The sequence below is a fragment of the Eurytemora carolleeae genome, unplaced genomic scaffold (assembly GCF_000591075.1).
Source record: "Eurytemora carolleeae unplaced genomic scaffold, Eaff_2.0 scaffold178, whole genome shotgun sequence".
NCBI classification, from domain to species: domain Eukaryota; kingdom Metazoa; phylum Arthropoda; class Copepoda; order Calanoida; family Temoridae; genus Eurytemora; species Eurytemora carolleeae.
This window is the reverse complement of record NW_019396294.1, coordinates 304,003-363,633: the sequence shown is the minus strand read 5'-3', so window position 1 is coordinate 363,633 and position 59,631 is coordinate 304,003. Positions and strand designations below refer to the sequence as shown.

At 32.4% G+C, this 59,631-nt stretch overlaps 5 protein-coding genes across 9 annotated transcripts in view; 2 read left to right on the top strand and 3 right to left on the bottom strand.

Moving 5' to 3' along the window:
• The window catches only part of LOC111700378 (uncharacterized), a 7,583-nt gene extending 719 nt beyond the window's left edge, over positions 1 to 6,864 (bottom strand). The window contains exons 1-4 of the mRNA XM_023471265.1: positions 6,620 to 6,864; positions 5,411 to 5,479; positions 2,457 to 2,608; positions 449 to 499 (exon numbers count right to left, since the gene is read on the bottom strand). Coding sequence (XP_023327033.1) covers positions 449 to 499; positions 2,457 to 2,608; positions 5,411 to 5,479; positions 6,620 to 6,695 — 348 coding nt within the window. The 5' untranslated portion in view covers positions 6,696 to 6,864. The remainder of the gene's footprint in view (positions 1 to 448; positions 500 to 2,456; positions 2,609 to 5,410; positions 5,480 to 6,619) is intronic.
• Positions 6,865 to 10,190: 3,326 nt separating this feature from the next.
• LOC111700382 (F-box/WD repeat-containing protein lin-23) lies at positions 10,191 to 20,974 on the bottom strand. The gene is made up of 13 exons (XM_023471270.1): positions 20,909 to 20,974; positions 20,268 to 20,332; positions 19,235 to 19,321; positions 17,399 to 17,504; positions 16,241 to 16,349; positions 15,482 to 15,549; positions 15,014 to 15,111; positions 13,218 to 13,305; positions 12,778 to 12,822; positions 12,054 to 12,175; positions 11,304 to 11,420; positions 11,033 to 11,123; positions 10,191 to 10,669 (listed from the first exon to the last, which is right to left on the bottom strand). The coding sequence occupies exons 1-13, from the start codon at positions 20,957 to 20,959 to the stop codon at positions 10,562 to 10,564; spliced, it is 1,155 nt and encodes a 384-aa protein (XP_023327038.1). The 5' UTR covers positions 20,960 to 20,974; the 3' UTR covers positions 10,191 to 10,561.
• A 7,173-nt stretch (positions 20,975 to 28,147) lies between these two features.
• Positions 28,148 to 33,412, bottom strand: LOC111700370 (mediator of RNA polymerase II transcription subunit 1). Of its 5 annotated transcripts, XM_023471258.1 has the most exons (6): positions 33,045 to 33,412; positions 31,423 to 31,483; positions 29,920 to 30,181; positions 29,850 to 29,874; positions 28,863 to 29,714; positions 28,148 to 28,477 (listed from the first exon to the last, which is right to left on the bottom strand). In XM_023471258.1, the coding sequence occupies exons 1-6, from the start codon at positions 33,128 to 33,130 to the stop codon at positions 28,231 to 28,233; spliced, it is 1,533 nt and encodes a 510-aa protein (XP_023327026.1). In that variant the 5' UTR covers positions 33,131 to 33,412; the 3' UTR covers positions 28,148 to 28,230. The 5 variants fall into 5 exon arrangements, with proteins under 5 accessions (XP_023327026.1, XP_023327024.1, XP_023327022.1 ...); XM_023471256.1 differs by having other exon boundaries at positions 29,850 to 30,181; XM_023471254.1 differs by having other exon boundaries at positions 28,863 to 29,874.
• A 925-nt stretch (positions 33,413 to 34,337) lies between these two features.
• Positions 34,338 to 50,578, top strand: LOC111700365 (uncharacterized). The gene is made up of 7 exons (XM_023471248.1): positions 34,338 to 34,536; positions 39,047 to 39,130; positions 41,514 to 41,936; positions 42,876 to 42,971; positions 45,060 to 45,128; positions 45,526 to 45,926; positions 46,188 to 50,578. Exons 2-7 carry the CDS (start codon positions 39,048 to 39,050, stop codon positions 50,549 to 50,551), a joined length of 5,436 nt encoding a protein of 1,811 aa, XP_023327016.1. The 5' UTR covers positions 34,338 to 34,536; position 39,047; the 3' UTR covers positions 50,552 to 50,578.
• A 342-nt stretch (positions 50,579 to 50,920) lies between these two features.
• LOC111700366 (SUN domain-containing protein 1) lies at positions 50,921 to 52,208 on the top strand. The gene has a single exon (XM_023471249.1). It carries the CDS (start codon positions 50,945 to 50,947, stop codon positions 51,923 to 51,925), a length of 981 nt encoding a protein of 326 aa, XP_023327017.1. The 5' UTR covers positions 50,921 to 50,944; the 3' UTR covers positions 51,926 to 52,208.
• The last annotated feature ends 7,423 nt before the right edge of the window (positions 52,209 to 59,631 follow it).

Sequence of the window (59,631 nt, the reverse complement as noted above, 5' to 3'; positions counted from 1 at the left end):
TTCTAGAAAGCGTAAGGGGGGTATGGTCATTTTTCAGCACGCAGCGATTTCGGTATCCACCGAGTGGCCTAATTAACAAAAAATAATACATATTAAACAGACTGACATACTCATACAAAATGATATCGTAAATCCGACTTTATATTCACAGTTTGGCACACCAATTCTAAAAGCTAAAACCCGAGTAAAAACCTGGTCTTTGCGTCTATTTAAGCCAAGACTCGAGATTATAGTAGTAAAAACCAATCGAATTAGAACCAATTGTAGACCCAAGAGAAGACCTGAGTGTAAGGAAGGCTAAATGTATTGTTTTTAGTGGTGACACTTCAAAGTCGGTCCGGTCTTAAAAGTTCATGCATAAATTTTAATTTGGAATTTCAACTATAGGTTTGCAAAGACAAGTAAAGAAATTAACAGAATTAATAAAGTTATATTTTCTACATCATACCTGGGTCGAACTGTTGGATCGTTTATTTCTCTGCATGGTTTCAAGGAGAGCCTAGTTAAAATGAATAATGTTGATGATGATGATAATAATAATATAATAATAATAATTATAATAATAATAATATTACATGTACAGGTGAGGCCACAAGTCCGCTTTTCTTGTGTTCACGTCCAATCAAAGTTAATATTCTTGTGTTCACGTCCAACCAAAGTAAACATTCTTATGTTCACGTTCAACCAAAGTAAACATTCTTGTGTTCACGTCCAATCAAAGTTCATATTCTTGTGTTCACATTCAACCAAAGTAAACATTCTTGTGTTCAAGTCCAACCAAAGTAAACATTCTTGTGTTCACATCCAACCAAAGTAAATATTCTTGTGTTCACGTCCAACCAAAGTAAACATTCTGGTATTTACGTCCAACCAAAGTAAACATTCTTATGTTCACGTCCAACCAAAGTAAACATTCTTGTGATCACGTCCAACCAAAGCAATATTCTTGTGATCACTCTCAACCAGAGTAAACATTCTTTTGATCACCCTCAACCAGAGTAAACATTTTTGTGATTACGCTCAACCAAAGTAAACATTTTTTGTGTTTACATCCATCCAAAGTAAACAATCTTGTGATCACCATCAACCAGAGTAAACATTTATGTGATCACCCTAAGCCAGAGTAAACATTTTTGTGATCACCCTCAACCAGAGTAAACATTTTGTGATCACCCTCAACCAGAGTAAACATTCTTGTGATCCCCATCAACAAGAGTAAACATTTTTGTGATTACGCTCAACCAAAGTAAACATTTTTTGTGTTTACATCCAACCAAAGTAAACATTCTTTCTTGTGTTTACGTCCAACCCAAGTAAACATTTTTGTGTTCACGCTCAATTAAAGTAAACAATCTTGTGATCACCATCAACCAGAGTAAACATTTGTGTGATCACCCTAAGCCAGAGTAAACATTTTTGAGATTATGCGCAAACAACATTCTTATGATATCAAGCTCAACCAAACAAGCATTCTAATGATATCACATTTAGCCATAGTAAACATTTTTGCAATCACATCCATCGTCTAACCAAAGTTAAAATGTTTTATGAATGTTTTATGAAAGTATGACAGAAAATGGCTGCCGTGATTAATGTATATTTTTGAAAAATGAAGATGGAGGAGAAGTTATGTTGAAAACCAAGATGTTAGTTGTAAACATATGGTTTGTGTTTATAATTATGTATGTGAGGGTCATAAAGTAACCAAACACATTCATCATTTATATTTAAATATATTTTGAACCACCCTTTGAAACACGCAGGCGAATGTTAGACTCACGTTATGATGTTTAATAGTTTCCAAATAAACATGGTAATTCACTAACGACTTTAATATCGTCTTCGATCCATGCAGCATTTTTTAATTATTGCAGTATTTTTATTATGATTATTATTATCATTATTATTATTATTATTATTATTATTATTATTATTATTATCATTATTATTATTATTATTATCATTATTATTATTATTATTATTATTATTATTATTATTATTATTATTATTATTATTATTATTATTATTATTATTATTATTATTATTATTATTAACATGTTTTTTGGGACACCCTGTATCTTCCACATTATTGATCAAGCTCATTTGGAATTGCAACAACATACCCTTTAATAATTCCTTCTCTTAATTATAAATAAGTGCTCAGTTGTAAATATTAATTAGTTCCGGTTTAGATCAATAACAATACAGATAGAACACTAGATGTCGTCTTTTCAAGATTTAAGGGCTTTTCGTCACAATAACCCTGAGGCAGAAGCCCAAAGGAGTTACGCGCATTCCGCATTAAATGACAAGACAGAGAGAGAGCATGCGCGTAACTCCTTTGGTCTTTTACCTCAGGGTTCTTGTGAACGAAAATCCCTCAAATCTTGAAATTACGACATTTAGTGTTCTATCTGTATTGTTATTAATCTATGGAATCTTGAATTTATGCTAACCGCAGTTTGAAGAGAATCTGGTATGTATTGCGGTGAGATAGTTTCCTCTTCAGTTTTCTCCAAACTTTCATTTTCTGGGGTATCCTGGTACCCCTGGATATCCTGTGTATCCTGGTACTCCTGGAGATCAGAGCCATTCCTTTCATTCAACCCTAGATATAGGATAATTGATCATAATTTATCTAGTTTACGCATCAATCAAATGTGATTAATCTGATTTACGCATTTATTAATCATTAAAGGAAAGTATCCCTACGCTACAGTGATAACCAGAACACTATGGAATAGGAAGGCAACATTTTAGCAGTAATTAAGAGTAAATTGTATAGAAACAGTTTGAATTTCCTAGCCGGGTCAACCTTTCCGGTCCCATTTTGTGCTGTATCGCCCGGACATTGGGTAAATAATGCAGCCACTCAATAGGACTAGCCGGTGCAACAAGGTTGACGCGGTCAGACTTTTGGTTGAATTTACTTTTACTAAAGGGTCAGAGGTGCGTGGTATGTATGGGCTGCTATTATTATTTTAATCAAACAATACTTTAAAAGATCACTGCACTACCAATTAAACCTTTATTAAAATTCCGATTGTCTGAAGATCTTCGACATAAAAAGTGGTTCGTTTCCATATGTGGTGCACGGGTTTTGTTTCAGATTTTATTTTGAAGCAAAAACAAATAGCTGAGTAACCGTATTTAGTGCTCTATGCTGATAATGTCCAAAATGAAATTTTAAAAGTAAAATTCACACCCGATTCAACTTAAAAAAGTTACATCCGAGCTGGTTAAGACTAAAATATAATTTTTATAACTTTATTTATATTCAGATTCAGAGGATAACACAAATATCTCTATATTTTCTTTATTTATATTCAGATTCAGAGGATAACACAAATATCTCTATATTTTCTTTATTTATATTCAGATTCAGAGGATAACACAAATATCTCTATATTTTCTGTAAAGGAATTGAGTCTTTGCTACAAACTCAAATTTTCTAATCCCAATATCTTTAATACTTAATTATGTAAACTTTTGATTTTTCAAACTTAAATTTTTTGATCTATGAGTCATAGTTTGAAATATCTAAGGTCTGCAACATTGGATTTCATAGATATAGGAATTAGAAAATCAAATTTTGGAAAAAGACTCAGAATTGAGAATAAAAACGATAATTTTCTTGGATTATAATTTGATTATTCCGTGTAGTTTGTAATAATCAGTTTCCCACAAGCCTCTGTAGCTCAAGGACAGTATTCACAATTTATAACGGAAGACGGAAACTTTTTTAACATTTAAAGATAGCAAAACCGGGCTTAGAAAATTCAAACAATTTCAATTTATTTAACTTTTTAAAATGTTAGTCAAACAAAAAGTATGAAAAAGTTGTATAGATATGTTAGAAACTCTAGATGTGCTTAATAAGAAATGTCGTCTTCATGATAAAACTGATTTTTGGCGGAGGCTGAAGTGACAACATTGCTGGCGAGAGGGAGGAAAGGATTTTCTTCGCTTGTCAGCTGTAAAAAGCGGGAAAAAATCCTTCCCTCCCTCTCATTAGCAATTTTGTTACTTCATCCTCCGCAAATAATAACCTTACTATCCATTCCCCATAACCAAAATAGGAGACACGAAGCAACCATAATTTCCGGGGCTAAATATGTTGAAAAGATGCTTGTTAATTTGTGTGTTTAACTTACAGATGTCGGATTATGAAGGTCTTTAGCCCTGAATATTCGTGGGAAAGTTGTCATGATTATTTTCTTTATAATACTTAATTTGACCATTATTTAAGGGACTCTAAGCGTTATTTCAAGTGACCCTCAATGCAAAGATAGCAATGCCCGATTCGCCACGTTGCCCTTGAAACTTTTGTCTGTTTAAAAATGTGGAAGATATTGCCAGTTTTCTGGGTAAAAAATGTGAAATATATTGCCAGTTTTCTGGGTTAAAAATGTGAAAGATATTGCTAGTTTTCTGGATTAAAAATGTGGAAGATATTGCCAGTTTTCTGGATTAAAAATGTGAAAGATATTGCCAGTTTTCTGGATAAAAAATGTGGAAGAAATTGCCAGTTTTCTGGGTTAAAAATGTGGAAGATATTGCTAGTTTTCTGGATTAAAAATGTTGAAGATATTGCCAGTTTTCTGGATTAAAAATGTGAAAAATATTGCCAGTTTTCTGGATTAAAAATGTGGAAGATATTGCCAGTTTTCTGGGTTAAAAATGTGGAAGATATTGCCAGTTTTCTGGATTAAAAATGTGGAATATGTTGCCAGTTTTCCGGGTTAAAAAATGTGTATGATATTGCCAGTTTTCTGGAATTAAAATGTGGAAGATATTGCCAGTTTTCTGGATTAAAAATGTGGAAGACATTGCCAGTTTTCTAGATAACAAATGTGGAAGATATTGCCAGTTTTTTGGGTTAAAAATGGTTAATTCTAATAATTCATATATATTTTCCTGCAGTAGAAATACGCAAGTCCTTTTTGTCGAAAACAGACACTTAAAAATAATCAGTTTTAAAATTATAAACAATGATATCTAACTCATACTTGATCAGACAAAGGGTTTAAGGGTACCGTTGTGAATCGGGTATTGCCAACTTTGCATGTAGGGTACAGTCTCTTCAGCAAATTTGTTAAGAAACTTTTTTAGCCTTTTTGCATTTATTTTGATCTTTGGTTTTTGAACACACGCCGGTAAATTATTTTCTGCCACAAGTCCTCACAAAGTTTGAACCTCGTCAGACGGTTCAGACTCATTATTTATATATTCAAAAAGTAGTTTTGTAGGCAAAAACCCGTGGTTGAGTAAAATTTGGAATTTTCGTAAAAGTACACAATATGTCTTCTTTTGAGATAAAAATGCTTGTACGAAAACTTCGTACACAATCGTAGCAGGGGTCGTTATTTTACCTAATCGTCCGAAGGGACGTTAAGTAACTTTAAAATACCTGATTGATTATCTACTAAAACGTTGTTGAATTGATCTTGTGGATAGTCTTGATATTCATAATATAAACCTAAACATAATATGATACAGTGCTCTCCAAAATAAAGAGGAATATAAAGAAGACCCTGGCATAATATGGTACAGTGGTCTCCAGAATAAAGAGGAATATAAAGAAGACCCTGGCATAATATGGTACAGTAGTCTCCAGAATAAAGAGGAATATAAAGAAGACCCTGGCCTAATATGGTACAGTGGTCTCCAGAATAAAGAGGAATATAAAGAAGACCCTGGCATAATATGATACAGTGGTCACCAGAATAAAGAGGAATATAAAGAAGACCCTGGCATAATATGGTACAGTAGTCTCCAGAATAAAGAGGAATAGTAAGAAGACCCTGGCATAATATGGTACAGTGGTCTCCAGAATAAAGAGGAATATAAAGAAGACCCTGGCATAATATGGTACAGTGGTCTCCAGAATAAAGAGGAATATAAAGAAGATCCTGGCATAATATGGTACAGTGGTCTCCAGAATAAAGAGGAATAGAAAGAAGGGAATAATTATTGAATAATAACCGACTATTGAAAAGGAAAAGTCTATTGCAACCTTGACCTTTTCGACCTATTAATACAGGGTTATGTCAAAGGATGATACTGTGAAGACGACCTGAGACACTTTAAATATGACGATTCCAAGGTCAAGTTAGATCTTTCGCCATGAATAAAGTTGTTTATAGCCTTTAAACTACATGTTATTCTTCAATGAACGATTATCTTTGCTTCTGCCTTTTGTAATTGATAAAAGCAAATCGTGGAATGCTGGATCAAAGAAGAGAAATCCTCCAAACGAAGATTAGTTCAAATCAAAATAAAGAACTGTTGGGACAAATTTATGGCATTTTAAAATTAAATAATTACTTTTTGGAAGTCGAAGAATAATTGCTGAGTTGATTTAACATTGTACGCTAGCGTACACTCCAGTTTTCGGCCATTTAAACAACATTTTAGAGGTAAAATGTAATGTAAAATGAAAGGTTTAAGGAATATCGTTTAAATGGGAGATTACGATCAACTTTGAGCCGATTTTCTTAATAAAGCATCCGATATTACGGTGCACGATAAATATTTTCTCAAAGTCCCTCAAAAATTATTATTTTAAAATCATTTTTTAGACTTAGTGACACTTTTATGTTATAATGAATATTTATACCTGTTGACTGTTGTTCTGCTCCACTAATGGTCACAAAAAGATGAAAAAGAAAAACTAACAATTTTACATTTGTCATCTAAAGTCTTATATATTTATATTCAACTTGTCTATAAGGGGATTGGCTTTTTTCAATTCAACCTACGTCAAAACGGCAGTTTGTGTTGCTTTGACCTCACAATCACATGATCTCGTCAGGAAAGGTTTCATGGGATAGGTCAGAAAAAAAATGATTTAAAATATGATTTAAAACCTTAGGACCATAAAAATTTATCTTGATTTTACAGCACACAAAGTGTGATTTCAGAAAAGATAACTATTTTGGGGTTTAACAATGCTTAAGTTTGTTTTAATGTTTAGATAAAAAAATTTTATTCATGGTCCCAATGCCAAAATCCATAACTAAAAAGCTTTAACCTAAAAAAACCGAAAAAAATAAACTTTTTTACTGAGAAATGAACAAATTTTCCTGTATATATTAAGAGGGATGGTTTATGTCTCTGATTGGTTTTAAATCTTGAAATTTGATAAAATCACGCGCACGGTCCCTTTAAGTTTATAAAACTGTTAAAAAGCGATGAAAACATAAGAAAATGTATATTTTTATTTTCTGACACTATCAATTCATCATTATCATTAAGATTATAATAGTTTAATCATTAAATTATCACTTGAAAACTCATTATATAAGGTTTCTAAAATTTAATGATCATTGTATGTAACTATTTTTGACAATAATAAATTTATGATTTTTAATAATCTACTGTGTTTAAGCAATGTTATAATTGTTATAGTTCAACACCGTGTTTTGGATTAAAAACTTAAGTTTAAACCTCAAACAAACAATGATAAGTAAAAATTCAAACAAAAAAACTAAAAAAAATTCCTTGTAAAAAAAGCATAAGGTAGTTGATTGGGTCTACATTTGTTTGTGGCAGCTCTGACACCCATTAATGGCTGGTATTGTGTTTGGAAATTTTTTTTTAAATCCACAAATTTGAAGATAAAGATCCGCGAACGTTTTACTTATGAGGAAAAATGTCTACTTAAAAAGCAATATTTAAATGGTAAAATTTTTACTAAAAAATGTGAGCGAAGCGTCGTAAAAGTCTAGTATATTGATATTAGGGAGGTAATGTTACTTCATAAGGTGGCAGTTTGGTAAATGCGCAAATCTGAATGTTTAAATTCGCCAATTCAAACTTAAAAATAAAAATGTGAAAAATTGTAAGGGAGAAATAAAGCTCAAATTACACCATCTGTTGGTCGTCACACTCCGAATATAAGATTAGAAATCTGTTCCAAGTTGTCAACATTGGCGGATATCATTTCAATATATAGATATACGCAATTATATCATTTCAATATATAGACATACGCAATTATATCATTTCAATGTATAGATATACGCAATTATATCATTTCAATATATAGATATACGAAATTATATCATTTCAATATATAGATATATGCAATTATATCATTTCAATTTATATAGATATACGCAATTATACATTTCAATATATAGATATACGCAATTATATCATTTCAATATATATAGATATACGCATTTATATTATTTCAATATATAAATATATATATACGCATTTATATAATTTCAATATATAGATATAAGCAATTATATCATTTCAATATATAGATATACGCATTTATATCATTTCAATATATAGATATACGCAATTATATCGTTTCATTCTATAGAGATACGCAATTAAATCATTTGAATATATAAAGATATACCATTATATCATTTCAATATATTGATATACGCATTATAACATTTCAATATATAGATATACGCAATTATATCATTTCAATATAAATAGATATACGCATTTATATCATTTCAATATATTGATATACGCATTATATCATTTCAATATATAGATATACGCAATTATATCATGTCAATATATAGATATACGCATTTATATCAATTCAATATATTGATATACGAATTATATCATTTCGATATATAGATATACGCAATTATATCATTTCAATATATAGATATACGCATTTATATCATTTCAATATATAGATATAAGCAATTATATCATTTCAATATATATATATATACACAATTATATCATTTCAATATATAGAGATACGCAATTAAATCATTTGAATATATAAAGATATACCATTATATCATTTCAATATATAGAGATACGCAATTATATCATTTCAATATATGAGATACGCAATTATATCATTTGAATATATAGAGATATACAATTACATCATTTCAATATATAGAGATAGAGATACGCAATTATATCATTTAAATATTTAGAGATATACAATTATATCATTTCAATATATAGAGATACGCAATTATTATCTCTCAAGATTGTACAGTCAAATTAGGAACAGCATATTTTGAAAACGATTAAAGAAAATAAAAGGGAATAAAATAAATAATAATTCTATAGTGATATATGATAGCAAGTGTTCAAACTTTGATCCATATAAACTTTTTAAAAAGTTGTTTTTTTTTCCTTAAAAATTAGAATTTTCTCTGCATTTTGTAAATGATGGTTATCACTTTGAAAACGTTTGAAAACAAATGGTTTGTTATTCACACGAGTCACGTTTGAAAAAGACCGTTTGAATTTTTAAAAACTATCTCTAATAGTTCTAGTTTCTAAAAGTTGTTTCACAATTAAAGTTGCCGATCCCTGAGGGGGGTCCATAATTCTGTCAAATAGAAGACGACATTGAATAACTTTTTAATGTATTTTTGATGTTGTTATAAAGTAAACAGTTCAATGAGTAGATTGAAAATTTACTAATCAAGTAAAATGTACAAATTTGCTCTGTTAAGTTGCTTTATATTTCATTTTCATTGAAGATTATGATTTTAGCAAGATTTGAGTATTTTATATCTACAGGTTGATTTGTTAACTCAATTTGACGATTGATGGAAATTATGAATTTTCCCTAAAAACAATGCATTATTGTTCCAAAACTTGAAATATTTGAATAAGAGTTGAACTGGGTTTCTTATCTTTAATACAGATCAGTTTGTCTAAAAAATAAGTTTACTTAACGGAAAAAAAAATTTAAAAACGTTTCTCTAAAATATCCCTTCCATGAAAACTATATTTTTAAATGTGGCTTAAATAGAAAACCAGTGAAAATAAAAGAAAAGTGAATTTAACAATGCCATAAAATTTAACCATTATCGTATAACAAGGACTAATTCACACAGAGGGCAATCATGAAAGAGGAGGGGGGGGGGGGGGGTTTTTAAAATTTTTTTCAAAAAACGTGTATGAACGCAAAAAAAAAATGTTAGTGATAACCAGAAACTGTAGAATAAGAAAACGACATTAAAGCACTTCTTAAGTGCATTTGTTGTTGTTAAAAAGCAAATGCGTTTAAATAGTTATTTAAACACTTATTAAGTGAAATGGGTCTGTTTATACTGCACAATTGCTGTGTATTTTATGTTCATTGGACTATCTATTCTAAAATCATTAAGACATTATTTAATTATAACTATTTAGGTAATTAGGTAAATATTATTAATATTATCTTTATTCTACGATATAAATTTTAATATTCCAGCTGACAGAAATCTTGAGGATAATGCTCATAATGAAGTTAGGACACCAGCTGAAGAAAATCATGGTGATGTTTCTCATCATTAAAGTAGGACTTTAGCTAAAGGAAATCATGATTATGCTTTCATTTTGAAAGTAGGACTCCTTCTGAAGGAAATCATGATGATAATTCTCAATATGAAATTATAACTCCAGTTTAAGGAAATCATATAGGACTCCAGCTAAAGTAAATCATGATGATGATTTCTCATTATATAAGTATGACTCCAGTTTAAGGAAATCATGTAGGACTCCAGCTAAAGGAAATCATGATGATGATTTCTCTTTATATAAATATGACTCCAGTTTAAAGAAATCATGATGAAGATTTCTCATTATGAAAGTAGGACTCCAATTGGAAGAAATCTTTGCAGTCGTAATCCCAGAAATCAGAAACGACAATCCTACCCGTTGCTCCAGCCACCTAAAAAATATGTTAAAGGGTTACCCGCAAAAATGAGATTTGAGAGACGAATCACTGTACACAATCTATTTCATCTTTGTTTCCTTTTTTCATGGTTCTTTACAAAAATACACTTTTTTGTTATCTTGCCCTTCGATTTAAAATCATTCACAAAATTTGAAATTAATTAAAAAACCTGATAAAATTTGTTATAAAGCGACATTTAAAGAGTTTCAGATCAATTCAGATCAATCACAGTTTCAATCTTTGTTGGTAATGTTGTATAGGAATTATATCTAAAATTTATACTGTACCTGTATCTGTACAGCAGATTCTATTTGCACTATACCTGCATCTGTACTGCAGCTTCTTTGTTTAGTTTACCTGTATCTGTACTGCAGCTTCTAAATGTACAGCGTACACACTCTTCTGACTATCTTTCATCCAAACACTTGGATCCATAGCGTTGTGTGCTCTGATAATAGAATATTAATACAAACAAATTAAATGTTAAAGTTCAACTGCACTTCTCTTCAACCGTCTAATGAATTTTTAAAGCATAGACGAGCAGAACAATGGACAAGATAAGAACTTAAACGCTTCATTAATTTTCTCCAATTGAGAACCCTTAAAAACCTTTTTTTCAGTTGTTTACCTTAGGCAAAGCTTGTCAGGCCCTATGCTTGTGTCCAGGCAGTTTTCCAGGCTCCAGGCATATACATACCCTTCAGTATCTCCAGTCAGTATCCTCCAGCTGTCAATAGCTATACATCTAAACATTTATTTCAGTATACTCTAGCTATCCATAGATATACATCTAAACATATATTTCAGTATACTCTAGCTATCCATAGATATACATCTAAACATATATTTCAGTATACTCTAGCTATCCATAGATATACATCTAAACATATATTTCAGTATACTCTAGCTATCCATACCTACTTGATATGCTTCTCATGTTCCAGTATCCAAATACAAACCGTCCTACCTGATATGCTTCTCATGTTCCAGTATCCAAATACAAACCGTCCTACCTGATATGCTTCTCATGTTCCAGTATCCGAATACAAACCGAATACCTGATATGCTTCTCATGTTCCAGTATCCGAATACAAACCATCCTACCTGATATGCTTCTCATGTTCCAGTATCCGAATACAAACTGTCCTACCTGATATGCTTCTAATGTTCCAGTATCCGAATACAAACCGAATACCTGATATGCTTCTCATGTTCCAGTATCCGAATACAAACCGAATACCTGATATGCTTCTCATGTTCCAGTATCCGAATACAAACCGTCCTACCTGATATGCTTCACATGTTCCAGTATCCGAATACAAACCATCCTACCTGATATGCTTCTCATGTTCCAGTATCCGAATACAAACCGTCCTACCTTATATGCTTCTCATGTTCCAGTATCCGAATACACTCCCCTGTCTTCGAATCCCAGATCCTGGCAGTTCTATCCCAGGAACCAGATACAACTAGGTCTTTATGTACAGCTACACACCGGACCTGGATAATACAGGGGAGGAAGGTTCCAAACCGTGCAAATGTTCCAAACCTGACACTCATTGTCAGATTTGGGCACAAATATTGAAATTTATTTACTTGTAGGGGTTTAGTGTTCAAATTTTTATTTAAAAATTTAGCCTTAATTCAAAGTATGTGGACGATTTTTTACTTTTCGATTTAAATTAAAAAATATAAACAGATAAAATAGGTAACTTTGCACATTTGGCCCAAAACTGACACTCAGTGTTAGGTCTGGGCCAAATCACGGTTTGGAACTTTCTTCCCCTGTAATAAACAATTCCAAATATTTATATTTTAGTTAAAAACAAAGTTCGTCACAAAATATGAAATATTCTAGGATAAATGACATATTTTGAGTTTTCATTTGTTTCCTCCTAAAATTATGAAGACAGATTAATTCAATCAATCTTCGATATCCTGTTGTGATCATATCCTGCTGGGATATCTTTAATTTAGGGATCAAGCATTGATCCTAAAATGGGCACACACTGTATATAGAGATCAAGTGTTCAAGATTAACAATACTCTGCACAACAGTTCTGATCAGTAAATAGTTACTTTTTTACATTTTATTTTATTACCTTCAGTTTGTGTCCAACAAGAGTGTGAAGAACTTTATACACTCCCTAAAAAAGAGTATTTGCCATAAATTCCAATTTTTAACTCCTATATCTTTGCAATCTTATTGTAAAAACCTTTGATATTTCAAACTTTGATGTAACAGAATTCATAGTTAGAAATATCCACGGTCCATGACATTGAGGTGCAAAGAAAAAAAGAATTTTAGCATCTGAGTTTGTGACAAAGATCAATTCTTTTATCGAGAAAATATATTTTTATTTTAAAAGTTTTGGATGTCAGAGAGAGCGGTATAAATTATAATGCAATTATGAACTTTGCGTTCTGTTTAAAGATCATTAATCTTTTAAATTTATATTTTTTCATCTATTATTTACTGGCTAAAGCATGGAAACCAAAAACTAAAAATAAAAGTATCTTTTTTGATTAATTGATTGTGTACCGGGGGCCCCAACGAATATATTTTGATGGTTTTATCTGTTCCTCCACTTGCAAGCTTCCCACATCCATAGTCAAGACACAAAACTTCTCTAGAAATAGTAGAACAAATTTTAATCTGAGATGAGATTTTAAAAGCTTAAACCCGACTAAACCCCGGTCTTTGCGTCTGCTTAGACCCAAGTAAAGTTCAAGTCAAGGCCTGGGTTTTAGATGGCTTTGAGTTTAGTAAGAACCAACCATCTTGGGTTTTTCTCTCTTTAAGGCTCGAGTCTTTAATAGCTGATGATTGTAAATTTCGTAAAATCTTTTATATTTGTACATTTAAAATCTCGGGAATTATTTGTGGTGTCAAATTTTATTAAATGTATGCATACTATGAAAATAATTTATCAACATAAAGTTTGAATTTTCGAAATTTACATCTCCTTGTCACAGCTGATCTGACGGCATTCTGTCTGCTACAGAGAGAAATCTTGCAAAACAGTCTTTCATTGGTCGAATCAGAACCAATCCTGACTTGGGTTCTATCTAAGCCCGAGTTTGGGTTTAAGTGGCGTTTAAGCTTTTAAAATCTCATCTCTGATCTCAATGTTTTTCTTTTTCAAATCTACCATTTACCTATTTGTATGGCCGGTAATCGTGAAAAATAGTAACTTTTTTCAATTTACAATAGATTATAAACCAAGAGAATACTAAAAGTTCAATTTTAGGAAAGAAAAGTAAAAGTGTTCATAACCAGAAAATAAAAGTATAAATCTGAAAACTTGTAATCTGGTTCGTTCATAAATAACAAAATAAACGTAAGTTTTTAACCGTAAGTTCAGAAAGTAAGAAACTGTGGACTGGAGTTTTTTTTAAACGGGTTTAACAAGCTTTTTTAGATTGAGTAAAATTATAAGTAAAATTCTTTTCATCTTGTTTAGAAAGAAAAGGCATACACTTACAAAATGTTTAAAGTTTAAAGGGACCATTCACTTATTTGGGTAATTTAAGGGTAAACTTAAAAGCCTTATTAGCTAGTCATTGGTATTAGTCTTACTTTTCAAAGACAACTGTGGCCTGAGAAAAAGCCGATTTGTCATTCAGAATTCCAGCGCAAAGGTATGATATATAATATATAATATATAATAATATATAATATATAAAGGTATGATACCTTTGCATAGATACTATATTGGATGCTTTTTGCCATAGCATGGATTAAAAAAAATTTCAAATATTAAATTAAATTGTATTATCTATAAGTTAATTGTAGATATCTTAATTTTTTTAAAAACACTTTTAAAATTGTCTATTTTCAAATATAACTTAATTTAAACATTTGATGGTTTTATACGTTTTCTCTATACTTCCCCAGAAATCCCCATAATTTATTGAAGAGTTTGGATCTTGGAACCGGTTTGTCTGAGAGAGAAAGTCGTCTTTGTATAAATGTGTTAATTTGTTAAATCATGTTTGAACACGAAAATCGTTAATTATTTGCTAATTATAAATTTAAAGTTTGTATATTTTATAATAAATGGCGGACACATGTTGTCATTAAAATATGATAATTTTAGACTTTATTGGGCTATTGTTACTGAAAAAACGTTTAAAAAGTTTCTATGCAAAGGTATCATAACTTCCCGCTGGATATCTAAACAATAAATCGGCATTTTCTCCGGTCATAGATATCTTTAAAAAGTAAGACTAATACCAATGAATAGCTAATAGGCTAATTAGTTAACCATGAAAGTAAAAGTAAAAACTATCAACAAGTGTGAGTGAAAACTACCTAAAATTGAAGTAAAATTGAACCTGGTGTGTTCAGAAAGTAGGTGGGTTAGTTCAGCTCCTCCCCCTCCATCTGAACTAATTTTATGGACAGAAAGCTTGTTTCCTGCACTGGCATAAACCTTGACAGGAAGAACAAAGGAGTTGAGTTTTTGCCACAAACTCTGATTTTCTAATCTCTTTATCTTTAAAACCCAATATCATGAACCTTAGATATTTCAAACTATAAATTCTTTAAGATCAAATCAAACCATCTAAGGTATTCATATCAAAAGTTTACACCATCAAGTTGCAAAGATTTATGATATAGAAAATTTGATTTTGTGGAAAAAACTCAATTTTTTACAATTTTGAAAATTAGATGGTTGGGTACTCTCTTGTAAGAAAACCAACAAATCGCAAAAAGAAAGTTTTTTGTGGTCACGATATTTAACAGTCTTAGAAACAAAAGGTTTTAAAACCCCAGAGAGATCCAAAGACGATATTCTCTACCTGATAGTTGTTGAGCTTGACCGAGTACACCGTGGTGGAGGACTGACAGAGGATGGTTAACAACTTACCTACAAAATACAGTGTGCACCGAAATACAGTGGAATAGGAAGACTATAATAATTTGACTCCATATTATCAATTGAACATCATAGGTTAATTTTTGTAAATTATTTGCTTGATAACACTACACAGTATACAATGTATGTAAATGTCGTCTTTCTAGTTTTCTTGGTAAAGGTAAGAGTCTAGAAGTCCGAATTTTGGGTTAATTCTTCTTTAATATTCCGTGATGGTCTTACTCTGCAGTGATAACTTCAGTTGAGGGATTATGCATTGATTTATGTGCCCACATTGGATTTCGAGATCAAGCATTGTTGAAGATATGTTTTCAATAATCACAATTTCTGATCTCAGGATTCTGTACCTGTACATGTTGGCTGTACCTGTAGACTGTGCCTAGTAGGCTGTACCTGTAGGCTGTACCTGTAGGCTATACCTGTAGGCTGTACCTGTAGGCTGTACCTGTAGGGTGTACCTGTAGGCTGTACCTGTAGGCTGTACCTGTAGGCTGTGCCTGTAGGCTGTACATGTAGGCTGTACCTGTAGGCTGTACCTGTAGGCTGTACCTGTAGGCTGTACCTGTAGGCTGTACCTGTAGGGTGTACCTGTAGGCTGTACCTGTAGGCTGTACCTGTAGGCTGTACCTGTAGGCTGTACCTGTAGGCTGTACCTGTCTGTACCTGTAGGCTGTACCTGTACCTGTATGAAGAAGGAAGAGTCTCACCGCTCCGTCAGTTGACCCTGTGACCAGGAACTGTTCATTACAATCAAGACTTGAGACAGTACTTCCTGCTTCACCGGATTCTATCTAAAAAATGTATTTCTTAAAGGGACTGTAAGCGTAATTTTAAGTGACCCACCATGCAAAGATGGCAAGTGTTCGACAAGTGTTTATATTTCCGTTAATTTTCAATTGCTTCTTATAAGCAATAAATACGCAGGTTATTTTTGCAGAAAAACGGCAAATGAAAATAGACAATATAAAGAAACAAAGCATGGTTATCTAATTCATAATTGATCAGACAAAGCTTTCTATGGTAACGTTGTGAATCTGGCATTGCCGTCTTTGCATACATGAGGATGGCTTGAAATTACACCAACAGTCCCTTTAAATGAGATGTAACGAAAGCGGAATATATGGGAGGACTTTTTATCTTCACTTCAACGCTTGTTTAGAATACAACCTAATACAAGGATGATCAATGATGACCTGAACTATATAATATAACAATCTTAATGTTTAATTAATCCTGTAAAATATATTGATTAACTAAATTACATTGTCTCCATATGAGAAAATAATTAAAAACTCTTTATACAGTTGAATCCTAAATGAGCCATACATCGAAAGAATATATCAAATGTCGTCTTTACAATTTTTCATTGGGTTTTATTCTATTTTACGTAAATCTCAGAATTTGCGTAAAGAAATAAATAGCCATGAATATGCGGGAGCAGTTTTAAAGAGCTCCATCCATATAATCTTTAATTAAAAAACTAGATATCTGCAACATTCCACTATCAGAAAGTGAAGAATACGACATTTGGCGATTTCTTTCGATGTATTGCTTATTTACGGTTTATTTGTAGAGAATTATTTGCTCATAATGAAGTCAACATAATTGGTTTGCAGCAATCATGAGTCCTGCAAATTGACCTCCGTCCGGAGCCTCCTGATTTGCAGAATGACCTCCTAGCTAATCAAAATTATCTCCGTGCCTCAAGCTACGTCTACGAGCCTTCGCAATACAGTTTCCACGTCCAGCAGGCTCCAGAGGTCAGTTCGTGGGGCTCATGGCTGATCTCCACCCCCTCCTTCGTCAGGTAAGACGAAATAAAAACAAATGTTTTACTTACACATCTTTGTGGTATGATTTTCCTTCCGATGGGGACCAGAGGATAGAATGCAGATCTGTTGTAGACCACGACATTCCCAGTTTTCTCTTCTCCGCAGAGAATAAGACTGCAAACAGTGAAGAATAAGGTAAAATCTAAAAATCAGATTTATTCTTTTTAACCCATACACCAGCCAGTCCTTGGTTGGTGAATAGTTTAATATATCTTTTCCTTAATTTTTATTTTGTTTAATACCAATTCAAATATATTAGCAGTCATGATATCGTAAAATTTTATTTCAAAGTAAAATATATTTAAATAAAAGATAATTTAACGGAAAAAACTGCAAAAAGTCTTTAGTATCTAATATTGTGTATGTTTCGTATCTTAACACATTTTAGCTTTTTAAATGTTGAAAACAGATTCCCAGATACAGGGTGTCCCACGAAACATGACAATTTTTGAATAGTTTTTAATGTCTTCTTCGAAATATTCTGTATTAGATATTTAAGAGTTTTTGCCGTTCATTTCGTTAAAAAATCTTCTATGAAAATATGCTATACTTTGAAATCAATTTTACTATAATATTATTGACATAAAATAATTTTTCATTATTGTCTTTGGTATCAAACAACTTAACAAATTATGGAAGATGAAATTTCAAACTATTCACCAATTGTCTTTATTTAATGAGACACCCTGTAAAAATTTTTCCTAAAAAAAAATGAAAATAAATGTCCGTAAATAAATGTTCCAAAATAAACGTTGTTTGTTAAGGTAAAAATTGAAAAATATGCAGTCTGATACTGACATATATATATATATTCAAGCCAAATTATGCATATTTAGAAATTAGATATAATTCAACCAAAACTTTGGAGAAATTGAATTTATAAAATGTCTTGATAATTGTTCAATGGGTATTACACTGTTATACCTTTATAACTGTCATTGTAAAAATAAATAAATAGCCATGACAAATGCAGGAACAGTTTTAAAGAGCTCCATGTAATTATTTAGTTAAAAAACTAAATATCTGCAACATTCCATTATCGCACTAAGGTTTCAGTAGAAGTAAATATTTCCATTCACTGATACCGCCAATTGAAGGATTCATAACTCTGATTGGATAATGAGATAGATAGAAAGATAGCTGTTACCGCCATACTATTTCTATTGGTTCAATTCAGAATAGACAACAAATACATGACTGAACCCAGATTGGATCAGGCGCTAATGGACTCGGCATACAGGAGTGATCGATAGGTTTAAAAAACGACATTTTATAAATTCTAACGATGCCTCCGAAGTTCAGGGTTAAACTGTATAATTACAAACACAAAAATAATGTTAAGTCTTACTGACAATCAATGCATGAGATACAGGGTGTCCCCAAAAACATGGGAATTCAGTGACGAATTGGATATCGTCTTTGATATGAATTAGCACTGTAATACCTAATTTCAAAAGCCATAATATTATTATGTCTGCTAGGATTTATCTTATGAAAAGGCTAAAAGACTGTAAAGATGTGTCTATAATGTCTCCGCAAGATGAACAGTGAAGACGGACAAGTTTACCCTGTTTGTATACTGCGATTTTCTTGTTTTACTAAGTATGCAGTCAAAACATAAACAAACAAAATGTGAACAAAGCAGACGAAACCCTTACAGATTACAGCTTTCTCAGTAGGTATCACTATACTAAATCAAAGAATTATATAAAAAGACGATAACGAATTCGTCACTGAATTCCCATGTTTATTGGGGCACCCTGTATCTGAGAGAAGTACAAGTAGTATTTGAAACTGCGAAACAAATATATATTAATATCTTTCGAAAAAAGCATAAAACTCACCCTGGAGTAACTTTCATAGATTCTATAGTGGTGGAATGAGTCACAATAAAGCATTTAGGCATATAGGAGCCCCAGTATTGTGTTAATCTATAAAAGAAGGAAATAAATGTCGTCTTACTAAAAACATATTCCGAAGCTTGTTTCATAGTTTCAGGTAAAATTTTATACCCACAAAGGATGAGACTGTATAGAGGACCTGAAACTCTTAAATATGACGATTTCAAGGTTGAATTAAGTTTCATTCCTCGAATCAAGACTATTGATAGTTTATTTTATTATTTGGCAAACAAAAGAAACATATGTTTAATGTTGACAGTTAACCATTGAATATTAAAAGGAAACCGATAGTTTAAATTCTTTTGTCGTCTGTGAAGTCTTATCCTGTGTGGGTTGGTAAATACTAAGATTAACTTTAAAATGTTAAATTGCGATATACAGGGTGTCCCACGAAACATGACAGTAGCAAGACGACTTAACTCTAGTCTTTGATCTTGGAATTTATTTTTGACATTCAGTCTTCAACCTACTTGAACCTGTATTGAAACAATAACCAGAAAATTCTGAAAGTCCTGCATTTCCAAAATGTGGTCTGCCTTTTTTGTGTTGTCAATATTACCTTAGATAGTAAGTATTTTGTTCATATTTCAATTTTGTTAAATAAAACTAAAATTGTCGAAATCTGAACGAAATTCTTCATTTTACTTCTAAAATTAGGTTGACCAAAAAATGCAGAAAATTATATAAAAATCAAAGACGACGTTTAAGTCGTCTCGGAACTGTCATGTTGCGTTGAACAATATCTATATAATAAAACAAGACATTCGTATATATTTATATATATGTTGCCTATAGCCGGCTAACCGGCTGGACCGATTGGGTTGACATTTTTTGTGGACACTCATGGGTGGCCGGGGGTGTTATAGGGTAAAAAAGATCAAAATTTGTTTTTCAAAATATTTAAAAAAAATGTTTTTCACGGCCCTTCAGCTAGTGTATAATAAGACAGTATAAAAGATAAAATTTATAAATACACCTTTTACTTATTTTCACATTATTCCACAGCTCTTCCTCTATATAATCTTTCCAAACTGGACTTGCCTAGGATTTAGATAAATATAATTTTATATTATGCAATCAATCAATTTTGGACTGATTTTACAAACTTTAACATGAAAACATGGAAATGACACAAAATTTTTTTTTTTAAAAGGACGTGCATCTGCAACCGAGAATTTTAGGACTTTGATTTAGCAAAAATGTGTTTTATTAGTGAAACCTTTAATAACGAATATGTCGAAAGAATTCATCAAATGTCGTATTCTTCACTTAATTTGTGATAATGGAATGTTGCAGATTTTTAGTTTTTTAATTAAATGATTATATGGAGCTCTTTAAAACTGTTCCCGCATATTCATGGCTATTTATTTATTTTCGCAAATACTGAAATTTACGTAATATAGTATAAAACTCATTGAAAAATTGTCAAGACCACATTTGATAAATTCTTCCGATGTATTCATTATTAAGGGTTTCACTGTAGGTAGATCAAAAATTGGGTTCATTAAATCAATTGGAAGGGTTTTAATGAAAAACTTTGGATCTATACAAAAAAAACTAAAATTCAAGAAATTGCGCCAAATTTTGCCTAAGAAACCCGCGAAATAAAAAAAAAACCTGTTGTAGACAGGCCAGCTGGGTTCCATTTAGTTGGTAGAGAATTTTCATTATGATCTCGGAAAAATTTCCTGATCATGAGCCAGAAAACAATTAAAAATCTACAATAATTAGCTCTTATGCGCTATATTTGTATGATAAAAAAAAACAAAAAATGTGTTGACCAGTTTTTTCAGAATCTATATATAAATTTGGCTTGTCTGTCTGTCTGTCTGTTTGTATCCAATAAACGTCAAAACGGCTGAACCGATCGGACCCAAATTTTTTGTGGAAAATCACGTGACCACAGTGAAGGTTTATGAATGATAAAAATTTAAAAAAATGTGTTTTAAAGGTTTTCAATTTTGTAAAAAAATTTAAATTCTTGAAAATCCGCGAATTCTTTTTAAAAAATCCTCAAAATCTTTTTCTTCTTTGTTTTAACATGTAAACAAAAAGAACATGTTCACAATTTAAATAAAAGATGCTAAAAGCCTAGTATTTAAAATTTTTAGTCAATTTTTTTTTTCAAGTGTTCCTGAATATAGAAGAGAATCCAGTAATCCTGGGGTTTCCTGTTTTACCTAAATACAAGAAAAGAGTAAAACTTTCAAGAATTTAAGAAGTTAGTGATTAAACTCAGTTACAAATGAAAAGCAAGACATAATGAACCCTTTATGCAACTAAATACTTACAACGAACTTAGGCCAAAAAACATTTTTTTGATAGAGTTAAGTTCAAATATAAAGAGACATCGGAAGAAATTATAAAAAGTCGTATTATTAACAATTCCTGATAATGGAATGTTGCTTATATTTAGTTAAATGAAATGATTAAACGGAGCTTATTAAAACTACTTATGCATATTCATGGATATTTATTTATTCTTGCAATTACTGAGAATTAGTATAAACCCAACGAGGTTAGTATAAAACCCATTGACAAATTGTCAAGACGAAATTTCATAAATTCATCTCTGGGGTAAACTGTAGAAAATGCGAAAAATATGCTTCCTAAGTTGTTGAAAATAGACTTAAAGGGACTTTAAGCGTGATTTCAAGGGTCCCCAATGCAAAGATATCAATGCCTGATTTATACCCTAAAACAATTGAAATATGAAAAATATATTAATGTTTTGTATCTTCCAACTGTTTATTTCCATTTCTTTGCTAAATTAACTAGCGCATTTCTTGGTTAAAAGGATCAATGGAGAAACTCACAGAATTAAACACTTTTGGAGTTAGAAAAACGCTGTTATATTCCGCATTTTTGATCAGGTTTTAAGGGTATGGTTGTCTTTGCATGGATGGGCATTAGCTTTATATAATATAAAAACCTGATTTTTTGTAAGATTATTCTTTTTGTTATCTTCTTCAGTCTTCCTCTTTGGTTCACAATAATCTTCTTCTTTGTTTTCACCTTCATCCTTGTTAATAGAAGCATTACAACTTTCTTTTTTATTTTCTTAATGCTCAAGTTAATTCATAAAGTCAATGTGTAAGTTAATAATAAAGTCAATGCTCAAGTTAATTCATAAAGTCAATGTGTAAGTTAATAATAAAGTCAATGCTCAAATTAATTAATAAAATTAATTGCTTTTAAGTAAAGAAAAACCTAAAAAATACGTAAAAATACGTAAAATAAAAACCTGAAAATTTTTAAAAATTTATTGGTATGAAATTTACGAAAATATACGTATTTTTAGGTTTTCATCAAACTTTTAAACTCAAAAAAATACAATTTTTTAAGTAAAGAATTAAACCTAAAAAATACGTAAAATAAAAACCTAAAAATTTAGAAAAATTACTTAGTAAAAAGTATACGTAATTTTTCGTATAAATACGTTTCTGGAAAACCAACGCATTTAAAAAAAATGCTTGGTATGATAAATACGAAATTATACGTAAATATACGTATTACGTAAGTTCTTTACCCAAAAGTTGAGCATACATATTTATACGTAAAAATACCTATTAATACGTATACCTATATACAGACTTTGGTATTTTTAGGGTTTCGGGTTAGTAGGGTAATTCATAAAGTCAATGCTCAAGTTAATTCATAAAATAAATTGATCAAGTTAATTACTAAATTATATGTTCAAGTTAATTCACAAAGTCAATACTCAAGTTAATTCATAAAGTCAATCAGTCAAGTTAATTCATAAAGTTAACTTTCAATGCTCAAGTTAATTCATAAAGTCAATGCTCAAGTTAGTTCATAAAGTCAATTGCTCAAGTTAATTCATAAAGTCAATTGCTCAAGTGAATTCATAAAGTCAATGCTCAAGTTAATTCATAAAGTCGATTGCTCAAGTTAATTCATAAAGTCAATGCCCAAGATAATTCATTAAGTCAATGCTCAAGTTAATTCATAAAGTCAATTGCTCAAGTTAATTCATAAAGTCAATTGCTCAAGTGAATTCATAAAGTCAATCCTCAAGTTAATTATGAAACTCAATGAATGTAATTATTTCAGAAATACAAAGTATGAAATTAATCCAGAATAAATAAAGAACTTAATTAATGAAATTAATGCTGAATGTGATAATTAAAAAATATTTATTCAGTTAATTTCTAAAAATACAAAGGCAAATCAATAAAGTCAACTTCTAAAGTTAATTTATAAAGACAATTTCAAAAGTCAAACAAAAAATGTATTGAATTAATTTATAAAGTTTTGAAGTCTTTTTGAGGTCTATTTAAAAAGTTGATTAATAAAACCTTCAGATAGAGACGAGCCTGTTTGGCATTTAGTTTCTTTATTGTATTGCCCAGTTAAATCATTCTTTCAGTAAAAGCAATCGTTTTTTTCAAATTAGTTCGAACGAAAGATTCAGAAATCGTTTATGATCGTTTAAATTGTTTTAAATCATTCGGTTTTTTGTCCGTTGTTTTTTTTTGAACGACACCATGTTCATGAAAAATTTCGTGTGTTCACAAAAACAAATGATGCCCTTCTCTACCTTGATTAGTTGAAGAATACTTCTCCTCGTTCTCTCTCCTATACGTTGAATATCATTATCTGTCAAATGCCTTGAATCTATACCAAGACCTGCCATATCAAATTCTAGAATTTTAGATTACAAAAATCATCATTAGATTCGGCTGCCAAACCTCCATTCAAATACTTTAATAGTTTTGCAGTGTAGATATCCTGAATCACAGATCCCATGTCTTATACATAGGTGTTAACAAGTATTTGAATCGACCGTAGGTACAGGGTGTCCCACAAAACAAGAAAGTAGCAATACAACTATAAAGTCCTCTTAGATTTTTATATAATTTGCTTAATTTATTTTTCCACCTAATTTCAGAAGTAAAATACTATAGTTAATATTCACTCAATACCCCTAGTTCTGGCATTTCCAAAATGTGGTCTGCCTTTTTTGAACTTTCAACATTACTTGAGATGGAAAGAATTTCGTTCAGATTTCGACAATTTTAATTTTATTTAACAAAATTTAAATCTGAGCTAATGTCAAATATTTATAGCACAAAAAAGGGCGACCATATATTCTGTAAATGCCAGGATTAGGAGAAATTTGTGTTTATTATATTTCAAGAATCAGACATGTTATAAAGTAGGTTGACGACTGAATGTCACAAATAATTTAAAGATCTAAGACGACTTTTCTGTGACTCCCTGTAGTTAAATTCATTATCCAATCCCTGATTTAACCAACTGTGCAGGATAAGGCCGGATTTTGTCCATAGTTGATAAGTTCTTGGTTGTCCATGTAATATATCATAAAATTTANCAACCATTTGCTCATTCTATTACAACCATTTGCTCATTCTATTTCATCTCTTCGTTTCTCCGTCTGGATTAGGTCTTAACCCTAACAATTTCCATTTTTTCTCCTACAGGGTGTTCCAAAAAACATGGGAATTAAATATCGACTTTAATATCGCTTTTCTTCCAAGCGGGATTTTTTCGTGAACTTATCTTTGTAGTATCACGGTTAAACATTGAACGACGAAATCTACTAGTCTTAGGATTTCCGAAAAGCCTAGTTTATTAAAAATCAACAAAACTGTTCAAATTTTAAATATCTCCCTCAATTTTCAACATACAAAGATGGCAGACCACATTTTGGAAAGCTTGTAAATTTAAAGTAATTACTATGTTGTAACTTGTAAAACTTCGTAGTTGAGTTTAATGTTATATTATAATCATATTTAATCCTTCCCCCTCTTTTAATCCTTTTCATCTTTTGTGTAATTTCATCCCATTAGATTTTCAATCTTTTTTTTATGCACTTTATGTCATTTATTAATTATTGGAAATCAAAGACGATATTAGCATAATCTCTCAATTCTCATATTTATTGGGACTAGATGCACTTGAAAACTATTTGAAAATACAAACTTCAAAGCTTTGACCTTTTATTACTTTTCTGTACAATGTAGAGCTTTGTGCCAGGTTCTGTATATTACTGAAGAATATGGTTGAGATAAGACTCTAATTATTAAATATCGTGCACTAAATTAATGATAAAAAATCATGACATTCTTGACTTTTTTCTTTCTTCATTTATTCTTGTTTCAAAAATGACTCCTGGTAGAGGATTAGAGCTTTATGTGCCCTTTATGTAAATGTTCCAATTAGTATTCTAAAAAAGAACTAAAAATTAATGATAGGTTATTTCCTAGTGTAAGATTTTGAAATGGTTAGGTTCTACTTTCGCAGCAGGCCTCATGGAAGAATCCTTCATCATCAGCTATGGACGGGTTACTGCAATACACATACAATATACATACATCCCAGTTCTATTTTGAATTAAGAATCTGGTAAATTATGGATCCACTGAACCAGGCAAGAAAAATCCTCCCAAAAAAAACCTTCTTTTAACTATCGGATAAAATACCTAAAATGATCATCCTAGGCTAGTGGTGGTTAGTTATCAAGCTTTATAATAGGATAGAATAAAAGTGAGACGTGTTAATTTACAAACATATTTAATCAAAGATAATCATTATTATCACAAAAATAATATAAGATATTAATACGTAAATTCTTTACAATATACAACATTTAGTTTAGTGGTCTTAAGAGTATTATACAAGTTACTTTGTACCAAAAATTAAAAAATCATTTTTACAGTTTAATAAAAACTTTTACGCCATTTTAGATCCTCAATTCTTACAGCAAGATAAAAACAGTTTCTATTTATCTCTTTAATTGTGAATCTAGAAAACGCCAAGAAACAAAAATACATCTTTCTTATTCTCTCCTCGGGCCATTTTCACATTCCATCCACAACCGTTTTCTCATTTTATCCACAACCGTTTTCGTATTTTATTCTCAGCCATTTGCTCATTCTTTTACAAGCATTTACTTATTCTATCCACAGCCATTTTCTCATCTATCCTCGGGGCCATTTTCTCTTTCTATTCACAGCCGTTTTCTCATTTTATTCAGTAATTTTTTCATTCTATCCACAGCCATTTTCTCATTTTATTCACAGCCACTTGATCATTTAATCCACAGCCATTTACTCATTCTATTACAGCCATTTTACTCATTCTATCCTCAGCCTTTTTCATCATTCTATCCACAGCAATTTTCTCTTTCTATTGACAGCCCTTTTCTCATTCTATTCACAGCCGTTTTTTCATTCTATCCACAGCCATTTTCTCATTTTATTCACTGTCATTTGACCATTTAATACAAAGCTATTTTCTCATTTTATTCACAGCATTTTTCTTAATTTTTTTCCATTTTGTCCAAATGATTTCAGAAACAATTAAATGTAAATTTACCGCTGTATCTTTTAGGAAAATTAAGAGACGAATGTAAAATAATATTTGAACAAAAATATTTTTTTCCAAAAAATAGGTTCGTTAATTTACTTTATTTCATCTTGTCAAAGATAATCATTATTATCACAAAAATAATATAAGATATTAATACGTAAATTCTTTACAATATACAACATTTAGTTTAGTGGTCTTTTAGAGTATATATAAGTTACTTTGTACCAAAAATTAAAATATCATTTTCACAGTTTAATAAAAAGTAGAATGCCGTTGATCCTCGATTTCAGTTTCTATTCATGTTTTTAATTGTGAATCCAGAAAACGCCAAGAAACAAAAATAAAATCTTTTTCGCTAAGGAATGAGTAATAAGTGATAAAAAGGAACAGGACTGAAATAGAGGTATATCTCTTACGAATTCAAAACACAATTTTCTTAAGGATATTGCATATATTATTCGTATTTATAATTTTTTCATTTAAAAAACTAAAAATCTATGTAGGTTAATGGGTGAAACACCTTTCTTAAAATTAAGAACAGGACAGAAAGATTGAAATGACCGCTTTTCCAATTTAAAAAGAAAAAATACATCAAATTCAAAAACTATCATAATTTATGACTTATAGATTACTCCTAAGTTAATCTATATAATATAACAAGACATTCGTAAATAAATATGTTGCCTATAGCCCCGATTGAGCTGAATTTTTTTTGTGGACACTCATGGGTGGCCGGGGAGTGCTATAGGCTAAACAAATTTCGAAAAAAAATTTTCAACATTTTTTTCCACGGGCAATGCCGGGCCCTTCAGCTAGTATATAATAAATGTTACTAATGTTTATACAATTAAAAACATGTTGACCTAGAGTAATCGGCGTTTGTATATTGAAACAATGAAAACGACTTAACGAAATAAGTTTTGTTTTTTAAAAAAGTTCTTTTTAAATTACAAGTTTACAAGTAAATAAAGGGAAGCTGTTAATTGACAGCTTCTCTTTAGTCCCCTGTTCATATCCATGCTATTTGGAAGCTTGGAAGAAATAAAAATGTAAACCAAAGGTCGTCTTCATTTTGTTAATGTATACTACAAGGCAGTTGGTTCCGCAAGATTTTAACTTCCTGGACCTGTATTCGGATCCACAAAAATATCCGGATCCACGGATCCGGATCCAAGGGGTATTATATCAACCAAAAACTGAAAACAACTTTTTTACTCCTAAAACCCAAATTTTAACTTGAAAAAAGGAGAGATTATAAAAATTTCCTCACTTCTGAATGGTTCATTAAGTTTTAGGATAAAAATAAACGAAAAAAATAAAACAAAAAATTTGAAAATTATTTTTTGCAAAAAATTAGTAAATCTTAATAAAATAACCTAGATCCGGATCCATTTTTTTCCAGTGCGGATCCATGATCCGGATCCGCATCCAAATTAAATTGATCCTAAGCACTGCTACGAGGACTGAACTAAAATAACTATCATAATGTTTGTTTAACCAATAAGAGTTTTATCTAGTTTATAAATAATTTCCGTCTTACATTATTAATTTTTACATGTTTAGAATTTTCAGGTCTATCGCTAGCTAAACCCTATCAGGGGATTGTCTAAATTGAAATGCTCTGGATTGAGACTGGGCTTTCTTCACCACATCGTCAGGACTAGGTTCGTTAAACTGGAACCGAACTGCCATCTTGGATTTATCGATAGACGCCATTTTGGATTTATCGATGGACGCCATCTTGGATTTATCAATGGACGCCACTTCTTCGAGAAGGGAGTAGTTAGCTATATTGTATGAGAGATTATGAAGCCCTGCAACCCGTCTCCATCTAAAAATGTTTAAAGTTATAAATACTACAGATGTTAAACTTAATTTGTCATCTTGCAAAATGAAACATGTAGTTCTTTCAACGTAATATATTTATTATTTATTAATAATAAAAAACCAATAATTCTTATTTCAGTCGAATATTAAATTCACCACCTTTATGATTATAAAAATAAGTTTTACATTCAAAATGTAAATCCAGTACTTAAATCAAATCTTAAATACGTATTTATAATACTTTAACATTAGGTATAAATAGTTTTTTCTTCAAAGGAACAGCAAAATCTTTAGACTCCAAGCATCTTAAAAAAATGTTCCCCCTCAAAATATACAGACCATTAATTTTTTTATTACGTAACGCCTATAGAGAAAAAAAGTTTTATTACCGTTTCTTAATAACTTTTCCGAAGGATGAAGGAATTTTCTCTCTCAGATTGGATTTCAGGGTTGAAATATCAACCAGGAGAAGAACTGTCTCCGGTTTGATCTGCTCCGGGGTTGAGTTTAATTTAACCGACTTCAATGGTTGGATACTTTTCAGAGCAGATGTGAGATCAATATCTTGAGTTAAACTGAACTCCGAACAAGGTTTTAATACAGAGGAGTTTATTGAACCAGCGATTAGGGGAGATGGTTTGGTTGCTCCTAGTACGGATCCACCAGAAGTTAGGGGAGAAGGTTTACTTCCTCCGAGTAAGGACACACTATGGTTAGATGAAAGATGAAGGTTGGCTAGAGAATTCAGGTTCGGAGTTGAAGATGAAGAAAGGTGGAGTTCAGCCAGAGATTCTAATCTACTAGATGAACTATCTGTCAACGGAGTAAGTCCGAAACCAGGATTAGAACTTGCTGGAGTTAAAGATAGAAGAGAAGGTATTGTGAACTTGCTGGGATTAGAATTATTAGATCCTAGTAGGGAGGGTATAGAAAACTCTCTAGAACCTGATCCAAAAGAACCTAAACTTGACAGTGAGGGTCGGAGTGTAGAGGAATCTGACCCTGCTAAACTTGACAGTGAGGATCGGAGTGTAGAGGAATCTGACCCTGCTAAACTTGACTGTGAGGGTCGGAGTGTAGAGGAATCTGATCCTGCTAAACTTGACAGTGAGGGTCGGAGTGTAGAGGAATCTGATCCTACTGAACTGGACATGGAGGATCGGAGTGTAGAGGAATCTGATCCTGCTAAACTGGACAGTGAGGGTCGGAGTGTAGAGGAATCTGATCCTACTGAACTGGACATGGAGGATCGGAGTGTAGAGGAATCTGATCCTGCTAAACTGGACAGTGAGGGTCGGAGTGAAGAGGAATCTGATCCTGCTAAACTGGACAGTGAGGGTCGGAGTGTAGAAGAATCTGACCCCGCTAAGGTGGACAGTGAGGGTCGGAGTGAAGAGGAATCTGATCCTACTGAACTGGACAGTGAGGGTCGGAGTGAAGAGGAATCTGATCCTACTGAACTGGACAGTGAGGGTCGGAGTGGAATATTGAAATTATTTAAAGGCATCGGTTTATCACTATTAGATCGTAATAAAGAAGGACTAGCAGCTCCTGAATTAGGTCGAATCACTTTACTGGATTTGGAAAAATCTTTTTGAATCCCTTTTAGTTTAGAATTTCCGTCCTTCCGGAGGTTTTCTTTTAACACTTCAGTTTTATATTTGGTCTCTTGTGGTGAATTCCGCCCATCAATGAAATCTGTACCATCCTAGAAAAAAAATTATTACTTTTAGAAAATATCCAATTTACAAACTGTCATACTTTTTCATAAATATATGTTCTAAAATCTAAATAAACATGTATAAATCTCAATTGCAGCAGCGATCGGCCTTTCTTGACTAGAATTTTGTCTTACAATATAGGCTTAACTAACTATTCATCTCAGCATTACATTACATGCATTTATTCTTTTTTCTAAAACGATCGTTTCGTTTTTAGAAAAAAAAGGTTTTTTAAAACGAATACTCATTCTGAAATTTCAAAAATCGTTTTTTTAAACGATCGTTTTTGAAAAATAATTCGCTAATGAATCTGAGTTAAATCACAATTAATTTCAATATTTTATTCAGGATTATACGTTTTTTAATGTTGTCTTAAATGGTTTTTTTGGAGACAAATAACCTGTATGTTTTCTTACCTCTGATTTTCAGACCAAAAAAATGTATTTTCTCTTTGAAAGGTTGCTAACGATCGTTAACGAAGGGTCGTTATCTAAACCATCGATTTTAAAAACGATCGTTTAAAAAAAAACGTTTTTTTAAAAAAACGAAAAACTATGGTTTTTAAAACGACTTTTTTAAAATCGATTTTTTTACCAAAAAACTTTCGTTTTTAAAGATTATTATTACGTTTTTCGTTCTTTTTGCGTCGTTTTTAAAACAAAACGATCGTTTTTCAAAAAAGTGGAAACGATCCATCCCTAATTACAGGGAGGCAATAGGAATACATTTAATATAGAAAGGAATTTTACATTGATGAGGCTTCCAAGGACCTTGTTGGGTCATAAAGCATTACGAGCTTAGCAAGGGATGCTTTGAGACCCAAAAAGGTCAAGGAAAGCCAAGGCAATATATAATTCCATCCTTTATTAATACATCCCTATTCACGTGAATGAAGGGATATGTAACTTTTAATCATATTTTTTCGCTTATAAACAAATATAAATATCAACAATTTTCTCAGGTTTCAAAAATTGTAAAATCTATTAAGTTTAATAATGCATAATTTGAGTTTAAAAATTAAATCTAATTAATATTTTCGTAGTTGTAAATCCGCAACTTCTTGCAAGAAAAATTCGCAATTAATTAGATTGCATCCATAGGGTTGCAATCTGACATTGCTACCCTGGTTACAGCGTTGCATTGTAAATATCAGGGATTCAAAAGTGTCATAATATTGTTCAAAAGTTGAAAATAAACTATTTTGGGAATCAAATTCTAGGAATATGACCTGAAGTCCAAAGTTGAGCCTGGCTGAACTATAATTTGAGTCTTCGTTCATCTCCGCTAACCTAAGTAAAAGAAAAAATGTAATTATTTAGTGTTTCACTTAGTGCTTCAGTGCTTAGGATCCATTTAATTTTGATGCGGATCCGGATCCAGGCCATTTCTTTAAGATTTACTGATTTTATTTAAAAAAATAATTTTCAATTTTTAGTTTTATTTTTTTCGCATATTTGTATCCTAAAATTCGATGAACAATTCAGAAATGAGGAAATTTTTATAATCTCTCTTTTTTTCCCAAAAGTTAAGATTTTCGTTTTAGCACTACAGTGCTTGGGATCCATTTAATTTTGATGTGGATCCAGATCCTGGATCCGCACTGAAAAATAGGATCCGGATCCGGATCATTTCTTTACTGATAACTGAATTTTTTAACATAAAATAATTTTCAATTTTTTTTATTTTTATCCTAAAACTTGATGAACCATTCAGAAATGAGGAAATTTTTATAATCTCTCTTTTTTAATAGTTAAAATTTTGGGTTTGAATGTAAATTTTTTTTGTTGCAGTTTTTGGTTGATATTTTACCCCTGGATCCGGATCCGTATATTTTCGCGGATCCAGATCCGGATCCAGGAAGCCAAAATCTTGTAGATCCAACGGATCCGGATCCTAAGCACTGGTTTCACTCGAGATTACGATGACTTTACTTTAATATTACCAGAATTCTTTCTTTGTTAACTATATTAATATCCCTCTCTTCGCACCATTGTTCAAAGAAAAAGTTCAGAGGAGTTATTTTAAATTAGAAAAATTATAAAAAGTCAACAGGGGTATACAAATTCAAAAAGTATCCAACCGCGGAGGGGGGGGGCGTGGGGGAGGGGCATGGTGGTGGGATTTTGATGCTGTAGTTTTTTCCTTCATCCGATTTAATTTATTTTACCAAAAAAATTAATTTATTATCACCTTCGGTGGTAGGCGATTATATCAATATAATGAAGACTACTTAAGATTTAAATTTTGATTTACACCAAGCTTTTAACAGTGTGAATACACAAAAACATGGAAAAAAGAGAAGACATCATATAGAAAAAGCTTCTCAATTTAATTACTTAAAAACTTATAATTCGAGAAAGGCTTACTAACAATAAAAACTTAAAGTCGTCTTCATTATCTATATATAAATTTGGCTTGTCTGTCTGTTTGTTTGTTTTGGTGTCTGTTTGTTTGTATCCAATAAACGTCAAAACGGCTGAACCGATCGGGCCCAAATTTTTTGTGTGACATCTAGGGACCCCAGGGAAGGTTTATGGATGATTGAAATTTTAAATATTTGTCTCATCAAAATTCGATCTTCATTAAAATTTTTAAACTTTTGAAAATATACGATTTTTTTGTGAAAATCCACGAATTATTTTTGTTTTGTTTTACGATGTACACAAAGAGAACATGTTCACAATTAATTTAGAAGATGGGCGCGAAGCGCCCTCTAAGGCTAGTATTGATATATTCACCTAATTACCTAATACCGCATATACAATTTTGTTACCCAACTCAGCAAAAAGAACCTATAAGGGGGGGGGAGTGGGTAATATTCAAAGAATAAAAGATTCAAAGACTTTTAACCTTGAGAGAAGAGCTTTCTGCTCTGGTTCCAGGTTCTCCAAGTACTCCATATCCTCGTCCATATCATCATTGTAATCAACCGACATTTTACTGAAAAAAAACTAAATACGTTTTGATACCGAATTACTCTTTCTTAAATTTAAGTTGAAAATTTCAAAATAATTTACAAGAGATATTGAGAATTCTTTATTGACAGCCCCTCCCCCCCTCACCTTTATCAAAACCTTACATATTTCATGGTAAGGTCAGCTTAAGTAAAGACAATTTTTGGGCCGAGTGCTGCGGTTATGATAGTCCAGGGGGCCGAGCGCCGCGGTTAGGACATTTTAGGGGGTCGGGCGCTGCGGCCAGATGATCAACATTTCATGTACATACAAACAAATTGAGCCCTTACTTTGCCAGCCGATTTCTTTCCAATAACTCTTTTCTTTCTATAAACAAAAAATAACATTCAAGGTACACAAATATTACAAATAGTTCAATTCTTTTTATAGAGATTTTATACTTTGATTGCTTCAGCTACAGGTCCAAAAATCCTTCTTTATAGGACAGACCCCGCCACGCTGTTTAGGTAAAACAATTTTTTTTGTGAATTCACAGCATTTTTGTGGCAAACTTTCGATTTTCAAATTCAAAACTAAAGCGTATTAAAGAGCGCAATTGCCGCGGTTTGTTTTGATGAAAAATAAACCGGTTTCCGCAGGGATTTATATATTCTTCATAAAGATTTAATTTCCTAACATCACAATTATTTCGATCCATTCTTCTTTTTTGAAAACTTTATTATTAAATTAACGATCTTTTTCAACTCTTTCTTTCGGTCCCCTTTCGCCGTATTTATTTTCTTTTCTCATCTATCAATGTGGCATGGGGTGAAGGGAGCAGGTGGGGGGGATAGATAAAACTCCTATGAATGCGCGAATACCGGATAATATTTTCTTAATTCTCTCTCTCTATGAAGCAAGCTGTCATAGAGAGAGAGAATTAAGAAAATATTATCCGGTATTCGCGCATTCATAGGAGTTTTATCTATCCCCCCCACCTGCTCCCTTCACCCCATGCCTATCAATGTGTCTCGAGGGGGGAAGGGGAAGGAGGTTTAAAATTTTTATTTGAATGTTTTTTTTTATTTCCTTTGATTGTTTATCTTTTTAAAATTAACTTGAATTTTATTTTCCAAAATATTGTGAAGTAGCAAACCGGGAGTGAGGGTTGAGCTCTGATTGGTTGAACATTTTTGACAGATTTTCTGTTATTCGTAGATTTTGATCATGTGACCCATTACGTCATGACTCATAGACCGGGGCAAGCAAGCAAAGCCGAAAAGCACAGCGAATTATTTTGATATACAGCCCCAGGCAGTATTCGGTTGTAGTATCTTCTCGTAGAAATTACTCTTAGTGTTTGGCTGATTCTACATGTTCAGTGAAAACTACGCGGTCTACGTTATATACTAGTGGTGATGTAGGGTCTTTCAACATTCAAATATAAGGTATTAAATCATATACATAGTATAAAATAATTATACAGATATTCTCTGTCTAAGAATGTAAACAAAGTATAATATTTCGTTAAGTTTAACTTAAAATAATTCTAATTGATCAGCTGCAATGTTTTTAAAAAAAAACTATATAAGACTCAGTTTGTTTACGTTATTAACAAACAAACAAATTATTTCTATTAAACAAATGATTTTCAAATTAATTCATTAAACAGATTTTTTAATAAACAAATGATTTTAATAAGGGGGTTATTCATTTTAAAATCTTGTTCCTTTAGAGTCATGAACAGCAGTATTATGAAGAATGAAATCACGATATTCTCAATTCGATATCCTAGTTTAAACCATGTAAGGAGTGCCTTGACCAATTACCACAAAGAATCCAAATAACAAATGAATAAAAATGAGCGGGGGTAATTTTGTTTAAACTTAATAAATACCTTCTAGTAAAGCTTTGGAATAAAATAAGTTCTAATATAATACATTTTGTCGATGAACAATCTGCAAGCCTTTCGTATTTACACTAAACTTTTTTAAATTTTAACGATACACTTCTTTTTTCCGTTCTCATTCGTCAAATTCATAATCCCTATTTGAGTTAAAGATAAAAAATTATCGGTTTAGCCGTTTTAGCAACGTTTAATCTTAATAGATTGAAACTAAATAAACAGGCAATATATGCACGGGCAGCCGTAGTACATTTGAATTTCTGAGCCGGGTCAACCTTTCCGGTCCTAGTTTGAACTGTACATAGCTCTATGGACAGGACTAGTCGGTGCAACAAGGTTGAAGTGGCCAGACTTTATGCTTCATATAGGTTAAATTTACTTTTACTAAAGAGGCAGAGGTGTGTGTATATATGGATTTATAAAAATTCATTAATTCATTAATTCATTAATGTATGGGATTGACTTGAAGGGTTTCTAACAACTATTTATGACGAAAACTAACCTTTTAAAGTTTTTAAATTATTTCTGAAAATTTTCAGTTAAATCTTAGATTCAAAATTATATCTATTGCGTTGTCCGTCGTTAAACTGTTTGTATAAGGTTCACCCCTTATCTTATAATATTTAAAGGGGAGGGATTATCTACATCTGTCCGACGAGTCCGACCCAATATTTGGTAAACAGAGATTTCTTGTTCAAACTCAATTCTTTAGTATGTAGTATAAGAAACAAGATACACAATGAACTACAGAGTTGAAAACGTATGCCAAGCATCGAAACCGAGTTTAGATGACTTGAGTTTTAGGGCCCTTTCGATCATTTACTTCACTTTACTTAAGATAGAAATAAAAGATATATAGAAATGTTTTCTTCAAGTTTTTGAAACTTACTTTTTGATCCTAAATAAATTACTTCTTTAGCCATTCGAAAGAATCATTGTTTTCTAAAAAAAAGTTTTAAATTTCGGTTTCGTTATTTTGTTATTGTTTTATAAAGTTTCCAGCTCCATAATTGTAAATTCCTGAACATGTGTACTCGCGCCTTATATCTGTTATGCAGTTGATTTTAATTAATGCGCGAGAAATTATGTTATGCTAATTAGTAACTGTGCAGGTTAGGTCAAACCAAATTAATAACATTCGTATCCATCCTTTTCCATCCTTTTTATTCTTCCTTAACATTACTATAGAAGCAAGCTGTCAGAGCAAGCTGTCATAGAGAGAGAGAATTAAGAAAATATTATCCGGTATTCGCGCATTCTTAGGAGTTTTATCTATCCCCCCCTCCTGCTCCCTTCACCCCATGCCAAAATATTGAACTTTTATTTAAACAGTAAACTCTGGACGATGCTATATCGATTGAACTATAAAGTACTTTTGCATAAAGTCAGCTGATCAGTAACCGGTTTCTAGTACGATCTAACATTAGTGCAAATAAACAAAAATCTGGTTTTCTGTGTTCAATTGGACTAAAATTTTATTTTCCCGCCAGGAATATTTTATTTTCGCGCCAGGAATATTTAGTACGAATGATCATTAGTGCAATTGATCTGGAATACTAAAAATATTTGTTCAAGCGCACTAATTTTTTTTNATTCCTGTGAGATTTATATACAAACAAACAGACAGAGATTACTACTTAACATATATAGATTAAAGAACTAAATATTTCTGTGAGATTTATATACAAACAAAGAAACAGAGATTACTACTTAACATATATAGATTAAAGAAATAATATTTCTGTGAGCTTTATATACAAACAAACAGACAGAGATTACTACTTAACATGTATAGATTAAAGAACTAAATATTCCTGTGAGATTTATATACAAACAAACAAACAGAGATTACTACTTAACATCTATAGATTAAAGAACTAAAAATTCCTGTTTGATTTATATCCAATTAAACAAACAGAGATTACTACTTAACATATATAGATTAAAGAACTAAATATTCCTGTGAGATTTATATCCAATTTAACAAACAGACAGAGATTACTACTTAACTTATATAGATTAAAGAACTATAACAGTGTTTTAACAATACTGAACACAAAGCAAGGAAATCAAAGTTTTAATTAGATTTAATTTATTTTGATAAGGAATTGAGTCTTTGTCACAATCTCTGATTTCTATTCCCTATATCTTTGCAACCCATAGTTTTAGACAGTGCTTAAGATCCATATAATTTTGATGCGGATCCGGATCTGGATCCTGGATCCGCACTGGAAAAAATGGATCCGGATCCGCATCCTTAGCATTGGTCTTAGACCTTAGATCTTTCAAACTGTTTGATCAAGTAATCTAAGTCTAAGATTAAAGGTTTACACCATCAGACTGAAAAGATATATATATTAGAAAATTTAAGTTTGTGGCGAAGACTCAACACCCTGTATTGTTAGTCCTTGAAGTTAATACTTGAGCATCATACTGTTGAAGTGCTTTGAAACCAGGGAGTATGGAATAGAAGGGAGATATAACTGACGTGGTTCGCCCTACCATATCATTATACATGCTTTGAAGACGGGTACTCCATTTGAATAAGATATATTTGTCTGATCTACAATTACCGCGTATACAATAACCTATGTTGAATATTTCATATATAAAGGAAGTACCGTCTTCAAAGCATGTATAATCATATGGTAGGGCGAACCGCGTCAGTTATATCTCCCTTCTATTCCCTACTCCGTGTTTGAAACCCAATACTGAATGTTAAAGTACCTTCTGAAATGAACTTGATGCACTAAATTAAACAGAAGAGCACACTGAACTCAAGCTGATTTAGTTCTCGTTCAAAATCCACCAAAAGTTTTTGAGGCAAATACCACGTTAGATAAAAAAGTTACAGGTGTGACAATTCAGGGTACAAAATCAAAATGGTATCCACTTCACTCCTGTATGCCGAGTCCATTAGTGCCTATTTCAATCAGGGTTCAGCCATGTGTTTGTTGTCTATTCTAAACCAATTGATTTGATTTGATTTGATTTGATTTGATTTGATTTGATTTGATTTGATTTGATTTGATTTGAAATTTGTGTGCACACCCCGTAGAAGATTTTGTGTCCCCTACAAAAGTACTGATTAGTTTTTATCTACATTTAAAGAACACTTTATCCTCAGGCTTTCCTTGGTTTAGAACATATATTTGTTAATTATACATCAGAGAAGCAAAGTAAAAGAGATTTTGCCAAAAAATTCAAAATCATAAACCCTGTATCTTTGCCACCCCAAGTCGTAAGTATTTGATATTTCTAAATATGAATCGTATGAACTAGGAAAAAGCCTAAGTTGGAAATAAGGTTTACACCATTAGGTTTCAAAGAAAAGGGAATGAGAAAGTTTGAGTTTGTGGCAGGAACCTTTCCTTTCTTGAAAAATCTTTCCCCCTTTCAAAAATAATCAAAAATTACATATGTTTGCGCGGAGCAGCAAAAATTTTATGTCCAATTTTTCTTTTCTTTTTTTGATCACCAAAAATATTTTTTTTCACAGAAGTTATTTTTGTACGCCCTGCTCTGACATATTAAAATGCGCCTATATTTATAAAATTAAAAACAAAAATTATCTCTAAATATTGAAATTTTCTGTTCATATAGATAATCTAGATATATAATACATTTTTTCGCGCATATATTAATATTTGTTTATTTGAATATACACTATATGTATATATAAAATATATGTCAGCTAGTTGACCAAACAATTAGACCGAATGGGCTGAATTTATTTGAGGAAACCCATGGCTACCCGCGAGATAACATAGGTTATTTTTTTCATCAAAATTCAATTTTTTTCTTTAATTTTCAATTTTTTTAAATTCTACGGGCAACGCCGGGCACTCCAGTTAGTTATTTATAGCATTGCGAATGTACAATATACATTAATATTACATGTTTGTTCAGTTTTTGACTTTTTAGCTAAATATTTGTAGCTTGAAGGTTGGTTGCTGTTGACAATATTGGTTATCATTGTACCTTAAAAGATAGATAGATAGACAGATAGATTGATATATAGATAGGATGAGATGATCCCTGTTTATTTCCAGGATGGAGAAGGATGAAGAGTATATCCCTGATCTACCTCCGGACCCGGAGAGTTCTCCTCTCAACCCGTCCTTGCTCCGGGAAAGGTAATAAACACAGAGAAATATTGTGGCATATTCCAGGGAAAATTGTGCTTGTAAAGAAAATGAGAAAATGTTTGAATAATGAAACCTAATAAACAACTTAAACTTAAAAGCTTAAAGCATAAAGCTTAAAGCTCAAAACTAACTGTTTATGCCGAATAAAAATATTATTCCAATTGCACGCACCTCTAGCCCTTTAGAAAAGGTAAATTCAACCTAAAGTCTAACCGCGTCAACCTTGTTGCACCGACTAGTCCTATTGAGTGTCTGCTTTATTTACCGAATGTCTGGGCGATACAGTACAAACTGGGACCGGAAAGGTTGACCCAGCTCCGAAATTCAAATGTACTACGGCTGCCCGTGATTGCGGATTGTTTTTAACAAAAGCCCATTTAATTTTGGTAAATCAAAAACTAGCCGGTCAAACATTAATTGAAACAGCGCCAATTAAACTCTTGCACGAGCTGGAGGTAATACACCTGGACAACGCCGGGTTCCCAAGCTAGTTCCCAATAAAACCCACTGCACACTCAATTTCATTTGAAGTTGAAATATTTTATTTTCAACGTGAGAAAATAAGTTTCAAGTGTTTAACCAAGATTCAAGAAACTCACGTCACGTCAATGTGCTTATTTTTCTCAAGGATTGAACCCCCATAACTACAAAGTTTAATAAATTAATAATTTGATAATTTACCCGTTATTTCTAAATTTTTGGTAACATCAAGATTAACTATTTAATGCCATTTTTAGTTGAATCTTCACAATCCCCCCCCCCCCACAAACCGATCTAAAATATTTCAAATATTTTATTAGATATTTATCAGTTGTACCTTGATATCGATCGTGATTCTAAGTTTTTTTCTTCAGTTTTTTTTTCCAGGAAGAAAGTCATAACTTTTTTGTTGTTTTATAAGATCAAATATTAAAATAAGACTTAACACTGCCCATTGCCCAGATATAAAACATTAATTATTTTATTTATTTTTAACAACCAACTTTGTGTAAAGCCTACGATTACTCTCTTAATATTTGCTTTGACTGAATAAATAAATAAATTTGTGTCATTGTTTGCGTTCTGTAAAACAAAGCAAACACATATCCCGAACATTGATGATTAATAAATGTTTTGCCGCTTTACTTTCCTCAACTTTTCTTATCCTCTTTAACCCTATCTCTCTGAGGTACTTGAAAACCAGGATATGCTGGGGGGGGGGGGGGTCAATTTGCCCCCCCCTCTAAATCCCATGTTTGATGTCCAAATATGACAAATGATACATCATTGGAAAGATCTTGTGCTCTACTTTTAGAATCTGCAAAAAATTTTGCAAATTTGCAAAATTTGAATTTTTATCGCAAAATTCAGTTATATAGTAAAAATGTTTGCAAAATAAAATTTGTCCAAAAAATGAAAAGTTATACATTTTTGAAAAGCCCTTGACCATGCCATTTCAAATATGCCAAAAATTTTGCAAAATTTTAAATAAATTTTTGCAATTCTTTTCCTTGTGTCAGAGGCTTTCCAAAAAGCTAAATTTTATCAAAATCTGACAAGTGGAAGTGGATCAAAACAAAGATTTAGTTTGTTACGGGAAAAAGCATTCATTCAGGTAGTGTGCCTGAGGACTCAGGCAGTTAGCATTAAAGCCTGGTTTTAGGCCTAAAGGGAGGGCTTTGGGTATGTAGGTTAAATTTACCCCCCCCCCCCAGCAGGAATAGGGTTAAGTTTTTTTCCTTTGCTTTCTGCGTTTTTCTTTTTCTTCTTATTGTTATTTTTAAATTTTTCTGTCCAATAACCCAGGATAAAGATGTGATAAACATTCGTCAATTCTTATATTTGCAAAAATATGTTATCCTATATTTTTAGAAGGGGAAAAATATATTTTCTTAAAGAAACACATTATCCCTCTCACTTAAATTTGTTTTATAAAAACTAGGCTTCAGGGCATCTTCTATTTCAATTGTGAACATTTTCTCTTTGTATACATTGTAAAACAAAAACAAAAAACTCGTGGATTTTATAAAAAAAAATTGTAAATTTTCAAAATTTATTTTTAAACAATTTTTTGGAGGCTAATTTTTGAATTTTTGACCGTCTATAAACCTTTCCTGGGGTCATGTGAGGTTTTCCAAAAAATTTGGGCCCAATCGGTTCAGCCGTTTCGAGGTTTATTGGATACAAACAAAAAAAACAGACAGACAAGCAAAGTTTATATATATCTATAGATAGATAGATAGATATTGCTGTCCAGGTTTTTCCTCACGATAGATATTGCTGTCCAGGTTTTTCCTCACGATAGATATTGCTGTCCAGGTCTTTCTTCACAATAACAGATATATAGATACTTAAAAACATTTTTTTTATTAATAATGTTTTCAATGTTTAGGTCCTTAACTCCGTTTCTCCGGTCTCAGGGTAGAACAGACGGACGCGGATTAGTGTTCAACTCAAGAATTAGTCCCTCTCCGGTCCGAACCATGCGGAGGAGACGAAAACATATTACCTCTCCGACAGCAGGAGTCAGTTCAAGAGAATTCACACCGAGAAACCTTTCAAAAGAGTTTCTTCTTAATTCTTCTGACTCTGAATCTGAACAGTACAAGCACTCGACACCGATCCAAAGCAAATCCACGAGAACCGAATCCAACAAATCCACGAAAATGATTTCCAAGATGTCGTCTTCTAGGACTAAAGTGATTCAATTTTCTGAAGAGCAAACAAGTACTTCTTCTTCAATATCTAGTCAAAAATATACGGATGGAAGGTTCAAAACACCTTCAAGAAACAATTCTCTTATAAATGCTTCCAGGTAAATTTGTATAACTAGACTAGATTAGTATAATTTTATGTATTTGCTGGAAAACCTAAATTGGGAAATTATCATAATGTTTTTTGTAAACACACGTAAATATAATCAATAATCGGAAATACGAATAAAATATTCTTAACAAGGTAAAGCAAAATTATTTTTATCATTGTATTATAATGTTGATTGCAGTGCTTAGGATCCATTTAATTTTGATGTGGATCCGGATCCTGGATCCGCACTGGAAAAAAATGGATCCGGATCCAGGTCATTTCTTTAAGATTTACTGAATTTCTTTAACAAAAAAATAATTTTCAAATTTTTAGTTTTATTTTTTTTCGCTTATTTTAATCCTAAAACTTATTGAACCATTCAGAAATGAGGAAATTCTTATAATCTCTCTTTTTTCAAAAATTCAGATTTTGGGTTTTAGGAGTAAAATTCTTTTTTCAGTTTTTGGTTGATATTTTTCCCCTTGGACCCGGATCCTTGGAGCCGCATATTTTTGCGGATCCGGATCCAGGAAGCTAAAATCTTCCGGATCCGGATCCTGAGCACTGGTTGATTGACCAATCGTAGACCTTATAGAGATATCAAAGCATGAATTCTGTAAGATCAATTAATCAAATATGAAAGATTTACACCATCAGGTTGCAAGGATATAAAAATTTGATGATTTTAATTTTCTTAGACTCGATTCCTTTATTAGTTAGCTATAAATGGTCGAAATAAATAAATGTCACGCCCCACTTGTGTACATTTGAATATCCAACCTTTACAGTCCTACTTTGGACTGTACCGCCAAATTACATTTATTTAAGCGGCAGAGGAGTATGATTTTAATCAATCTTAATTGAGTTAACTCAAAGCAGTTAGATTGATTAAAATTGTAATTTTCTTTTTAAAAAAGTAATAAAAAATGACGTTTAAATTGTATTTCAGTTTAAACGGATCTCCCAAGCTCTTGTTTTGGGAGGGAGATGCTTGGAAGTACAGTCCTAGAACCGGATATACGTATGCTAAATCTCTTACTTACAGGTTAGTGCTGACTTTATAGAATACTCGGAGATATGTATTTTCTTTAAACCTTTTGAATGGTTATTTTTCTGCAAAATATGTAGATAATAGAATAAAAAGACTTTTTTGGACATAAAATTTTAACTTCAATAATTTATATTAATTAAATTTTACAATATTTTAAAATTTTTATTTGATATCAGATGGAAATATTTTATATTTTTTGTTCTTCATTTTTTCTTCTTCAATGGGACATCCTTCGACCATCCTTCAATCTAGCCAAATTGCAACTATTTTTCCGAACCCCGTATTTCGGAACAGGGACGAGGGTGAGAGGAGCAATGGGGGGGGGGGACATAAAATAAAGATCCTGTTGATTGTTAAAGACTCTTTGTTTCTTTATGAACTCCTAGCTCCCAAAATTTAAATAAAGTCTTTTTTTGTAAAAATGTCTAAATTGTTTTTTTTTGCTGAAGGGGATGGTGTAGATGTCCTATTTGATATGGGGGAGGGGGGGGGGGGGGTTCCTGCCTTCATATTTGGTTTAAATCTTCCAATTTAAAGACGACCTGGAACTTAATAAAAAAAAATACACTCATGACCTCTAATGACCTTTCATGATCTTGACAATTAGAAATTGTTTCAACATGGCTTCATGCATATTAATCTAGGAACCCAAATAATACAGTGTTTGACCTTCTAATGACCTATAACGACCTCTAATGACATTCAAATTGAAAATGATATAACTATGGCTTTATGCATATCAAATGAAAGCTAGGAACCCAAATAATTAGCGTCCATTTTGTGAATAATGGAATGTATATATTTACTTTTTGTAAATAATGGAATATATATTCTTACATTTTGTAAATAATGGAATATATATATTTATATTTTGTAAATAATGGAATATATTTATTTACATTTTGTAAATAATGGAGTATATATTCTTACATTTTGTAAATAATGGAATATATATATTTATATTTTGTAAATAATGGAATATATTTATTTACTTTGTAAATAATGGAATATACATTCTTACATTTTGTAAATAATGAAATATATATATAGTTATATTTTGTAAATAATGGAATATATATAGATTCACATTTTTTGCTATTTTGCTATTTTGTAAATATTGGAATATATATACAGGCTGAGTCTATAAAAAGAACAAATCACAGAATCTCAGAAAATTTGCAAAATTGTAATTAGAAAATTCGCAATGTTCAGTACTGGTATAATTTTTACGGAAAAATTGTTATTCAATGGTTCTTAAGGTTTCAACTGAACAGCGTATATTTAATAATTTAGAATATACTAAGAAGAAAGGAACTAGATAATTTAAATAACTTTTCCTTAAAAATTAGACCAGAACTAAAAATTACGAATTTTCTTATTACAATTTTGATTCAATCTTAAAAAAATTCAGATTTCGATAGAAATAATTTATATACACATTTTTGCTTTTCTGAACCTTTGATTTTGAGAGAAAAAAGGTTCGCGGATTTTCTTTAAGGTCATTTGAGCACCAAATAAATATAAATAAAAAAATAATGAAAAAACACCCTACGGGACAGTTGCACAAAAAAGGTACAATTTTGCACAAGGCGCCGCAAATCACTTTTTTTTTTTGACTCACCCTGTATATTTACATTTTTTGCTATTAACCATTGTTAAATAATGGGATGCTTGACCATTAATACATTAGATTAGGAGGGAGGATACAACTTTTGAGAAATTGGGTCGGAGAATAACATGAAAAAGTAGAAGAAAAAAGAGAGAATATAAGGCAGTGCCTAGGATCCGGATCCAAGGTGGAAAATATCAACCAGAAATTTCAAAGAAAAATCCTTTGCTGTCAGAAACCAAAACTAAACTGTTGAAAAGATAGATTTTAAAATAGTTCCCTATCTTTTTAACATAAAAAAATTTCAAAATTCTTCTGTTTATAAAATTGAAAATTTTCATGGTCTGGATCTGGATCCGGATCCATTTATTTTTAGTTCGGATCCAGGATCCGGATCCGCATCTAAATTAAATGGATCCTTAGCACTGATATAAGGGAAAGAAAATGATAAAAATGTATGTTTTTGAATTTAGGGAGACCATTACACCTGGTAGAGATGATCCAATGCCTCATATGGCAAGATGGCCCCTGTATCTACATAGGTAAAAAATAGTTTTTAGGATCTATTCATATGTTAAATCTTTTAATAGATCGACATCAGATAATTAACTTGTTCATTTATTTACTTAGTCTCACTCACTTATATGCACTCTCACTAATTTCTCATTTACTTACTCATTAAGTTACTCATTGACTCAATCAATAGACCATTAACTCACTTACAAAGTCTCTATCACTCACTTATTTACACTCATCCTTTTTTTCTTGTTTTACTCATTCATTTAGTTACTTTTATCATTCTAAATCAGGTCATTAACTCACTTACTCTTTTATTAAGTCTAAATCACTTATTTGTTTACACTCTTATTTATTTTTCTCATTTATTCACCCATTAAGTCAGTCATTTATTCAATTGTTAATAATTAATCGATTTTTTAGGGGAAATACCGGAGTTTCTACTCAAACTACAACCCGGAGAGAAGAGAAGTTTGTTGAAACTAGAACCAAAAAGAATCTACTCTCCGAGTTCTCTGATGAAGAAGGGTTGGACGGAACCCAAGAGAAGAAGTTAAACTATGGTTACCGAGGCCGGAGCTGGGATATGAAGGAATCCTCCAGAAGGAACCAGGACGGGAAAGCAGGGTTCTCTATCTCCCGAACCTTGTCCAGCTCCTGGCACTTGTTACTTTGGGTTCTCCAGACACTGTTCAGTAAAATATCTTGTTCTATCCTTCTACTCCTCGTCCTTCTCTACACAGTATTCAGTTTTCCAATTATACAGGCAACAAGATTATATCAGGATAGGGGTCGGTATTTAATCAACACTCTTTTCAGTCGAGGTAAGAACCGAATTTCAAGNTTTGGGCTTTCGTTTTGAATTCCATCATGATCCTATTGTTTTGGTGAAGATGTTTTTTCAAAAATGGATTTACAACTCACACAAACACTTATTTAATTTTTTTTCTTTGATTAAAATTATACTTAGCTTTAAAATTTGTTAAAAATTTTAGAAAGGGCGGATGGGGGATGATTTAAAAAATATATATTTTGTCCTATTTATGAGTTTAACACAATTGTATAACTTACCTTTCTATTTCTAGGATCTGCAAGAAGTTTGCTATCATCTTTAAGTACTACGGGTGCAGTACCCGTAATGCATTCAACTACTTCCATCCGTACTTCCTCAACTACCTTTACCTCCTATCCTCCACCTACCTCCAGCAATATAACTGCTACCTCTTCTTCTACCTCCGATCCTTCACCTGCCTTCAAAAATATAAATTCTACCTCCAAGACTACTGCTACCTCTAGCACTACATATGCAACCTCCAATCGCAGTATTATAAACGCCAATTCAATGCTGAAAGCTGCCTCCATTTCTTCTAATACCCCCTCCGATCCTCCAGCCTATACTTCCAACCCTCCTACTGCCACTAGAACTAGAGTTAACTCCTATCTCTTATTATCTAAACCCAGTGATGCAGATATTCAAGATGATAATAACCTATCCATCTGGTCCAGAACCTGTGAGTTTTTTTTCAGTATTTTTTCCTCTACTACTGTTCTACAATATTTTCGAGCTACGTCTGCTACAAGAAGATCTGGTAGTTTGACAGCATACAAAGGGGTTCCAACCAGGCGTAGTAGAAGATTACAAGGTTTACCTGCTGAACTTATTGAAGAGTTAAAGAAAGCAAGACAGAGGAGAAGGTTGGAGAGACAGATTAGCTCAGGTAGCACTGAATCCGTCCTACTCCAGGCAGCAGAGGAACCTGATCAAGATGATGAAGAACTATTAGAAGAAATCCTTCTTCAAAGAGAAGAACTTAATGATAAAGACCGAGAAAAGGATCAACATCATGAAAAAACTAATGTTTTTACAACCCTGAACATTTTCTTATTTTCATTATTCAACTCTCTGAAACAATTGTTCACAAAAGTAGGATTTGGAAAGAAAGATGTCCAAAAAACTTTTCCTCTGAGGCGTAGTAGAAGATTACAAGGTTTACCAGCTGAAGTTATTGAAGAGTTAAAGAAAGCAAGACAGAGAAGAAGGTTGGAGAGACAGATTAGCTCAGGGAGCACTGAACCCATCCTACTCCAGGCAGCAGAGGAACCTGATCAAGATGATGAAGAACTATTAGAAGAAATCCTTCTTCAAAGAGAAGAACTTCCTCTTCAAAAAGAACAAGAAAATCATGAAGAAACTAGTGTTTTTGGAATCTTGAGCACTTTCTATTTCAAATCTTCGAATTTTCTGAAACAAATGTTCACAAAAGTAGGATTTGAAAAGAATTTTAACCGACAAGACTTACCTCTGAGACGTAGTAGAAGATTGCAAGGTCTGCCTGCAGAAGTTATTGAAGAGTTAAAGAAAGCAAGACAGAGAAGAAGGTTGGAGAGACAGATTAGCTCAGGGAGCTCTGAACCCATCCTACTCCAGGCTCCAGATGAACCTGATCAAGATGATGAAGAACTATTAGAAGAAATCCTTCTTCAAAGAGAAGAACTTTCTCCTCAAAAAGAACAAGAACATCATGAAGAAACTAGTGTTATTACAATCTTGAGCACTTTCTATTTCAAATTTTCTAACTTCTTAAAACAAATGTTCACAAAAGTAGGATTTGAAAAGAAATATAACCGACAAGACTTTCCTATGAGACGTAGTAGAAGATTGCAAGGTCTGCCTGCAGAAGTTATTGAAGAGTTAAAGAAAGCAAGACAGAGGAGAAGGTTGGAAAGACAGATTAGCTCAGGAAACACAAGCACTGAATCTGTCCTACTCCAGGCTCCAGATGAACCTGATCAAGATGATGAAGAACTACTTGAAGAAATCCTTCAAAGAGAAGAAAATAAGAATCAATACGAAGAAAATTTAAGTATTCTGACAATTGTAAGAAATTTCTGTGTTTCATCATTAAATATTTTTACAGAAATCTTCACAAAATTCGGATTTGGAAAAGAACATTTTGCTAAAAGATCGCCACTTAAACGAAGCAGAAGATTACAAGGTTTACCTGCTGAAGTTATTGAAGAGTTAAAGAAAGCAAGACAGAGAAGAAGGTTAGAGAGACAGTTTAACTCAGGGAGCACTGAACCTGTCCTACTCCAGGCTCCAGACGAACCTGATCAAGATGATGAAGAACTACTTGAAGAAATCCTTCTAAGGAAAGAATCTAACGATGTTTTGCAAGAAAATGTCAATACACCTGGACAATGGAATGAGTTTAGAGCTCCTGCTGAGTTGAAAGGTTGCAATCATAATGATAATGAAATGTTTGAACTGAGTGAAGATGAAACTGATCAAATATTTCCAAACCAAACTAGCAAATATGAAAACTCCTGGAAACAGTTTCTCAGGTTTCTTTGTCTTCCAGTTTCCTGGATACATGGAAAGTTGTCTAGTTCAATTCCAATGAGTAATACTGTTGGGTTGAGGAAAAGTAGAAGACTCCAGGGTTTACCACCACACATCCTAGAGGAGTTTAATAGGATAACATCAAGGAGAATATACGGAGAATTATCTATAAATCAAGATTTAACCCCGGAAGATGAAAATATCCTTAATGATATACTGCTCCGAGATGAATTTATCAAAGAGCCACGTGATAACTCTACTACTGGAGAAAACAAGGCAATGATAAGTAATGGAGCTTATGAATATAATGTTAGCGGAGTTGTCCCAGCTGTTTGGAACCAAGCATCTAGATTAGACTTTTTATCCTTTCTTCTCTCTTTCCTTCCAAAGTTTTTAAATCTGAATTCTGTGACTCAAGATGAATTGAAAGGAACCACGGAACCTGATTTATCCCAGGATGTCTTAAGCACTAATATTTGCGCATCTAGACGCCCTGAAATTTTAATCAACACTTCTCATCAAAATGAAATTATAAGGAAGGCTAGATTGCAAGAGAAACATAAGTCTTCAAAATCCCGAATTCTCTGTTGGATTCTTATCCCTTTCTTTCTTGGAACTTGTTTTCTTCTAGTCGACCATTTTCAACTGTTCAATACTTCGTTAGAAAAACTTGGAAACTTGACAATCAGTTTTAGAGAGAACTGTTATAAATATTTATCACGGAGTAACTTGTTCATTGTGTCCAGTCTCTCCGGGATTCAGAACTCATTCTCAGAATATCTCAGTTCTATTGGAGAAATAATTTATGATGTTTCAAACTCAATTCTCAACTTCTTTGCATCCAAACTTGAAGATAGTTTATCATTCATCCAATCCTTGTTCTCTTGGATGGTCCAGCTCCCATCAACTGGAATAAACTGGAGTTGGAGAATTGTTTCCAATGTTAGTTCATCAGGGATTTCTTCTTCAAGGAAAATAATCCAAACTGTTCAACAAATTATAGAGGAAATTCTATCTCGAGACACAATTAATTTTGGAACCTGGACTTGGAACCTTGGATCTTCAATTGGAACCTGGACTTGGAACCTTGGATCTTCAATTGGAACCTGGACTTGGAACCTTGGATCTACAATTGGAACCTGTATTTGGAACCTTGGATCTTCAATTGGAACCTGGACCTGGAACCTAGGATCTTCAATTGGAATCTGGACTTGGAACCTTGGATCTTCAATTGGAGCCTGGACTTGGAACCTTGGATCTACAATTGGAACCTGGACTTGGAACCTTGGATCTTCAATTGGAACCTGGACCTGGAACCTAGGATCTTCAATTGGAACCTTGACTCAGAACCTAGGCTCTTATATTGGAACCTCTACATGGAACTTAGTCGCTTCTTTTGGAACCTGGACCCAAAATCTAGGTTCTCATATTGAAACCTCTACATGGAACATAGGCACTTCCTTTGGAACCTGGACATGGATCCTAGGTTCTTCTATTGGAACAGGAATCCAGAACTTTGTGTCCTCTATTGGAATCTGTATTTCTGATCTAGCCTCTTACATCCAAAACTCAACCTGGAACTTAGGCACTTCCTTTGGAACTTTGACATCGAATTTAAGCTCTGGTATTGGAACAGGGATCCAAAACTTTGCATATTCTATTAGAATCTGGGTCCAGAACCTAGGCTCTGATATTGTAACTTTTACTTGGAACCTATGTGCTTCCTTTGGAACCTGGACAGTGAACCTGGGCTCTGATATTGGATCCTCCACATGGAAACTATGCGCTTCCTTTGGCACCTGGATATGGAACCTGTGCTCCGATCTTGGAACTTCTGCCTGGAACCAAGGATCTTCCTTAGGAACGGCTATCTTAACTTTACCAGCACATTTTGGAACAGGAATTTATTCCTCTGGCGCAGATGTTTCTACTGGATTATTTAACCTTGGAGCTTATATATGGACCTGCTCCTTCAACATTGGATCTTATATATTTAATGGTTTCTGGAATTTCGGAACAAATATATTAGATTGGATTCTAAACCTCGGATTGGGACTCGGAACTTCCATGACAAGTTTAGGTGAAGGGTTTATAAGTTTAACTTAGAGTCAAGGATTTGCTTTTGGGTCTGGACTTGTTGGATTACTGATAGAAGCCTGGACCAGAAGCAACAAGTTTATATTCTCTCCAACAAACAATATTGTTTCTACACCAGACTATGAGACTATAGTGGAACATATTCTAGAGAATAAACGGTTTATCAAGTCCTTAGAAGATTTATCAGCTAAGAGTAATCTAGATCTGGAAACAGTTCTCAGAGAATCTCTAAACCTGGAGATATCATCTAATTTAGATTCCAGGTTAGACAGGGTTAAGGAGGAGATACAAGGACTACTCCTGGATATTCAGCAGAAAAACGAATTTAACACCAACAGCAAGAAGACAGATTTATCTCATTTTGAGGCAAAAATTGAAGAAATTTCCGCCAATATTGAGAATATGGCGGCTAAATACAAGGATGTTGCGGATGAGAATGAATCCAAGGTTCTAGGTTTGAAAACTGGAATTGCTGATTTAAACACAAAGTTAGATGAGATTGAAGGAGGATTATCTCGGCTAAGGATAGATCTCCAATCCTGTTGTCGGAGCAGAGTAGAACTTGAAGCAACTATCTCAAGGATGATATCAGAAGCATTTTCTTCAAATCTTACTCCTGAGCTAACTAAGAATTACGTTCTGAAACCTGAGTTGGAAAATTTTGAATCTACTCTTATGGAATCTGTTGGATCTATTCGTCAGGAAATGTTGGAGCTAATAAAGACCAGCATTGGGAAAGAAAAGTTTGAGTCTAGGTTAGAGGAACTGTTGAGAAGAGAAGGACTGAATAAAACTACAGGACTAGGAGAACGAGAGGTAGCTCTTATTGTTGAAAATGCTTTGATTCAATATGATGCTGATAAAACAGGACTATTCGACTTTGCACTGGAGACTGCCGGGGGTAGTGTTATCTCTACTCGTTGTACGGAGACCTATGTACAGAAGTCAGCTATGTACAGTGTGTTTGGTATTCCCATCTGGTATCCGTCTAACAATCCTAGAACTATTATCCAGCCTGGAGTACAACCAGGAGAATGCTGGGCATTTAAAGGTTCCTCCGGATATATTGTAATTCAACTCTCCGAACCTATTCATCCAACACAGTTCTCCCTGGAGCATATATCTAGCTCTATGTCTCCGTCAGGAAAGATTGATAGTGCTCCACGTGATTTTATCGTCTACGGTCTGCAGGGGGAGAAGGATGAGAACCCTGTAGAGCTGGGTGAATATACCTACCTGGACAACTCAACCCCGCTACAGTTCTTCCCTGTACAGCATCCATCCGACCTATCCTTCCCCTACATTGAGCTGGATATTAAAACCAACTATGGAAACATAAACTATACCTGTCTATATAGATTCAGGGTACATGGAAACAGATAAGGAAATCTTATATTGGATATGAAACTGTTGTTTTTGTTTTAGATTTGGAAAGGTACATGTTGTTTGTGCCAATTGTGTCAAAATTTATTTCATATCGACTTGTATGTTATTTTCTTGCTGTCATATGATGTATTTATTATTATAGCGTGACCTGTCCATATTTTAAATTATTGTAAATATCTTATTTTATAAACTAATCCGTTTACACAATGTACTTATAAATAATTGAAAAAGTTTTTATAATGATGATTCTAAATCAAATAAATTTTCCATAACAAATGAATAATGCTATGTTACTTATAAAACAATGGTATAGAAGGTACAGGGTGGTTACCCTTAAACAATCAGACTATAAAGACGACCTGGAACTTAATAAAAAAAATACAATCACAAGGTTAAATTAATTAAGTCTTCCGTCTTGAATATTGTCTCTTAACTGCCTATTTATTTACATGGGAACAAAAAGAAACCATTTTTAATTTACAGAGAATCCTAAATATATGGAAATAGACGATTAAAATTCTGTAGTGTATAGTCGTCTCTGAAGTCTTATCATTCGTATAGTACATACTGCACCAGCCAGCCACCCTACATCAAGGTTATAATGCAAGGAAAGTATACTGCAGTATATTGTCTCTGGGCGGTAATGTAAACACAAAATTGATATCGTAGCCAGACATGAAATCCATCTTCCACATAAAAAAATCAATGAAATATTCTAGTCAAAGGAAACTTTTATGTGAATTATCAAAATTATCAAAATGTAATGCTTTTAACCTCCTCGGATATTAAGCAAACCCACGTTTACAAATTCCGACCAGAGAGAACTGGTTTCAATATGGACGCAGAGCATAATACAGAGAATCCTAAATATATGGAAATAGACGATTAAAATTCTGTAGTGTATAGTCGTCTCTGAAGTCTTATCCTTCGTATAGTACATACTGCACCAGCCAGCCACCCTACATCAAGGTTATAATGCAAGGAAAGTTATTTCAGAGGTGTACGCATCTTTTATACTGCAGTATATTGTCTCTGGGCGGTAATGTAAACACAAAATTGATATCGTAGCCAGACATGAAATCCATCTTCCACATAAAAAAAATCAATGAAATATTCTAGTCAAAGGAAACTTTTATGTGAATTATCAAAATTTAATGCTTTTAACCTCCTCGGATATTAAGCAAACCCACGTTTACAAATTCCGACCAGAGAGAACTGGTTTCAATATGGACGCAGAGCATACGCAACTGCAAATTTCTTTTTTACCTAAATAACTCAAAAAGGAAAAAAAATAATGACTGAAGACTTTAAAAATAGATTTTTTACTTATCACAAATTATAGTTTATTAAGATAGATATTTTGCCTGTTTTGCTAATATTATGGTTTTGAGAAGATATTTGCGTTAAAACAAAAAAATCTGGATAAGATGTACTGGATTTGAGTTAATCTATAAATAAATGTATTTCTGAAAGATTTTAAATCACGAATAGCCAATATTTTTAATAAAGAAAAATTTAAATTTGCTTCTAAATGTTACTTTTTGCTGTACGATGGTTCATTAGAATCATTAATCTAATTAAAAAAAGATTTAAGAAAAGCTTCTCAAAATACAAAAAAAATTTAAACCCTATCATTTCACAAGACAGGATATAAATGATATTTCCCAACTAACATATTTAAGAAAGCACTCACTTTGAAGGAAAAATAATCCTTCACTCAAAACATAGATTTCATACAATTTTTTGTCTTTTTTTCCTTCTCTCTTTAATTTTTAGTTTTCATTTAATTTTCTTTTTTTTTGTCTGAGATAGTGTGCCCCCCCCCCCCTAGCTACGGGTCTGAAAAAATCTAAATATAGGAACAAAAATTCTTAAAATAGAAAACTGACCCCTTGCCAGGGAAGACTTATACTGTGGAGCACTGAACCTATCCTACTCCAGGCTCCAGATGAACCTGATCAAGATGAAACCGGTAAATCCGTGTACAGGTTCCGACTGTACTATACCGGTAAATCCGTGTACAGGTTCCGACTGTACTATACCGGTAAATCCGTGTACAGGTTCCGATTTTGCAACTTTTGAACTAATAAAGAACTCAGAATTGTTCGCATTTTGAATGATCACTTTCAATTATGTATGCAAAGGACCAAGTTATGTTGAGTAAAATAATTAGGGTCATACTATAAATAAGCTACCCTATAAAAACGCTACACTATAAAAACGCTAACTTACAAAAACGCTACCCTACAAAAACGCTACCCTTCAAAAACGCTATCCTACAAAAACGCTACGTACACAGGCTATATTTGCTACAAGTTTATTGCCTGTTTCTGTTTATGTATAAGATTTGAACAATTTAAAAGTTCATAACTTGTATATATTTAAAAATTCCCATAGTCGTAAATTACAAAAAAATACAAGTGTATCACAAGTGTACATCTATTTCTTGAATGAGCAATTAATTTTATTTTCATAATGTTGAAGAATTAATTTAACGATTTGAATAATTCAAAAGTTTTATAATTTATTCAGATATATATTTAAAAATTCTCATAGTCGTAAATTGAAAAATATACAAATGTATCACACATTATTACATTCATTCATTCTTGAATGAGCAATTTCTCTATTTTTATGACATTTAAATGTATATAACGGCCCCAAACACACATATTTGAACCTCTCTTACATTTAAAATGAGTGATATCTGTTGCATCCGACAGTTTAGTCCTTTTGGGGATGGAATTATCTAAAATTGAAATATTTATATATAATATCTCAGTGTCATCCTAGTAAACTGAGTTATTCATTTTATTATAATGTTATCATTACTGAGTATTGAGAGAGACGTCTTGATAGATATATTTGAATAAATGTTTTTATCTAAAAAACTTAGGATTTCCAGAAGAAAAATATTTGTGCAAATCCCGCGGAAAAAAAGGTTTGTATAGTTCGCATAAAAGATGGTTCTGACATTTTTGCGGCAAAATACTTACATTTTGTGGTCATAATTATTTAATTACTAGGCTTTCTGGGCGCTTCGCGATCCTAAAGTTTGATTCAGTCTTCTGTTCGAGGTCTGGTATAAGAGGATGGATAGGTCTTGTATAAAAATATGCATAGTTCTGGTACAAGAGAATGGACAGGTCTGGTATAAGAGAATGCATAGTTCTGTTACAAGAGAATGGAGAATAGACTTTCTGGGCGCTTCGCGATCCTAAAGTTTGATTCAGTCTTCTATTCGAGGCCTGGTATAAGAGAATAGATAGCTCTGATAAAAGAGCATGGATAGGTCTGGTACAAGAGGATGGATAGGTCTGGTATAAGGTGATGGATAGGTCTGGTATAAGAGGATGGATAGGTCTGGTATAAGAGGATGGATAGGTCTGGTATAAGAGAATAGATAGGTCTGATATAAGAGGATGGATAGGTCCGGTATAAGGTGATAGATATGTCTGGTATAAGAGGATGGATAGGTCTGGTATAAAAAGATGTAAAGGTCTGGTACAAGAGAATGGATAGGTCTGGTATAAGAGGATGGATAGGTCTGATATAAGAGGATGGATAGGTCTGGTATAAGAATATGGATAGGTCTGGTATAAGGTGATGGATATGTCTGGTATAAGAGGATGGATAGGTCTGGTATAAGGTGATGGATAGGTCTGATATAAGAGGATGGATTGGTCTGGTATGGATAGGTCTAGTATAAGAGGATGGATAGGTCTGGTATAAGAGGATAAATAGGTCTGGTATAAGAGGATGGATAGGTCTGGTATAAGAGGATGGATAGTTCTGGTATAAGAGAATAGATAGGTCTGATATAAGAGGATGGATAGGTCTGGTATAAGAGAATGGATTGGTCTGGTATGGATAGGTCTGGTATAAGAGAACAGATAGGTCTGGTATAAGAGAATGGAAAGATCTGGTATAAGAGGATGGATAGGTCTGGTATAAGAGGATGGATAGGTCTGGTATAAGAGGATGGAAAGGTCTGGTATAAGAGGATGGATAGGTCTGGTATAAGAGGATGGATAGGTCTGGAATAAGAGGATGGATAGGTCTGGTATAAGAGGATGGATAGATCTGCTATAAGAGGATAGATAGGTCTGGTATAAGAGGATGGATAGGTCTGGTATAAGAAGATGGACAGGTCTGGTATAAGAGAATGGATTGGTCTGGAATGGATAGGTCTGGTATAAGAGGATGGATAGTTCTGGTATAAGAGGATGGATAGGTCTGGTATAAGAGGATGGATAGATTTAGTATAAGAGGATGGATAGGTCTGGTATAAGAGGATGGATAGGTCTGGTATAAGAGGATGGATAGGTCTGGTATAAGAGGATGGATAGATCTGGTATAAGAGGATGGATAGGTCTAGTATAAGAGGATGGATAGGTCTGGTATAAGAGTATGGATAGGTCTGGTATAAGAGGATGGATAGGTCTGGTATAAGAGTATGGATAGGTCTGGTATAAGACAATGGATAGGTCTGGTATAAGAGGATTGACAGGTCTGGTATAAGACAATGGATAGGTCTGGTATAAGAGGATGGATAGGTCTGGTATAAGAGAATGGATTGGTCTGGTATAAGAACATGTTTAGTATTGGTCTGGTTCGGAAGTGCTGAGACCAGCAGATATTGTAAATACATTAGACTCTATATATCAAACTTTCAAGCAAAAATTCTCTCAGCTCTCTTGGATCTGATTTATCTTATTCTTCTGATAAATGATAAACTGCAATATTTTTCACTCTCATTGGTTCGTTTCTAATGGTTTTTGGACACTTTAAAGGTTCTGCTTATAGTTCCACACCAATCTGAGAAGTTTATACTTTCAAGATTGTTTATTCTAAATATGCATTTGCACTACGCCAAATTTTACCTGAGAGAAAATACATGCAAAAAAAATGTAGCAAAACAAACTCTGAGGGTAAAAATAATGCAAAGTTTAAAAAAATATTTCTTCAGAATTTAGTTTTGAAAGACAAGTGATCCAGAGAAACGTTTTGCTCTATTGTTAAACATTTAACTTGCTCTAAAATATATTAAACTATTAAAATTAGATACTATTCTCATTGAAATATCTAAACAATGCCCGTATAAAGAAACGTTTAGAATTCTATATCTCCTACTAATCCTGCATCATCGAATTCTCTTAAAATAAAGAAAGAAAATCTAAAATTGGTCAATTACAAAAAATCCCCCTTAGAAATACGATCACTCTATGTACAAGTAGACAGTGTTAGATACGTAAACATATCGTGATGTATACAACCGACCACTCTATTAATTAATTAATAGGGAGGTTGTGTACATCTGATCTAAGCTTCACCTCTTCGTTTTATTACTCTATGTACTAATCCTACCAAAGTTATGGCCCCTGCAGCAGACCAACATTCTTCCTTCTGTACTCCAAACATCCACAAACACCGGCCTGAGCTGAAAGCTTTAGAAATATGGATATCGATATCATTGCTTGATCTCCTCTTTTTTTAATCTTAAGATTAATTTAATCTTACATCAATATCCAGGAAAGTGTGTAAAATGCAACCAATCAGAGTGCAACAAATGGAGCCTGGCAAGATCACAATGAGAGGAATTCTTTGACTTTAAATTTGAATAAAATTTGGTTTTTAAATGATGTTTACACCATTCAATCATAAATTTATAATAAAGGGTAGTCGCCAGAAACCTATCTTTTTAGTTTAAAGTCCTAAATTCATTGATAAGTAAAAAAAATTAATCTTTTCATCGGCAATAAATTTAGTACATGTAATAGGGATGAGATTAAAACATTCCTCGATATAAGTTCTAATTTTAAATGTGCCCTTAATAATACTGTACTTCATTATACTTTACTGCCAACTAAAAAGAGATCTTATTAATAGAATAATTCGGTGTGTTTCAATTCTCATCAGAACCATTAAAAAACTAATTATTTTTAGCAGAGAACAATGAAGTTGAATGAATTCATGACACTACAACATCCCTCAGAATAGAATAAGAAAAAAACTGCCAAGGGAGTTAAAAAAAAAAACATAGAAAATGCGATTTAAAGGAAAGAAGAGATCATTTAAAAACGTTGTTGAAAGGCTACAACTGCTTACTTATTATCACTAAAACATTCCAAAATGTAAAAAATGGGTTTCTTAGGAATAAAAATATTAAAATATTAACAAAAGAGAGACCACTTCTTCAAAAAATTTGCTTGCAAAAATTCAGAAAATGGTAATTCATGTTGTTTTAATGTGTTTGGTTGTCTGATCATAACTCAGAAACCCGTTGACCAATTTGCCTCAAATCTTGTTTGGGGAACTCGATAGAACTACGGAATGTTCTAAGTGTAGACTTTTCAAGGGAAAAATAAATTTACCATAGTGTCAACCAGACTTTAAAGCGCTATAAAATATTGCAGGTTATTACTGTACAAATTGAGCCAATCTCAGTATTGTTGTATCTTTATATATACCAGGCTTTTAGGCATCTTCTATTTCAATTGTGAACAGGCTCTCTTTGTATTCATTGTAAACCAAAAAGAAAAAAAATTTCACAGACTTTATAAAAAAAAAATGTGGTTTTTTAAAATTTTCAAAAATTGAATTTTGTTAAAAGCAAATTTTTAAAAATTCGATCTTCCATAAACTTTCCCTGGGGTCACTTGAGGTCCCACGAAAAATTTGGACCCAATCGGGTCAACCGTTCTGACGTTTATTGGATACAAACAAACAGACAAGCAAAGTATATTTGGATAGGACACCGACTATGTAAGTTCACTTACTATTTTTATAATGATGTTTTCACTTTATCTGTAATCTGTTATTTATGTAAAAATTTATTTTATATAATGATATTTTATTGTATTTTCTTAACATTTATTTTTGAATTAGACCAGTGGATTTATTCTCTGACAGTTGTATCTTCTGATAATATATTCGTTTTCTCTTCCTCTCTTTACATCTTCGCATTCTAATTTCTTGTGAACAAGGAAACAAAATTGTATAAAAACGGGGGGGGGGAGCTTGTATTCGCCCCTGTCATACATAAATTAGAAGTTTATAATTAGAAGGCCTCCATGCATGAAGCAATCTTAAATATAATCGAAAAACATAAATAACAACATCTAGCTGTAACTAGGGCTTTAACGAAACGGAGGTTTTCGAAAATGAACGGAAAAGTCCGTTAATGAACAGCAAAATTCGTTTTTAAATTTTAAAATCGTTAACAGATCGATTCAGCCGTTTTTGAAGAAAAAATTAACAGTTGAAAAACGAAACAGATGGGTTTTTAAAAAACGGCAATTTTCGTTCTTTTTTTCCTGCAAAATTGCATGAAATTTACGACAATTTTTTTAAAATGTTGTCTTTGCTCCCCCCCCACCCTGCCTATTAATATGATTAAAGTTTTTTTGCAACTTGGTGATGGCTTGTGCCGTAAATCCAATTCTTTATTGAAATTTTTGAGTTTGGCAAACTGTTCACGCCGTTAATACTACAAACAACCATTAACAATCCAAAAAAAATTTGTTTGCGCTTAATGCAAATTCTGATCAGTAAATGACGTTAATTGCAAAAAACAACCGTTAACTGCGGATTTTCTCCCGTTAACACCGTTAATAAAATTGAGATCGTTAACTAACGTTAACTTTAAAAAACAGAAAATATTGTTAACGAAACGAACGTTCTGTTCTTATCTTACCTTTAAA

Bases quoted from the DNA above. Each gene is read 5' to 3' on its own strand.
- LOC111700370 (XM_023471253.1), bottom strand. From the start codon at position 33,130: ATGTCGGTTGATTACAATGATGATATGGACGAGGATATGGAGTACTTG. The intron at 30,182-31,422 runs GTCATATTCCTA...TTTTTTTTCTAG, and splicing joins GGCTCAACTTTGGACTTCAG to GATGGTACAGATTTCATTGA. The intron at 28,478-28,862 runs GTAATAAAACTT...AAACATTTTTAG, and splicing joins GGAAAAGTTATTAAGAAACG to ATGGAGACGGGTTGCAGGGC.
- LOC111700365 (XM_023471248.1), top strand. From the start codon at position 39,048: ATGGAGAAGGATGAAGAGTATATCCCTGATCTACCTCCGGACCCGGAG. The intron at 39,131-41,513 runs GTAATAAACACA...TTCAATGTTTAG, and splicing joins CCGTCCTTGCTCCGGGAAAG to GTCCTTAACTCCGTTTCTCC. The intron at 41,937-42,875 runs GTAAATTTGTAT...ATTGTATTTCAG, and splicing joins TCTCTTATAAATGCTTCCAG to TTTAAACGGATCTCCCAAGC.
- LOC111700366 (XM_023471249.1), top strand. From the start codon at position 50,945: ATGGCGGCTAAATACAAGGATGTTGCGGATGAGAATGAATCCAAGGTT.
- LOC111700382 (XM_023471270.1), bottom strand. From the start codon at position 20,959: ATGAAAATTCTCTACCAACTAAATGGAACCCAGCTGGCCTGTCTACAA. The intron at 12,823-13,217 runs GTACACAATCAA...ACTCTTTTTTAG, and splicing joins TATATTCGTTGGGGCCCCCG to GGAGTGTATAAAGTTCTTCA. The intron at 11,124-11,303 runs GTAAACAACTGA...TTCTATTATCAG, and splicing joins CCTGACAAGCTTTGCCTAAG to AGCACACAACGCTATGGATC.